The sequence below is a fragment of the Chionomys nivalis genome, chromosome 5 (genome assembly GCF_950005125.1).
Source record: "Chionomys nivalis chromosome 5, mChiNiv1.1, whole genome shotgun sequence".
NCBI lineage: Eukaryota > Metazoa > Chordata > Mammalia > Rodentia > Cricetidae > Chionomys > Chionomys nivalis.
In genome coordinates this window covers 78,383,525-78,455,613 of record NC_080090.1, presented here as the reverse complement: position 1 = coordinate 78,455,613, position 72,089 = coordinate 78,383,525, and positions in this window count along the sequence as shown.

The following is a 72,089-nucleotide window of genomic DNA, read 5'->3' as shown; positions in this document are numbered from 1 at the left end:
AATAGGAAGCCACTTATATTTTTATGTTATTGTCACTTCATAAGCACATTATAGGTAGTGGCAGATGGGGAGAGGAAATTTGGAAGGTTCATGTATTTTGTGTGTGTGTGCGTATGTGTGTGTGTGATTGAGAGAGAGAGCTAATAAGACTATCAAAAATAGAAATTAGGAAATTCAGAAATTTTATGTCTCTTTGCTCATTTTTTCTATAAATTTAATTCTGTTTCTAGAAGTGAACAAATTTTACTTTGTCATATAAAATTGTTGTTGTGTCCCCTGTATTATTAATAAATATTTTAGAGATAGAGACAGGACTCAGTAGTAAAGGGCACTGACTGTTCTTCCAGTGACTCCAGTTAAATTCTCAGCACCCACATGGTAACTCACAAGCAATCTTCACTCTAGTTCTACCGGAACCTACACATTTTCTGTCCTCCATAGGTACTGCAGGCTTATGCTTCACAGAAATACGTGCAGGAAAATCAATGAAGCAATAAAACAAAACATAAATAAATTTTTATAAAACAAAAATTCAATCAATTAAAAGCAATAGTATAGTAATTTTTTAAATTTTTTTTAGTAATTTTGAATGTAATAGTTTTTACAGGCTTCCTTTTTTTTCCAGGTAAGACAAAGCTTATTTTATGTCAACATCAAGATTTCTAATTCTATTTGAAGAGGCAACAAAAAAAAAAGTTTTTTCATATCTCAATGGAGTATGAAAAAAAAACCTCAAAATATACAAAAGAAATGTCTTTGTAAGAATTGTGACTGCTTAAACAAGGCAATTTGTTGAAATTCTTTTAACCCCATACTTTCCAAATCTACTTAACCAGGTAAGTGTTGCACAACGCATGTGGCAACCATACAGATCTTTATGGCTGAGTTTCCAGTGGCATGCATGACTGCATCCTTTCCTACCTACAGGTCTTTGTTTCCCATGGTAGTTATAAACCTCTAAATAATGTTAGTTCTGAGTTCTATCATACTGGCATCTATTCTTGAAATAATGAGTTTCAATTGAAAGATACTTGAAGAGATTTCCTTTGCTACAGCATTACTGCTTTGGGACATGGCTATGACCTCTTATGTATATACCTTATTGAATCAAGGAGAGACTCCCTTATGCACTAGTAGTAGAAGTGAGTCAGTTATTATCATCTTTGATGTTATCACTGAGCTGCATAAGCAGCAACCTTATGCTTTGCATAAGACGATGTTAACTTTTGGTTTTAATTACTTTTGGTTCAATACTATGTTTAGACATAGGCAAATGAATATAAAATAATCAGGATGTGAATATGTTCTAAGGTTAAGAGACTATAACCAATTTTATTGATTTGAAGTAAGCAGAAATAAACCACAAAAGCTCCTAGATGTACTAATATATCTCTTTCATGACTTTCACTTTAACCTTGAAAGTGCCAGTATACGACAATATTTTCTATTTTTTGTATCCAAAGTATTTTATTTAAGCAACTAACATCATTTTATCAGTCACTGAAAAGTTCTTATAAGTGACTTTTAGAAAATGGTGTTCAGCCGGGCGATGGTGGCGCACGCCTTTAATCCCAGCACTCGGGAGGCAGAGGCAGGCGGATCTCTGTGAGTTCGAGACCAGCCTGGTCTACAGAGCTAGTTCCAGGACAGGCTCCAAAGCCACAGAGAAACCCTGTCTCGAAAAACCAAAAAAAAAAAAAAAAAAAAAAGAAAGAAAAAAAAAGAAAATGGTGTTCAAACTAGGTTCTAATTCTAATTTGATTGAATATAATTAAAATTCATATGTTAATATTGTAAGATTAAGCATATAAAAACACTTCATGCTTAAGAAAGAACAAAAAATGCAAGAAAGAAAACGCCCATTCTAATTTTAAGAATATTTTAAAGCTCTTATAAAATTTATTTATTTACATGGTAACAAACTAAAACATTAAATAAATATCTTTCTTTTGTCTGATATACTTAAGATACTTTTTATGAGAGTAAATTGTTATTAGTCAATGACAAAAGACTTCTGCTCTTGTATTTTGAACCTCTGAGAGAAATGAAAAAAGAAAAGGTTTTCCAAATTAATTTCACTGAATATTCAAAATGGCTTGGATACAGCATTTTAAATCAAAATCCGTAGCTTCCAGAGACAATTTAGTTTTTTTCTGCTAATTTCTTAATTCGTGACAGTCTTATTTAATTTTGCTGATAATTTTAGACAGAAACTATGAATTTAAATTAGCAGATTTTAAAAATCTAAAAATAAGTTATACTGTACATTTTTAGAATTATTTAGAAAACACACCCTATTATGTATCATCAATAAGTTTCTTAGTAAAACTTTGGTAAAATTTTCATCCAATAGTAATTATTTGTCAAAAAATTGTCTCAGTCTATCCATTTATCTTTATAATCCTTTTTTTGTATGTAAGAATTTTCATTTCAGCTTGGATTACAGTGAAATATAATTTGGACATTCCTGTGACATTGTCTCCAGGAGACAATAATTCCAAATGATGTCTGTTTATAAATTAGAGAGCTCTGTGTAACTGAATGAGAAAAATAAAAACATTCCATATTTTCCTTTGTATAGATTGTCATTCAGATTTCAGGTTACTTGTATGTTACTATTTACAATATTAAATATATAATTTCTACTGTAGAAAAAGAAACTCATCACAGTAGGGTCTGAAGCTCTAAAACATGGCTTAACAGGAGCAGAATACACCCTAAGGAATGTATGAGGATTTAAACTTTATGCTGTGATTTCAGATTTCAAATGAGGTCCTGAAATAATATGCCATGCCTTTTTAGGATATTCTATTAATTTATTTTTGCTTTCTGTCACGTAAAACCATTTCTAATTTTTGGTTACTTTGCTATTTATTTGTATTTTTGAGTGCTTTCTTTTTTAAAAAATATTTATTTATTTATTTATTAAAGATTTCTGCCTCCCCCCCCACCGCCTCCCACTTCCCTCCCCCTCCCCCAGTCAAGTCCCCCTCCCTCATCAGCCCTAAGAGCAATCAGGATTCCCTGTCCTGTGGGAAGTCCAAGGACCACCCACCTCCATACAGGTTTAGTAAGGTGAGCATCCAAACTGCCTAGGCTCCCACAAAGACAGTACGTGCAGTAGGATCAAAAACCCATTGCCATTGTTCTTGAGTTCTCAGTAGTCCTCATTGTCCGCTATGTTCAGTGAGTCCGGTTTTATCCCATGCTTTTTCAGATCCAGGCCAGCTGGCCTTGGTGAGTTCCCGATAGATCATCCCCATTGTCTCAGTGGGTGGGTGCACCCCTCGCGGTCCTGAGTTCCTTGCTCGTGCTCTCTCTCCTTCTGCTCCTGATTTGGACCTTGAGATTTCAGTCTGGTGCTCCAATGTGGGTCTCTGTCTCTGTCTCCTTTCATTGCCTGATGAAGGTTAATATTCAGGAGGATGCCTATATGTTTTTCTTTGGGTTCACCTTCTTATTTAGCTTCTCTAGGATCATGAATTATAGGCTCAATGTCCTTCATTTATGGCTAGAAACCAAATATGAGTGAGTACATCCCATGTTCCTCTTTTTGGGTCTGGCTCACCTCACTCAGGATAGTGTTTTCTATTTCCCTCCATTTGCATGCAAAATTCAAGAAGTCATTGTTTTTTACTGCTGAGTAGTACTCTAATATGTATATATTCCATACTTCATCCATTCTTTCATTGAAGGGCATCTAGGTTGTTTCCAGGTTCTGGCTATTACAAACAATGCTGCTACGAACATAGTTGAGCATATACTTTTGTTGTATGATAGGGCATCTCTTGGGTATATTCCCAAGAGTGGTATTGCTGGGTCCAGGGGTAGGTTGATCCCGAATTTCCTGAGAAAGCACCACACTGCTTTCCAAAGTGGTTGCACAAGTTTGCATTCCCACCAGCAATGAATGAGTGTACCCCTTTCTCCACAACCTCTTCAGCAAAGGCTATCATTGGTGTTTTTTATTTTAGCCATTCTGACAGGTGTACGATGGTATCTTATAATACCCTGGAAACACAAACTGTATTTTTTTTTTTTGAGACAGGGAGTGTATATGCATCCAAATGGTCCTCAAACTCACAATACTATTCTTTCAAGTTCCCTTGTTCTGGTTTTGCAGAAGTGTACTACCATGACTTTTACTTTGTAATATGCTGTTACTTTGCTTCAAATTTTCTTCTCTTTAACTGTCCTTCACCCATTGCTTCTAACCTTTTTAGATGTCCCCAAATTGCTGCAAATCACTTATATGTTATTTTCTGTTCTTAGCATGGCAACTACCAAATATGGGAGCACTGCTCTTTCTGCTTGCTGCAGAGATACTGTTTTTTGTGTCTCCATGTCCTTGTAATTATTTTCTCTCTACAAAGGAGCAGAGGAGCCACAAATAATATTAGAAATAAATGATAGATGTTATTAAAATCATAATGAGAATCCAATCTACAAATATGAATTTCCAAATATTGATCTGTCATACTGTATTTAATTATATATATATATGTATATATATATATCATTCATAAATATTTGGCTTAGGTTGGTCTCTCTTTAAACACATAAACTCATATACATACATATGTATATATATTATTTTTTTAGAAATATTTCAACACTTGAATGGAAAGTTTTAACTAGGAAAAACAACACATTTATTGAATTTACACAAGCCACTTTAAGCATAGTTAAATATAATTTACTAAACCATATATTTATGAGTATCATTCATTTTCCATATTGTGAAAATCTCACAAAATATTAGCATATGCATGAAAATAACCAAGTAAGTTGCATTCTGTTTTAAAACTAGATACAGTACCTGGCATAAATAATCAAGACATCTTAGTTGGGTATATGGTTCAGAAACAATAATAAAGAATATCCACAAAGTATGTCTCCAGGTTAGTGTATGTCCATTTGTCCACAAAGATATTGTGAATGTGTTTCTCAGAGGTAAATATTTATGCCATTACTTTTACTATTTAAACTCAAAAAGTATCCTTTTCTGATTGTTGATGCTGATTGTTAAATTGGTTTCATTGAGAAACAACTATAGTGTTAAAGGGACTCATTTTGGGGGTGTGCTTGTGAAGGAATTTCTAGTGAGGACTAAACAACAGAGTAGGATCTGCCTTCACAGCAGGCAACATCATTTCGTAGAATGTTCCTCACACACACACACACACACACACACACACACACACACACACACACACTATCAGCTGAATACTGAAATTCACCATTCTCTGAATCTCTGTCCTTTCAGACCTGAGAGACTTGCCTCACATTCTTGCCATTGTAGTCAAGAGTTACTGCATTAACTTTCTTGCAGATTTTACCATAGTTGCTTGAGCTGTATGGTCTCAGGTCATGTTTCATCTTATAGAGAGGCCTTATATCAAATGAGCTATTGAGTGATAACTCCCACAAGCTATTTATGACATCATTGCATTTGCATATCTCACAGACAAGACATCGTGGCGGATCAAAGGGTTTGTGGTTAAAGTGGTATCTACATTTCTCCTTTGTTATCAAGCAATACAGAGTTCCCATGTCAGCATATAGGTGTAAATGTCCTGTGTAGGGACAACTTGAGTTCTCCATGTTCAATGTCTTGCGGAGGTGCTGTCTTCAGAACAGACCCTTGCTATCAGTTTGTGGAGAACAACCTATAGTCTTGGTTTTTTGGGAATTCCCTAGGAACTCTTTGGCCAACAAGTCAATTCAATGTAACCTGTTTGCAGTACTGAAAGCTTCATTTGATGAAAAGAGATTCACACCTAGTTTGGACTCTGTCTCTCCAATTGTTTGGCAATTTCATTTAGATTGCCTTCGTATATTTTAAGAAGTTTCTACTATATTAGATTTTCATACCACCCCTCAAATGGCCCTACTTTTTTCTGTTTCTTTCTACCGCCCTCCTGTCTACTTGATCTTCCTATTCTTGTATCTTCCCACCACTGTCCACTTATAACTATCTGTTCTATTTCCTTTTCCTAAGAAAATAGTTTCCCCTTTTCTTACCTGACACCCTATTTTTGTGGTTCTACAGGTCATAGCTCAATTATCATTGACTTAAAGGCTAATATATAAATAAAAGTGAATATTTCTCTTTCTGAGTCTAGCCTATCTTACTCAGGATGTTTTTTCCTAGCTTTATCATTCACCAGTGAATTTAATTTTACTAATGGTTGAATAATATCTTATTGTGTAAATTACCCAAATTTGTTTATTCATTTGTCTGTTGAGAGACATCTAGATTATTTTCATTTTTCTGGATCTTATGACTAGAACATCAATTAATATGGTTGAGCAAATGTCTATGTGGTGGGATGAACAGTTATCTTTATATACCAAAGAATGATACAGCTGGATCTTCAATTAGACTAATTTCCAAGTGGTTTCTTTAGTAACTGTAAAAGATTTATTCTCTCAGTCAATGGATGAGTGTTTCCCTTACTCCACAACCTCCCAAGAATGAGCTGTCACGTGTTTTATTGATTTAGTCACTTTTACAGGTATGCATTGCAATCTCAAAGTAGTTTTGATTTGCATTTCACTGATGGTTAAGAATAGTAAATGCTTTCTTAAACGCTTCTGAGGCATTTGAGTTTCTTGTATTGAAAATTTTCTGTTTCGATCCATACCAAATTTTTAATTGGGCTGTTCATTTTATTGATATCTAGTTTTTAAAAAAAGTTTTTTACATTTCTTGAATATTATCCCTCTATCAGAAATGTAGTTGGTAAAAATCTTTTCCCATTCTGAAGGCTGATGCTTTTTCCACATGATAGTGTCCTTTGCCATGCAACTTTTCAAGTTCATGAGGTCCCATTTATTTATTATTGAACTTAGTGCCTGTGGTAATGGTTGTGGGTCATACTACTTTTAGTATTTATGGAAGTAGCATATTTACACTGAATTATGATAAAGCATGCACTCATTCCTTATCTTTTATCTTCTAGGTCATATAGTTCACTCTGTATATAATGGTACATTTGTGAATTAAGTCAATTTATGTATAGAATATTAATTAACTCTTGTGTAGTTTTTAATGTCCTCAGTGATGTGATGCAACACAAGAAAGAGAAAATCAAGATAAATATTCTGTCTTTTAGGTTTGGACTGTCAGAATTTATGAATCATCATCAGCTAGCTCATTTCAAAGGACATAAATAATAAAAATTGTTATTTAGCATAATGTTCAGCGTTTTGTAGAAGAATTTCAAGATAACAAAACCAATGGCTCATATTTAAATCATTCTGAAATAATAAGTGCCTAATGTTGCTTTTAAGTGGCTGTCTTTACTGAAATAGAATTCACTAAAATGATTTTTTTTAGTATTATATATCATTTGATGAGCATTGACTAATGTCTAAATTTGAACTCTTCATAGCAAACATTAGAAAAAAATATGGTGAAACTAAAATATCATTGTAATCTTTATGCTATGAACTTTATGCTATATTTCCACCACAGCTTAATAAAATAAAAGAAATTATCTAAATTGAGAAGCAAATAGATTCGGAGTTTATGTGCTTTTCTTACAAAGATTTCTGTCCTTAAAATTAGACTTTACTCCCGTCTGTTTCAAGTCAAAAGTCTTTTTTTGCTTTGTAAAGTAGTGACATTTCAAAATAATTACTAGAAGTTTGAATCTTTCCTCAGAATGACTTACATAGTCACATAAATCACTTCATGAAGTACTCTCCACCACAGAACACTCAGACTTGATTTAATATGAAAAAGTTATGTTTGTCTTGTTTGTATGTATTAATAAAAATGAGAATTTTAAACAGTGACTATCTAGCAATCAATTGATAGAAGGACTGTTATTTGTTTTGCTGAAGCTCCATACCAATGAGTATTTAGAAAGAAGTTTTGTTTATTTTCTTATTTATCTCAGCTTAACTGTTACAAAATGTTATTCTAGTGCCAACAAATATTGATCAATTACCTAGTACTAGGGTTCTAAATAAGATCTACACCAACAAAGAGATGTTAGTAGTGTTTGAACAACTGGTTTTGCCCGCAGGAATTCATTTAAAGATAAATAGAAAGTGAAGTGAAGTCTGTCCCTTTGGTAGCAGAGTCTACCTTTTAATAGCTGTATAGGGAGGTTTATTATGGACAACAGCAATAATTCGTAAATTAGATACCAATCACGGTTGTTTCTAACTACTCTGTGTAAATTAATGTCAGGCAGGAAATGTAATGACCTTCTTTATATTTACTTTTCAGGTAGGTAAGAAAAGTAGCCACAAACAATCTAATAATTTTTACATAGCCATACCTCTCAGCAAAACTTCTAGTTAAATTTTGTAGACTTATATTGTGGTCTATTTGTGAACTCTTTATGACTCCCCACTATTTCTAAAGCAGCATTATATTCCAGCTGTGTGGGCACTGAAATTTGTATTTCAACTGGTTGATGTCTAGGGAGAAAGTCATTATTGAAGTCAGATGCACAAGATTATACCTAATACTGAGTGCTTTTCTCTGCAGCATCCTAGCTAGCATCTTAATGATTACAAAAGTAAATTCAACTCACAAGTTTGCTACGACTTGCATGAAGGTCATGAAGGTCTTTTTTCTTAGTATAATCAAGGTATATTTTGTCAAATTAGAAAAAAAAATAAATTTTGGTCTTCTATAAACAGTGTGTTTTTTAAGATGCACTCTTAAATAGTGACAAAGAACCCCTAAAGATGTCTAGGCCAATAAATACATACCAGGTGATTATGTGTACAGGCAGTTATTCATCTACAGTAAAGACAATTATAATTTGCTTGTAAAAGAACAAGAAATATAAAAGAAATTCTTGTTTATATTCTCAAATATAAAATTTTTTAGCACATTTATTTATTTATATGTATGTATATATTCTTGTCTGGAGTCTTAATTCTCACTTTCTACCATGTGGATTTTAAAATTCAACTCAGGTTATGAAGTTTGATAGAAAATGCTTTTACCCAGTGGGTCACTTTATCAACCAGCCTCAATGATTTTCAAAGATAAATTGATGAAAACATGCCAATAATAAGTTAGAAAATACAGTTACATCTTTTGAATATTCTGTTCATGAGCAATAATTGAATTATTCCCTAAAAATTGTAGGATGTCAAATCTATTTTAATATACTTTTGAATTTCTAAAGTTTTAAAAATAAAAATGGAGAAATAATATTTTAATATATGTGCTTTTATAGTTTGTAATTTCATACTTAGACTGAGCTACAAAATAGCTTGTAAATCAGACAATAACAAGTAACATAAGAGCATGTATAAATATCTTATAACCATACAGAAGAAAAACAAAAGCTTCTTTAGCTAAGATTAGTATACCATTCCCCATATAGGCATAGATAAGTTATTTTTGAAGAGGATTTCAATCTATCATGAAATAAGGAAAATAGAATCTTATGACATTACAGACTTCTGCAGAACAACATAAACTATTAAGTGAAGAGGGGGGAACTAAGAACAGAAGAAAATGTTCACCAGCTCTATCTGTTGACTTGAAATGAGTTTGGAGCATGTAAGTTAGAAATGGGACTTTGAATGGTTGGGCAGAGATTTTCTTTTTTTTTTTTTTTCTTATTTATTTATTTTTATTCTTTTTTAATTAAAATTTCCACCTGCTCCCCATTTCCCATTTCCCTCCCCTCCTCCCAAATATTGCCCTCCCCCCACTTCCCTCCCCCTATCCCCACTCCTCTTCTCCTCCCCCCACTCCATTCCCCCTCCCTCTCGTTACTGAAGAGCAGTCCAAATTCCCTGCCCTGCGGGAAGACCAAGGTCCTTCTATCTACGTCCAGAAAGGTGAGCGTCCAAACAGGCTAAGCTCCCACAAAGCCAGTTCATGTATTAGGATCGAAACCTAGTGCCATTGTCCTTGGCTTCTCATCAGTCTTCATTGATCGCCATGCTCAGAGAGTCCGGAATCAACCCATGCTTATTCAGTCCCAGACCAGCTGGCCTTGGTGGGCTCCCAATAAATCAGTTCCACTGTCACAGTGGGTGGGTGCATCCCTCGTGGTCCTGATTTTTTGCTCATGTTCTCCCTCCTTCTGCTCCTCATTTGGACCTTAAGAGCTCAGACCGTTGCTCCAAATTGAGACTCTGTCTCTACCTCGATCCATCGCCAGATGAAGGTTCTAAGGTGATATGTAAGATATTCATCAGTATAGGATAGGGTCATTTCAGGTTCCCTCTCCTTAGTTGCCCAAGGTACCAGCTGGGGACATATTCCTGGACACCTGCGAACCCCTCAAGAGTCAAGTCTCTTGCCAACCCTAAGATGGCTCCCTTAGATAGGATATATACTTCGCTGCTTTGGGCAGAGATTTTCATGGAGGACTCAAAGTAGGACATGTGTGATAGGAAAGAGAGGGTTAGATATTTGAAATACAGATGTTTAAGTAGGGATAGGGTGTGAGGATGGGAGATAAAATGGACTTGGGAGTGTTAACCAAAATAAGGGATGTATGAAAAAGCCAAAACTTACTCTTTTCTAAGATAGTTAAAATATAGTTAAAGGTATTTTGAAGAAATGCATCATCTTCCAGAAGTCATAGGCTATTAAATGAAAACTTTACCATCAGATGTGAGATATATTCAGTTATGGGTTCTTGGTAAAGGATGGACCAAAGGCCATCAAAGAGCATCACAGACAATTACTTTCTTGTTTGTTGCTGCTATTGTTGAGAACATCAAACACTTCACTTGCAGGAAACACAAAAAATTAAGCTAGAAATGACTCAGAAATTTCTTTTTTACTAGCTATTTTCACTGTTCTGGAAGTTGCTATCTATATGATATGCCAGTGATAAAAATAATAAAAAATTACATAGATGTAAGTCCCATCAAATATAATATCAATCCGGTAGACAAGATATACCCACTTAGTGGCATGGTTGTTATCTGGGTAACTGATGGATTCCTGATTAACTTTTGGATCCACTTCACAAAACGCCTTTATGCCTGGTCAACTTGACCAGAAGTTCAGGGCTTTGAAATTCCTTAGGGGAAAACAAGGTATTATTGTTTTGATATATGGACATGATGTCAAACTGCCCTCAATATAATTGTTTGATCTTATAGATTATTGCTCCTATGAACTGTAGTCAGAGAAGTTTTTGGGTGAAGTGAACAATGGAATGATGAGAGTAAGTGATTTTTCAGTGGTTATCCCTAAATGGAAGATCTATGTTATTCCATCAGTGGTCTGGAAACAGCACAGAAAAGGAAGAAAAAATAGTATAAGGTAGGAAAGTTGAAATAACATGCTGTGAAAAGCTATTTTTTCACATGGCGTGATAGCACCAGAGGCTGTGTTTTTAAGAGCTTCATAAGACTGTGGCAACATTTCATCACAAAGAGATAGGGGCCATCAAGACTCATTCATCCCCAAGGCAATTACATACAGTTAATGGTTTCTGAAAGAGGAAAGTTTCCTTCCCCTGTGATAACCAAAATTAAGTTGCTTATGATCAGATAAATAACTCTACACAACGTTTATGAAGGAATCTCATTTCGTCAATTGTTGATCTCGATGCTTATGCTATTGGAGGTTCTGTTCAGAAAATCTCTTCCTGTTCCTATAAATGCAAGAGAGTATGCTCTGATTCATCTTTTCTAAGATTCATTCTTTGAGACCTTCTTATGAAGTCTTGGATCCACTTTGTGCTGAGTTTTATGTAGCATGAGAGCTATTGATCTGGTTTCATTTTTCTACATGTAGCCATCCAGCATGACCAGCATCATTTGTTAAAGATACTGTAATTTTTTTATCTCTTTGTTTAAAATCTGGTGTCTGCAGGTGTGTAGACTTATTTCCAGTTTCTTAATTTTATGGTATTGATCACCATGCCTATTTTATATCAGATCATAGCTTTTGAATTGTATATCATATAAAGCTGAGCAATACAGTTCTGTGGAGGATCTCAATTTAACTATATGTTTATCTCCATCTATGTATTTATAATTTACAATGAATTGACATTAGAAATTATGTGTATTTTTCATTTGAAGAACTCTTATATGTATTTGATGAAGAATAGATCTGATAATGATGAACTACTCAGTTGTTTTCTAATCTCCAAAATATTGTAATTATTTCATTTATATTTCAGGAAATCCTTTTCTGATTGTAACATTTTTGACTGAAAGGGTGCTTTTTTCATTTCAACATTTAAAATAATCGGATCACAGTATGATGGGTCAGCAAATTTGGGATCAAAACATTTTGCTTAGTAGCATCATGACCACTTCACTAATCCTCTGACATTTTCTGTTGTGTATCATTTTTGATAGATTAGAATCTGTCTTCATGAAGACTTGCTATGTTGATTCATGTAGGACTTTTAAATGTAGTAGACCAGGGTATCTATATATCTTAAAAGACTTGGTTAAATTTCAGAAATGATTTCACTAATTATGCACCATGCTTTCTGGGTCTTCCAGTTTCAAAATATGGCACTGAAGCACATCTTTACTCGGGAGGCAGAAGTAGGCAGATCTCTGTGAGTGAAATTCTTGTCTGGTCTACAAAGTGAGTTCCAGGTCAGTCAGAGCTGTTACAGAGAGCAAGCCTGTCTCAAAAAATCAAAACCTAAAAAAAAAAAAAAAACATGCAAACAAACAAACAAACAAAAACAAAATTAAAAGTCTGAAAAGTAAAAACTTATTCACCTAATAATACCTCACTTTTCCTTAAAGTTTAGTCTTTAAAAACTCCATACATGTGTGCAATGCTTTTTGGTAATATCCATGCCACTACCTCCCAAGTAAATATTCTCCTCAAAACACTGCTGACTTTCAACTTCATATCTTCTTTTAAACATATAACTAAATGAGTCTCAATAGTACTATCTGTATGTGTGAGAACTTTCGCTGGATATTCCCACCAAAGAAAAATGAATCTCCGTCCCTTCTTAATCCAACAACTCTTCAAATAGGGTAAGCCATTGAGACCCACTCCTACCTCCGTATTTTATTGTCTTCTTACCCCTCCTTTGAGTAATTTTAAATGTTCTACTTCCAACGTCATGTTTTCCTGTTTTTGACAGTCATGATTATTGTTTGAGCTCAGAAAAGAACAAAGATTCAAGCCCAGGATCCCGAATTAAGGTGAAGCCTCAAATGTGGCACTAACAGGTGTGACTCTTTCTGTTTGCTAGAGGATACTGTACTAGGAATCAGGATGTTGTCTTGTAGCACTGAAAATAGAAGGGTTTGGGGAGAGGGTGCAGTGTGACAGAGGCCTGAGCTCCTCTGTGATTTGTACATTATTGCAGTTTTTCCTACCAGGGATGCAATTTCTCTGATAATTTGAGACTCTGAGTTGCTGAATAAAGGACACCATTTTTTCTTCAAATGAAGGCGAGGTTATAATTCTAAACATCCACAGAGCTTTAGCAGGTAAGTCCATTGGGAAACAAATATCAATTCTTTGGGAAATAACTTGGTTTCGGATCCCCAGCAAGCTCAATTTTCCTCTAAAAAGGTAAGGAGTGAGGCTTGGTGCTGCAATATCAAGGTCATTATGCAGTGTTTGCTGCCATTTTTAAGTAAAACCAGAACAGACATGTTGCCACAGTTATTTATGTAAACTGATCTTTGTGAGTTTATGAGGCATTCAAAGCCAATATAAGACTACCGTGCTGTGAGTGTTCATATTTTCCTAAAGCAGAAGTTTCTCTGTTTCTGAAATGATTGTAGATATCAGTTGATTTGTCCCAGAAAACATCGTTTCTACTGTTTCAAGTCATTGCTCTTAGAAAGTCATTTGATATCCTTGTTTGTCTTTCATTACAATTTTCTTGAATAATTAATAAGACTTTTCAATTTAACTATAATTATATATGAAATTGAGCACACAAATTTTAATTCAACATTTCAAAATGAGAAAACTACATGTTTATTTTTCCTACTGAACTTTGATTCATTTCTGCATTCCTGCTTTAAGTTCATAAAAGCATAGTATTAGTTTTTAATTTGTATTTTATAAGATCAAATTGTTATTGTATGCATAATAATAAAATGTGTGTGTTTAAGCATATTAAGTTATAATAGATATAACAATTTTATAAGATATAATAACCAACATTCTATTATCATTGCCAAAATTAAAAATATGATTTTTGGTTTTAATTTAATATAATCATAATAGTTTTTATTTTTGTATGTAGTGGTATTTTAATGATGAAACTATAACAAATGGCTAAAATATAGTGATTTGCTACAATAACTTTTATTTTTCTGTTATACAAAATTGTTGTGGTTCTCGTGTTGTTCTCATGTCAGGAATCCATTTTGTGTTTCATCTCTGCTCCTCCAACTCTTCTACTTTTCATGAAAAGCAATGGAGGCTGTGAGAAATGTATATTTACTGTTCAGTTCTAGAAAGAGATCACATTATGTCTTTGTATGATTTATGGAACTGACTAGCCACTTGACTTTGGGTGTTTGCAAAGAAAGTTAGGAAGAATTGACCATTATCAAGTAGCTACCACTAAGAAATTAACTCCACAGATTTTTTTATAGTTAAATGAAATATAATAAACACAATTTTAAATATTGGAATCAAATTCAAATATAGACATATATGTAAATATTCTTCATAATTGTTCAATGCATAATTGTTGCATATAATTTATTATATATATGGTTGAAAACAGTTCAATTTTGTGAGATTAGTCACTTCATTATCTTAACAATTTATTATTTAGGTTTTTTAATTATTACATTTTTTTCATATATTTTACATAGCAACCACATTTTCCCCTCCCCCATTTTCCCCTTCCTTTCCCCATCTACTCATTTTGTAGGCAGGCCTCCCATTGGAATCAACAAAATATGGCACAACAAGTTTAGACAAGACAAAACTCCTTTTCTTGCATCAATGCTGGGTAAGGCAACCAGCATTGGGAATAGGTCCCCAAAAGGCAGATCAAGGGCCAGTGTACTGCCTCATGACAGAGCTGCTGAGAGAAGCAGAATTCTATTTAGAAGTTATCAGAGGAGCCTGGGCTGTATGCTCATTCATGACCAGGAGGGACATAGTTGATAAAAACATTACAGAATAAACCTGGAAAAGAATGGAATGGCCTGGACCTGTAGGTCTCTGATCTGTGACAGACGGCTACGTTGAAATCAGTCTTCCTAGTCATAGCCAGGCCAGTTGAAGAACAGGCAGTAGCTGAAAACCAGACTTGGTCTGAGTTCATGGGATATCCATGAAGAAGATGACCGATTGAAGCTACACTGGATACACCTGAGGACAGCACTCGAGATGGCAACTGGCACAATGTGAGATGGAATCCCTGGTGGCATCCAAACTGTTGCTTCCACAGCAAAAGGACATGAGACAGTTCTGGGAACTGAAGAGTTGGTTCCAGTTGGAAATTCCTGGAAAGATGCCAACCTGTGAAGTCTTAGCAATTTCTTTTAAGGACTCTTATTATTAACCTTAATTTTACTGATGCTAAAAGAGTAACATTTCTTTTATGTCTAATGCTTTTTCCTTTGAAATATTTTCCTAAAGTGTCATAAATATTTATTTTTAAGTGTCCTTGAGAGTTTATTAATTTTATGATTTAAAGTATTATATTTATCAAATTATTTTTATATTCTGATGTTGTGAATCAAAGTTCTTGAATTTGTCTTTGTCCTCTTATGAATGTCCTAGGCATTTATCACTATTTTTATGAAACACATCTTTTTTCTCATCTACCAGTCTCCTCCCTTGTTCAAAGTCAAATTCTGAGATATATAGCTTTCTAGGCTTTGTTTCATTCCATAAACTTGTTAGTATTTATTTTTAGATTAATCCTGGGTAATAATCAGTAAAAGTTCTTCAACTTTGTTTATGTTCCTGGAAGTTATGCTGTGCTTTAATTTTTTGTATTCTGTATTTTACAATATTTTTTTTTTACTTTTAGGTATTTGTAGATATTTACTTACACTATGTTTAGAACTGCATCATAAAATAGCTATGAATAAGATGTTATGAAGTTGGATCCTTCTCTTTTTACCAATTGAATATTCTTGTCATTTATTTAGAATTTTAGAAGTTTTAAAGTAATGTGATTAATATTATCATTTTGTTCTAATCTGTACTTAGATTATTCTTTTATTTTCTCTTAGTTAATTGCTTTGTCTTCTCTTCCTCTTCCTTCTTCAATCTGATGAATTAGTTGAGTAAATGTACTAATAGTCAAAGCAAAATTTTGTTATTACATTAACAAAAAATGAAGAAATAATTAATGAAATGAAACAAAATGTTTGTAAGTCATAGATTTGTCCAGAGATTACTCTCTGTAATAAATAATAGATATTTGTGTTAATGAGACTTGTTTTAAAAGTACTCAAGCTGTTTTTTTTTTAAATGCACAAAGATGGGAGTGATGCAGGGATTATGTATGAACTTTTCAGACACACACACCTTTTACAACAGAGAGAAATAGGATTGAAATGTATTTTTCTTTCATCAACATATTTTTATTGATTCTTTAGAAATTTCATATTATGCACTCTGGTAAGTCACTTCCCACTCCTTCCAAGTCTGCTCCCTAATCCTTTGTGACCCCTCCCAAATTTAAAAATTGAAAACAAGTCTAATTTGTGCTATCTATAGAGCATGGTCAAACTTTCATTGACCTGCCTGTTAAATAGGCAACCCCCCACTCCTACCAGAAACAATCAATTATGGAGAACTGTGCTTTAGCATCCTTATCACACTTTTTAGGAGTTCTCTTCATTGGTTTCCATGTCCTTTGTTTATGCTGCAGCCTGAAATATATTTATCTAAAGAACTTCTTTTGATTTGCAGCAAATGTGAGAAGATACTCAATATAGTAATCTCTGAGGTGAAGACGTGGGATAAACCCAACACATTACCGCTCTATAAGATCGAAGATGTGTATTTTTCACAAACAAATTTAAAATGGTCAGTGTTAGTGAGAATGAGTGAAATCTAACCTCTTTTATGTTGGTGATGGAAGTAAAAAATGATGCAGCTATTGCTTCTAACATTAGAACATTCTTTTAAAAAGTCATGACGTTGCCAGATGATCCATATAGTGATTTGAATGATAACGCCCCTCCCCCATGCACTCATATATTTGAATACTTAATTTTCAGTTAGTAGAACAGTTTGGGTGGTGTGGCCTTGTTGGAGGAGGTGTGTACTGGCAGCGTGCTTTGTTGTTTTTTATTATCTCTCTCTCTTTTCTTTCTCTCCTCTCTCTCTGCTTCAAGATTGCAGGTCAAGATGTAAACTCTCACCTCTTCATTCACTCCATCACAATGAATCTAAAACCCTAAAAGTCAAATTAGTTTTATGTATCATAGCAACAAAAAGTGCAACTAAACCAATCCAGAAATGCACTTCAGTGCAAGAAAAAAATCTGAAAAGTCGGCCCAAAGCGATATTTTTATTTTCATATCACAGCAAGATGTTCACAACAGCCATAAGGTGAAAACAATTTACACATTTCTCCACAGAATACTAAAAGTAGAAAATACAATACAGATTATGTATAAAACATAGACAATGTATTTTCTCCTTACAGGGAGGGCAATTATGACACATTTTGTAAAATGAAACTTGAAGTTATTGTGCTAAGTGAAGAAATCACATCTAACATTAATAAATACATTGAAATTCTGTTACATGAGCCACTGAAACTAGTCACATTTGAAGATTATGAAGGTAGCATAGCGGCATCCACATTCTAAGAAGAGGGAGAAATTTGAACTTAATAAATGCAGAGTTTAAGCTGGAAAAAGTGACAAAGTTGCGGAGATGAACTGTGATCATTGCTGTACAAAGTGAACATATTTAATTTCACAAGCTGTATTCTTAAAATGATTTAACTAATGTATGTGTGATGTATTTTAAAATATACATATTTACTCCAAGAAAGTAAAAAAATGTGTTATAGTATAAATGACTGTTTTAGTCTGAATGTGACCCATTCCACAGTTATTTAAAAGGGTTGTTATTTAATCATCTACTCAAATATTTTTTTGGAAATAGAAAACTAAACAAAATAAAACCTTGCTGCTAAATAGGTTTTATTTGTTTATTAATTTAGTATGTTCTGTGTGTGGACATAAAACTGGGTTTGGAGAGATAACTCAGCAGTAAGAGTACTTGCTGAATAATCACAAGGATCACAATTCTGATCTTAGCATCTAGATAACATGTTTGCGGAGTTTTGCAAAGTCCAGATTAAAAAGATGTGTGGCACTTGACAGGCTTCTGAATGTATACTGGGACACAAACACCCTCTTTTTCTCTGACTTTGTACCCCATCTCTCTTCTCTCACACACTAATAAACATATGATAGATAGATAGATAGATAGATAGATAGATAGATAGATAGATAGATAGATAGATAGATAGATAAAGATAGACAGACAAATAAATATATCTCTTTTAAACGGTCTACCACAAAATAAACTTGAGCCTGGGGAGATGAATTTACTGTAAAAATTTCTGACATACAAAGATAAGACCTGAGTTTTTAATCTCTAGTACTCATGTAAAAATTCAGACATGGTGTCAAATGACTTTAATACCAGCTTTGGGGGAGGGATGGAGGAAGCATGGGAAGGGAAGAGACACAGGTGAATCCTTGAAATTGATGTTCTTGAGCCAGCCAACCTACTAAATACATTGTTCAATGAGAGATGGTGTCCCAAACTAAAGGAGTGAACAATCAAGGAAAGGCACCCCACTTTGTCCTTGTGCCTTTACACACATGAAAGCAGATGTTCATCCACATGTGAACATAATAAACCCAGAATATCACAGACACAAACATTTACATACACACAAAAATATAAATATTTCTCACAGTATTACAATGTATATTTTGTATCAGATGTAACATTACACATCATGGTTTAGAATAAAATTGAAGAAGTATAAGTTAATAAAATACAATAAATTATAAAGTTTCTGTGGTTATTATTGTTTTTGTAATTCCTGAGCCAATAAATACTATTACCAGATGCTACTGTCACTACTTATTATATAAAGAAATACTAAATGCTTGTGATTATGAAAATGTTGAAATTACACTGGGATGTTAGCTGGGAAATCTCTTTGATACAGAGGAAATGACATTCCCTCTTCTTTCTACTTTACTTTTTCTTATGCTGGAATTTAGCAGCAATGACAGAATTGAGGACAAATTGCTGCAATCCTAGATTGCTGCAGATAAGGGACAGAGCCATTTCCTGCTGGCTGCAACCAGACATTATCTACTGTCTATCATCTCTCATGTGTGAAAAGAGTACATGTGTACTTCCTATTCAACAAAAGATCATTATTAGCTTGTTACTACTTTCCTTAGTTCAGCCAAATCCTAGCTAAAGAACTTGTAGGTCAATTCTGATAAAAATATTTCTGTAGTCTGTTTATGAAGGTCAGAAAGTCCACATACTATATATTTCAAGGTTACTATACGAATGTGCCAGTAAATGGATGTGATTTCTTTTGACATAACTTAGGATTTCTGAAATTTTCCACTAGGAAAGCTTCATGTCTCACGCACTCCTAGCCTATGTTTGCTGAAGGACTGTGCTTGGCAAATTAAATGCAATAATTCAAATCTCATATGCTGACATCTGCTACTACATTACCACACCATGTAATTTTTTATGTCATAATATTTATAATGATTTATTTTCTAATTTTGACAGATAGAGAATCATTAATATTCATGTGTTGCTGCATTTAGTTAGCCCCAGAGGCCCAATCTTCCATTTAGAAACAGTATATTTTCTAGCTGAAAGAAATCATGTTATAAGAGACATCATTGCAGAAAAACAAAAACCTGAAATCAATTTTTTGGTTTTACATTTATGCATTTGTAATTTTTAAAAAAATAACTAAGAATGTCTGGATCCCATAATGGACCATAAAGGCATAGAAAAATGTCTTTTACTCATCTCATACCTATGCAAAGCTGGAACCCTACTTTTGAAAATTATGACACAGAGGCATGAAACTGATGAGTTATGTTGCCAGAATTCAGAAATTTCAGTTAATAATACACAAGTGACATGATAGCATGTAATTTTCTATTTATATTCCATTTGTCATATTTTAATTAAATCATTTCATCCTGTGTGTCATAACAGACACATGAAGGTAAGAAGAAACTCTGCAGGAATCTCCAGTGCACTCCTACTTAGAGCATCCTATTGGCAAGCATCTTTACCCACTGAGCCACAACATCAACTCACATTGTAAACCTGGATTTATAACATATTCATTAATTGTACAAAATCATTACATATAATATTCAATAACAGAAAGAACACCATGAAACCATATGACTACACAAATTGTGGTTGGAAAATTAAGTGAATATTTATTGCATAATTCTAAAAATGAAAATGAATAAACAAAGAACTGAATTTATTAACACTCTGATGACCACAGACTTATCTGCCAATCTTAGTGATATAGTGACATGGGATTGACCTCTTTATGCTGTGAATACCATTGGTTAATAAAAAAAAACTGTCATAGTCCTGCACAGGGCAGAAGATAGGTAGGCAGGGAAAGCTTTAAAAATTGCACTATTATTCTGTGCAGAGAGCCATGGAGAACGTTATATCTCATGCTTTTGTGGAAAAAATTCAATGAAACATCCAGTCCCATTTTTGTGTTTCACCTTCTTTGACCCTGTGTCAAAGAGCAACCTCTGCTGATAAATGAACTAAACATTTTAACTATAATTATGGACTGATAACTGTTTTGTTGTATGTAATTTTACAGTATTAAAGTTAAAACCTTCCTTTTTATTTGGACAGAAAAGGGGAAATGGTATAGGAAGTCCAGCTGTATATGTGTTGCTTTTATCAATTAATGAATAAAACTACTTTGGCCTATAGCAGGGCAGATAGTGTAAGGTGGGATTTCCAAGCAGAGTGAGGAGGAAAGGAGGCAGAGTCAGGGGGATGCCATGTACTTGCCAAAAGAGAAAGGTGCCGGTGGGAGCCTGCTGGAATGTTACTCATAGGCCACGATATCATGGTGATGCACAGATTAATAGAGATGGGTCAAATTAAGATATAAGAGTTGGCTAGCAATATTCCTTAGAGATCCAAATGGTGGTTTTATTAAAACAGTTTCTGTGTGATTATTTCAGGTCTGAGTGGCTGGGAACAAACAAGAGCTTTCAACTACAGATTCTGGCCTCAAGATCTTTTCCACTTGCCTCTTGGAAAGAAAGCTGACAAAATGCCCCTCACACCCTCCAGACAGCCTTAGGATTTCCTGCTGTCTATCTAACCAACAGTGTATTCAATCTCCTATATGGCAGTTCCAGTATCCAAGTCCTGATGCCTAGCCTTGCCAGCTCCTCAGCATCCCCCCTTTCACTTTGTAAAATTAGTCGGGGAAGTCATTAAAACTGGTTCAGATTCCATAGGAAGGGGTATTAGAGCCCACTGCTTCATCATAGGAGCATCAAAATGTCTGTCTCTCTCTATTTCGCCAACCACTGCAATGTTGCTGAATACTTTTTTGGTGGTTCAGAGTGGCAGAGGATTGTCCAAACTTTCCTCCATGACACAGCCTAGTGACACATGTCACCCTTCCCTTTCCAGCTCTAAGACTGCATGGTGCTTCTCTGACTTTTGAAGCATGATTAATAAAAGCTCAGAGAGAGATAATGGGGTTAAACCTGAAGGTCAGAAAAGCAAAATAGTCAAACACTGACTCTTACCTTGATCTCAGTCCAAAAAAATGGCAATTCTGTCTCCAGGAATCTCAGAATGAGACTGTGTCTGGGAGTGGTTTCCTCCTGTTTTATAATCCTCTCTAGGACTTGGATTAAAGGTGTGCACCACGGGGATTAAAGGCATGAACCATCCAGTTTCTATAGCAATTAGTGTGGCTACTGGGATTAAAGGTGTGTGTTACCACTGTTTTATTTTATTTTTATTTTTATTTTTTTGGTTTTTTCAAGACAGGGTTTCTCTGTGGTTTTGGAGCCTGTCCTGGAACTAGCTCTTGTAGACCAGGCTGGTCTTGAACTCACAGAGATCCACCTGTCTCTGCCTCCCAAGTGCTGGGATTAAAGGCGTGCGCCACCACCGCCCGGCCCACTGTTTTATCCTCTGATTATCAGGCAAGCTTTTTTTTACTAAAATACAAATGAAATGCTACTACAGTCTATTAACTTTGCAAAGTTTAGGAAAAACATTTGCCCCAGAAACTAATTCTACTTAATATGATAATGCTGATGAGCCTTGTAATCCAGGTTTGTAATTCTGTTACTCAACTCAGGAGATTGTATCAGGAAGATTGCAGGTTTAAGGCCTTCATGAGTAATTTTGAAAATCCCTTGGTCCTAATAAAATATAATAAGTAAAATGTAAGTAACTGTCACTGGGAATGTCATTGTTTATCACTTATGTTATAGAATTTACTAACTGATATTAAATATTCAAAATAATCAACCATGAAAATGCAATTTAAAATAGAGTTGTTCCTATTTTGTCTTTAAAACACAAAGAAATTGTCATTAGGGATTAATAAACTTTTCAAAGCTGGCACTGTTAAGACAAGTTATGTAAATTTGAGTCATGGGTATGAGCAGAGGCTTTCTGACATGTGACTTGTAAAGAACTTTGAAAGTATAATAAAGAATGGATCCTAGTATTTTATTAAGTATCAAAATAACACAAGCACTGTAACTTGGGAGTCAGAAAAAGAAGGAGGTATATGATTGGGAGGTACTTAATAAGTTCCATTCCATCCAAGAATACACAGTCTCAAAAACAACTAGTCTTCCAAACACCACTAAAGCTTTGATTTTCAGAAAAATTATTATAGTCATTGTATAAGAGAATAGCATGTTGTGATCATTGAGATGAATTTTTAGGTTATATTCAGCTCATTTATTACTCATTAAGAACCTTCTGTGTACCAAATTCAGAATTCCAGGAATCTGAAAATTGTTCATATAAACAACTGGTGGTAAGAAATAAGCCAATGGTAGTCGAGAAGTAAATTAACTCTCATTATCATTCCAAGGGCATTGAGAAGTATGACGTTTACATTAATGTAATTTCCTTTTAGTTGCCATCATTATGGTTATTGCTGGTTGATAAATGACCATTTCCCATTGTCACATCTGTTGCATTATCCCCCAAAGCAAAAAAAAAAAAAAAATGTAATGCTGCTGGATTTCTTGAAAGGTTAATTTACATTTCTGCAATAATGATTGACAGGTAGCTGGGGTTTGGAGGGCAGAATTACTGTGATTATTATTTACTAGAAATTATGAGGACAAATGAATTTAAGCTGAATATACATAGTATTTTAATTATATAACCTAGAATATAAACAAAAACTCCTGAAGAAAATTATTCTAATCTAAATATAAAGATTATAGAAGACAGGTAGAATGCCTGTTTACAGAACAATTTTTCTGTAGATGTGTGACACTGAGCAGAGTACAGTTAAATCCTGTTTTTGAATGTCTTATAATTTACACATAATGCCACTTTCTTATTTTAACCAAAATTTTGAATATTTAACACACTCAGAGGCTTTTATACCTAGTGTATTATTTACCTTCTATTTACTCATAAGAATCTACTGATTCCAATAATTATACATTTCTGGAACCCAACTTGTAGCAATATCATCAATGCATCAGTTCATGAATTTTTAATATATTTTGAGGTAAGTTTTTCTTTTTATAATTTGTTTTAGCTTTTTAAAGAAAAAAATATTATTTTTTATTTTGCATGTCAATTCCAGTTCTCACTTCCTAACCTTCCCCAATTACCTCCACCTACCGCCTCAACCTACCCCTATCCATTCTCAGTAAGGGTAAGGCACATTGCTTTGAGGAAGGTCCAAGGTCATCCTTACTATATTTAAGCTGAGCAAGAAATTCATCGAAAAAGAATAGGTTCCCAAAAAGCTAGTATAAGCAGTAGGGATAAATACAGGTGCCGCTGCTAGTGGCCCAGCAGTCTCCTCCAACCATAAAACTGTCACTGACATTGGAAGGGAATTATGCTGGTTTATTCCCTGTATGGCTGGAGTTTGTGAGATCCCATTAGCTCAGGCAAACTGTTTCCATTACGGTCTTGACCTTGTTGCTCATATTCTCATTCCTCCCACTCTTCAAATGGATTTTGAGAACTCAGCCCAGTGCTCTGCTGTGGGTCTCTGCCTCTGTTTTTATCAGTTGCTAGATGAAGGTTCTATGGTGACATTTAAGATATTCAATGGGCAAGGCCAGATCGGGCACCTTCTCTTCTATCGCTTAGGGTCTTAGCTGGGGTCAACTTTGTGGATTCCTGAAATGAAATTTCCCTAGTGCCAGGCTAAAAGGTAAGTTTTTCTGGAGCTAACTGTACTGAATTGTCAAGAGTACAGTCATACTTCTTACCTGGAATATGTTATTTTCTTATTTAGATGACATAAATAATGATTCAGAGCACTCAGCAGTTAAACTAACAGATTTAGAAATTATGTTCTATATTTACAGTAACTAAATATCTATGTTCATAATAACAGATAAAACTCAAGTAAACTATATTTGGATATATGTGATTATGTTATCATTAGCTCAGTAAATATAAATGAAACTGTACCAAAACCCTGAAGGTACATTTTATAATAAATGATACTACCTTTTAAATCTCATTTACAAAGTTAACTCTAAATAAATTTAGTCATGTAATGTATGTATCAATATTTATTGCTATATTTGTTTCTGTGTAATATTGAAGTCTATACCAGCTGAGGAGATATGTGTTTGCTGTAGTTTGAATATGAATGGCACTTTTTGGGAATGTTTAAATCTTTGACCTTAAGGTATGGTAGCCCAGGCCCCCTTCTTGTCTATTTTTTTTCCTTTCAGACTGCAGTTGAAATGTGACTAGTTGCTTCATACTACCAAAAACTCCAAACAAACCTTTTCTCATTCAAGGTGCAAGTGTGGGTTATTTGCTTATAACAGGGAGAAATCACTAATACCATGCTATAGGTTAAAGTCTGAAAGAAAAATACATCAACTGTGAAGTTTAAAATTGCTTGTCAAATTGAAGATGGTTAGAATTAATCTAGGAGCCAAGTAAGCATGTTACTAAGGAACTATCTAGATTAAATTAGCCTCTGAAGAAGTATCTAGATTATCCTAATCCCTTAATTTTGGACTTCACCTTTCCATGGATTGACTTCTTGACTTAATAAAAAGGTAAAAATGAAATGATAGCTAGAATTCTGATTCCTTTGATTCCTGATTGAATAGAATATGACCAGTTACCTAGAGGTTAAATGCATGACCCTCTGCCTGCACACAAATTCTAGAAATATCCTTGTGAGTCAACACCAGTTTTATGCTAGCTAGGGATTGAACCCATGTTTTGCATATGTTAGACAAGTAACTATGACCTGAACTAAAGCTCTAACTCTGGTGACAAATTTTTAAATAAAATTCTGATGTATATAAAATGATCAGATTGATGAAATTTAAAAAATTATTTCAAATGTATTATAAGAAATATACTGCTCTTGATATAAGATTAGGAGAGCTTCTTAGAAATTATGTCAATGAAAAAAGAGGCCGAGTCTGGTAGTGATCAGAAAAATGAGTGAAAAGAAGAGATATGGCAGATTGCCTTCAATTATTTTTTTTATTATGAACCAGGTCGAACACAAGTTAGTGACTGGAGAGCAGTGATGAAAGTGGAACTGAAAGTACAAAGCCTCTTCTCTTTAATATGGAACAAATATTTCTTCATATGTGAATCATGACATAATAACTCAGGTGACCTTGGTTTGCACTGATATATCTTTCATGATATTTATGACTCCCTGACTTTAAAGTGATATTAATAATTGTTCTCTATGGAAAAAAGTAGAGAGAAAATTTTTTGCCACATCAAAACGACCTCTGAACAACTATTAAAAGAATATTCAGTGTCCATACAAGTACAATAAGGACTCTCTCTGCTAATCTTGCCCTGATTCTTTCTTCTTTTGCATTAGCCCTAAGGTTATTCAGGTTACCTTTGGTTCTTTATATAAGTCAGAGCCTGTGGGCAATTAGTTGCTGACATCTGATGCTGGGTTCAGAGTGGTTTCAGAGTTATGCTATTGGTTTTTACTCCATACATTAAAAAATCCATCTGCAACCTTCATAAAGACCAAGGGACTTTCTCAGCTCACTTTGTCCCAAGATACAATGCTACCAGATATAGCCTGCTCTCACCCTCTTCTCCATACTCTGTTCTGTCATGTCTATCCACGAGTTCACAACCTTTAATCATTTCAGGCCATTTACTTTTACTTATTTTTCATGTATGCTGTGTTATTTGTGAAAACTTTAAGTACTTTCTTACCTTTGTGTGTTGTAAATTTTGATTCCACAGAAATTATTAGAAGTAGAGAGTGGCTCTGGTTTTAGCCATTTTCGCACCTCAGACAGAGAGTACAACTCATTGGCCCAACCTTGCCACATCTCACTTTTGTGGTTTTATTTTCTCTTGCAGCTTGGGATAAAAAAAACAAAAATAAGCTCAATTATGAGTAATCATTTCATTCTTGTGGCTAAGTGATTTGTGATATTGTTGCTGCATCAAAAGTCAAGGACTCTGATAGTCAAGCCAAATGCACATGGTAGAAAAGAGCTCATTCCTACAAGTTGAACTCTGAGCTCTTTTTCTATCAATCACATAAATAAAAATATATATAAGTATTTGTAATATATGTGTTAGGAATATTTCCTAACACAAGCTTCCTGCGATGAAAATTCCCAATCAAGCCAAATCAAAACAAGCCAAATTAAAAAATATCCAGGTTTAATGGAAGTTCTGCTCTCTAGGGTGGCCCCAAGGGGGAACTGGGAAGCCACCAAGCAAAGGAGACCACTGGGAGGAGGGAAAAGGGACCACTTGTTCCTCTTTTGGGAATTTATTTAAATATCCTGGGGAGTGGTCCTGACCCCTCCCTGGCCTGCTGGGATTTGGAGTCCAGAACAGGCCTTGGATAGATGCGAGGGGCTGGGGCCTACTCTCCCAACCTGACAGTATGTATGCCATGTAACATACTTAAAGGTTTTATACTATATTATATACTATAATATATTGCATGTACTATAGGTGTTATAAGCATATATATACACATACATGAATGCATGCATATATAAGTACATATATATGTATGAGCAAGAGAGAGAATATTATAGTTATAGATGACCAGCATCACAGTCACACAGCTGACTTAGTCATCTGACCATCCTTAAACTCTTCATCAACACACCTTTCTGAAAAAGTTGCATTGTTAGAGATCTTACAGAAGGGGTCACCCTGAGCACTGCCCTTGTTGCACCAATGAAAACGCTGACAGTAGTACACCAGAACCTAATGGGGTTTGAATGACCATCAGTAAAACATTTATCTGCTGTGTCTTTTCCAATAACAGTGCTGGATCCAGATCTCCTGAATTCTTCTCAGCTTCAGGAGCAGGGTTAATTACTTCACAAGTGAATGTTACAGAGGTGTGGCTATGGGAACCTCCAAGGGAAGAACCTGACTGGTGAAAAGCAGTATAGGGTGCAGTCCAGAGCAAGACTTGATGAGAGACAACAGAAAAATTCATTGCACTGTCATTCTCAGTGAAGAGAAGCCAAGGAACTAATACCAGAATTCGGGAGATGAAAACCAAACTATCCTCTTTCTTCCTGACACCTATTCCTTCTTTCTATATACCCTTCTATACCCTTCCCCGCTCTTATCTCTGCTCTCTCTCTCTCTCTCTCTCTCTCTCTCTCTCTCTCTCTCTCTCTTTCTCGCTCTCGCTCTCATTCTCCCTTTTCTTTACTGAAGAACATAGAATGACCTGGTTTTTCTAAGTCTCATCCTTTAGGGATTACTGGTGATAGAGTTTGGTATTTTTAACACAGATGAAACAGAAACAAATAATATTTTAGCATTTATAGAGTCTAGTTCCTCTGAAGCAATGTTAATTCTGAAAGATGAACCACAAAAACTCAATGATGTAACCATAAATGTAGTTATCCAAATAACATGGAAAAAATATAAAATGTACCTAAAATATACCAGTTCTAAAATAATAGTCCCAATTAAAATGATATAAATGAGATTCCAGACCAAGAATTCAAAATCAATATGCTCAAAATAATCATCAACATGCTCAAAAAACATATAAGAATAATCTGATGAATTACAAGAAAACTCAGTTAACTATAGAAATTGAGAAAGTCAATTAGGATACAAAAATGGAATTGAATTTGTAAGATATAAGTACTGAAAATAAGCAAACAAACAGATGTAATAGCTGAAAAATAAAGTCAGTCAAACCAAAACTCAAGAGGAAAGTCTTGCTAATAGATTCTGTCTTGGAGAGAACAAAGTATGAGGGACTGAAGAAAAGGTAGTGAAATTGTTCTATTCAATCAAGGGCATTGATAATACTTATTAAATGCACAAGTAGAATATGAGAGATGTTTCAGGAAATGAGAAAAATCTATGAATTACAGACATAGAAGAAATCCATGCCAACAACACAGAAGAAAACACCCAATGTAGGCATAAGACAAAATTCTTAATATAGTGGAAAAGAGGCTTATACATGTACCAAAGATAGACAGAACAAGGTTAGTAAAAAAAACGTTCCACATCATAGCATAGTTAAAACACTAAATATTCGGTGCCAAAAGTGTTTATTAAAGGCTACAAAGGAAACATATATCAAAACCCGATAATATTTACCAAAGGCTGCAAGAGTGAAACAACAAATCAATTTTTAAAAAATCCATCAGAGAAAAATAAGTAATTCTCAAAAGAAAATTTGAAATTAAGTAGGGCTTGGAATGATGAATTTGAAGTTCTGAAAAACCACAGCTGCCAACCCAGACTATCTTGATGTAGAGCAAAAGAAAAAAAATATTCTTTGATGAAATCAAAGTAAGTAATTTATGACTGGTAAGGCAGCACTACAGCAGCTACTTGCAGGAACTCTTTAGAATAAAAAAAAGAATAGGCACATCATAGAGGCTACAAGGGGAGAATAAATTATACTGGATCAGAGGAAAAGCAAATGGAGATTAAGAAAAAGTGAGAGAAGGTTTCTCCTGCGGTTTATGGGAATGAATACAGAAACCAAGAAAGACATTATGTGCAGAATGAGAGGTGTTGGAACACTCAGTCCTAAGTAGGGTTGCTCAATCAAATCCTTTCATTCAGAATTCAGGGAACTCTGCAGAAGAGGAAGCAAAAAATATTTAAAGAGCCAAACAAAAATAAAGGACATCAATGACAAAAGGCCTTCTCAACATACTAAAGAAGAAAAAAGACACAATCAGAATAACTTTCATGAACCAAATTATTTTCAATAAAAGAAAAATGGAAAATATGTTGACAAAATAAATAAAAATAAAAATAGACAATGTGATGGTTTTAGTTAGAATGTCCGCCATGGGCCCAGATAATTTAGTCTCCATTTGGTACAAGTATGAGGGTGTGAGGATTTGTTGGAAGAGGTGTGTAACTGAATCATAAGTTTTGAGTTTTTTTTAAACACGCTAAGCCATATCTTGCTATATATTTTTTTCTCTTTCTGTCTTCAAATTTTGCATTTGATGTGAGCTCTCAGCTCTTGGACCAGTGACTTGACTCTGTGCTGCATTGCTCCCTGCCATGATACTCATGGAAGAACCCTCTGAAACAGCAAGCAAGCATCCAAATTAACATTTTAATTTCAAATTAGCCTTGCCATAGAGTTTCATCACAGAAATTGAAGATTATCTAAGACTGAAGATAACTAAGATAAAGAAGCTGTAGTGTGTAACACTGAGAAATGATAGTCTGAGAATCTGGAGTTGATTAAGATAGTTTATAAGACAGCAAAGGAGAAAAATTTAGAAATAACAGTCCAGTGTTAGAAATGCAGAAAGAAACTAAAGATGAGAACTATGAATTTAAAAGTTACTTGGTTATGTTTTTTTAAACATATTTATATTTTAATTTAAAAATTAATTGAAAATGCTAAAAATTAAGTATACAATTGCACCAGTTACTCGTTCTCTTTGCTATATTTGATTTTTCCCATGAGTTTCTCCTTGTTCTCATTCAAATTTATAACTTTTTTCTCTGATGAATATCTCTTTGTATGTGTGTATGTATTCCTTAATAAAAAATATATATAACCTGTTAAGTCAGTATCCAGGCTGAACATTGGTATTTGATAACCAATTGGTGGCCTCTTTCGCTGGGAAAGGGCATTTCTCCTGCTGTCAAAAATTCCACAATTATATTTATATTTAGGTCTCTTTCTAGGCGTGGGGCCATCTAAGCATTACCTTCTTTCTCTGTTAGCATGTCCATTGAAGTCATTGTTCTTCAGATCTTCTTTAGGCATCCAGGGTGATAAGACTGCATTGATGTTGACTAATAGTTCTAGGAGACACATACTCATAGCAACCATCTTGTTTCCACATCTGTTACGATTGTTTATGCCTCTTCTTCCAAACTGCTTCCTAAACTGTAAGTGAGAGTTATATCATAGATACATTGATTCTGACTGGGAGCCAAAAGATCTCTTGTTCTCTGTATTATCACACATTGTGCCTTTCTATAATGTCCTATTGCAAAAAGAAGTTTCTTTGGTGAATGATGAAAACGATACATATCTTTGGGTATAAGGACACACATTTAGATGTATTTAGAATTATGCTGTTTTAGTGGAATGGTGGTGGTTTAGGTTCTCCTCCAAAATTTAAGGCTTAATAGTAGTGGTTGGGTTTCAGTGACAGGGATAATTTTCTCTTTGTTAAATGGACCCTAAAATCAGTTAGAATCCTCCATGGTATATGTGCCACTATTGTACCTTCCTGGTTATCATTCCTTTCCTTGGAATCTTACATAGTGCCTTCTGGTACCTCGAAATTTAGTTCTCAGGCAAGAGACTACATCAGACCAAAGCTTAGATCCACTGGCTTCTGTGTCCAAAGTTTATGATGTTTTCAGCAATGTGGACTAACTTTCCATACCTTGGAGGCAAGCAAGGGAAATAGTAATAATGAGTTCACAGTATTTTGAGAGTCTCTTAGATAGCCTTGACCAAAAATTCAAAAGGGAGCTTCTCATGCTTGACATTGAGATTTTAGGTAGATGGTCTATAGCTTTTGGAGGAAATACTGTCAGCCCATATGAAAATATTTAATAAAATATTTATGTAATTTTGGGTGGATATATCATAATATAATTCCTCTGACTTTTTAAGACAGTCTTACTGTTCTTTATATACAAATCTACTCACTGAGCCACCTCACCTGCCATAAAATTGAGGGTTTAGTATGACCTTGGATATATGAAGCACATTTTAAAATAAGAAATCACTTTATCAATAACATCTTTAAAGGCAATAACGTGTTTTAAGAAATTTCAGATCCCTATCATCTTAGATGAGAGATTAATGAGGACTTTAATATTAACTCTTTTAAAAACTCAGATTGCACTGGGATTTCAACCCTGCTGTGATGAATTGAGTTTATTTAATGAGAAGTGTTTTAAGTTTAACATTTTTTACATTGGAAATAACATCAATTAGTGTTACAAACTTATTGTCCCATGTCATTTCTCAAGACACAGAGTTGGCATAATGAAAGCAGGTACTGGAAAAATATTCAAATTCTAGTTCCTCAGTATGAATCACACAAAAAAAACCTCTGAAGTCAGTTTGACTACTGCTAATGAGTTAAATAATTATACCTCTTAGGAAATGAAAATGACTTTCTTAAAGTTTTCTTTTCCAAGAAGGGTGGTTTCCTTGGGTATTGAATAACTCATAGGTTAGTAATGATTTTTTTCATCCATGGTAGATTTAAAGCTAAATTTTAATAAAAGTACAGGCTACCAGATTCAGATTAATACATTTTAACCTCAGATTTAGTTTTCAATGAAATTTATGATTATGTATCTACTGAGAACACACACACACACACACACACACACACATATATATACATATACATATATATATATATATATATATATATATATATATATATAGAGAGAGAGAGAGAGAGAGAGAGAGAGAGAGAATAGAAAGAGTAGGCAGAATCAGAGAGAAGTCATGTAGCCCTGCAGGAGAAAGACACTGGATGCCGGATGGAATTTTACCTGGTAAGCCACAGCCATGTGGCAATGCACAGATTAATGCAGATGGGTTAGTTTAGGATATAAGAGCTAGCAAAATACATGCTTAAGCTATTAGCCAAACAGTATTGCAAAAATGATATAATTTCTGTATGATCATTTCAGGAGTCTAGGCAACCATGAAACAAATAAGTAGCCTGCCCAACATCTATGTAGTTATTGGTATTGGTAATGGCCCTTTCAGCATTCTTTTCAGTCAAGATGAACAGTACCTGTTTGCTTTCATGGAAAAATGGGTAGACAAAACCTATGATCTCCTTTAACAAGGCTCTGTGAGTCATTTGCCTATCTTACATTGAAGATAGGCAAAGAACACCTACCTGTTAATATGATAATGGTATCTTTCTAGAAGAACTATACAAATTGACCATGCAGCAAGTACTAGGTGCCCTATTACACCACATGTATGGTGTGATAAAATTTAAAAACTTATGTGTAAATTTCCTGGGTGTAATCTTACAAGGGGTATTCTGAAGGAAGTGATTGTTAAGTTCCACCCTTCATTGCCAAAAAAAAATTTAAAATGACTACTTGACTAATGAAATTTTCATATTCTCCAAGGATCTTGATAGAGACCTAACACAGTGTTACAACAAAACAGTTTCTCCTGTTAAAATAGGGTTATAACTAGTATGACATATTCCAAATCCCCAATTGGCTATTTTGTGGGGACTCTACCTATATGCATTGTTACTGAGTTGCAGATCTCAGTATCTTTCCACTATATAAATGGCAAAGAACACTTCTATTGCTTAGAAGCACCTATTAAATTTTAAGAGTTAGAAACTTCTAGACTCGTGAAAAGTTCATACTTATTAAGAGACTAATGCTGACTGTTGGAGTCAGCAGATGAACAAGCAACATGAAATATCCTGATGGCTAGAAATGCAGGGTGGTTCATGCATAGGGAGGGCAATTCATTAATATTCCATCATGAAGTGTCACCTGACTGAGTTGTCACAACCCCATAAAATGATTTTAGGAAAATAGGACTTGTCTCCAAGTAGCCTTATGTGTATCTTATTTTAATCTTTGTTTCTTATTTAAGAAATGGTACTGAATGTATCAGGTGTGCAATGACCTGTGAACAATCCTCTGTCCCTGTCTTTACATTGAACAATTGGAAATAACACAGTACAACAATATCCTCTGTGGAAGAAAAAAGTAACACATTCAGAGCAGGCACTTTGCCATGTCACACAAATGTAGCATAAGTGAAGACTGAGTAAAGACTTCCTTTGTCTTGGACCCTTTCCAGTATTCTGATGGACTTACTTCCAGGATCCTTGATTTGGTTGTCCTTTGCTGAGGCCCTCTCTACAATAACCAGAACACAGTAAATAGTTGTAGTTGTATGTGTGAGTTTTCATTCTCTGTAGACTCTGACAAGTTTGTGAACAGTGTGCAGTAAAAAGGTCCTACTTCATGAGCAAGGACCCTGTATAACACCTCTGTCAACCACTAACTCCAATCACCACATAGATGCCCAGCTAGAAAAGCTTCTTTGGTCACAGAAGTGTCTGGTTCAACAATGATGCTTTCCTATAAAATACTGCAGAAGTAGAATGGGAAGTAACTTCCATTTAACCTGAAAGAGCCTCATGTCTTCAGCTTGAAGGATATGCATCATGATAGGCAGAGGTTCACCCAGGACACCTGGAAAAGATTCCTCATGTTTTCACTGAATTGCATGACAAAAGGCTTTGGGGTTTGGAGTGGTCACAGTTATCCTTTATAGTGGAAAATAATACAAGTTCTTCTGTGGGGATAAGATATGTAAATCAACAAACTAAGAGTAATGCCTCTACACATTGTCTATTTCTCCTGTTGATTCATAACTTAAAGGTCTTAAACAGCAAAGAAAATTGTAAACAAATAATCACACCAGGGCTTGTGAAATGTAAAAAAAAATTATGAATAACTTAGAAAATTGATGGAGGAAGGTCATTGGTTAAAAAATAAAGAAACTGCTTGGCCCTCATAGGTTAGAACATAGGTAGGTGGAGTAAACAGAACAGAATGCTGGGAGAAAGAGGAAGTGAGCTCAGATGCCATGCTCCCCTCTCTCGGGCATTATCTTAAGATAATGTCTTTTTTTGTATTATGTGCTACTGAATTTTTATCTCTGGATAACACCTTTGTGAATCATTGAATATTGTTAAATATATTATTTATCCCTCTTCCTCGCCCTGTCCCAGTCTTCCTTATTTTATTTCCTATTTTATTTCACAGATATAGATATTTTGCCTACATGTCTACCTGTGAATGATGTGTGTCCCTGTTGATTCTAGATGCTAGAAGACATGGATGCACAGGTACCAGACCACTGTGAATCACAGTATGGGTGTTGGGAATTGACCCCTGGACTCTGGAAGAGAGGAAAGTGGATAAGAGCACTTATTCACCAAGCTATCTCTTCAGTGTCCTTATGTCCTTTTCTGTCTGTCTTGCAGTGTCTGTGCTTACATTTTTATTAAGCACACTTTGTAGCCAATTCAAGTCTTGTTTGTAGATTTCTCACTTTACACTAAATAACATACTAAATTACCGTGCTTACTGGATATTATCTACTTGGCAATAGCATTATAGGAATAGAAATTTTAAGATATTCATTTAGGTAAAAATAAACTCTTCCCTCTAAACTTCAAAGAAAGCATTTTGAAACAATTTAAAACTATTTTACAAAGGAAATTACTTTTTTGGATTAGCCACCCCAATAAGCATACTTTATAAAGTAAATGCCACCTGTAGTATAATGAATCACGTCTATTGAAATGATTCATTGTGGACAAACCAGTTAATGTGCAATGTTTTTCCTATCATCCAACACAATCAAAGCTGGTTTGAGTTTGTCGAAAGTGAAACATTTTCTTTGGAGAAAGTTCTCGTTTGAATTCTTCAATTTGTCATGTTTGCAAACAGTGTTTTCCACACTTTGTGAATAAAGTGTAAAATTAGAGTAAAAGTAAAAGGTAGAATCAGTAACTCTTTTCTTAATAAGTTGGCCTCTCATTCTTGATGATTATAAAATATTTACAAATAAATCAATGGACAAAATGCTATTAATGAACTATGCATTTATTCATCTACCTATGCCTATATTTAAATAACAGACTTCTTCTAAAAGGACTTATTTGCATAGCTCATTATAGCATTTTCCATATGATTAATATAAATGAAATAAGATTGGCAAGGCAAGGAATAGTTTATGAGTCAAGAAAAATGTCAAAGAATAAAAATTGACTCATAATGAAACCAAGAATAATTCTTTGATTTTTCTGATTATTTTCTTTTTAATCAAATCTGTCTTTATCTTATATAATCATGTGCACTCATCAGTGTTTGTTTCTACTGACATAAATATGTATGCACACTTGCATTTCAAACTCCCTCCAACTCCGAAGTACATTAAAGTTAATAAAGGGGAATCACAGAATAAAATGAAGATAATTACTTCAATTGTTAATGTAAGACTGTGGAATTGACTGTGATGTGACTGTCCAGCTCCAAACCTTTGTCTGCTAGTCTACTCTGTATTCAGCCAGTTTAAGGGCAATCTGCTTTTAAGAGAAAAATATAATAACCTTACTACGCCTTAGATTTTACATTTAAGCATTGTTTACAACCTAAGCTAATTCACAGACTTAACCAGAAAACTATGTGTGTATATTTTTGTATTGTGGTAATCCTTTGCTCAATACAGGCCACAGGTTGAATGCAACCTTACACAAAAACAAAAACCCCTTAATTGTTGGAAGCATCATGTGCATGTAGGTTTACAGCATTTCATTGTGTTTTGAGTGCTGTTCTGAGTCAGCTGTGATCAGCAAAGTCTTCTAAAGAAAACTTTTATGAAAAAAAAATCCTCAAAAAGAAATCCCTCTTACTTTCTACTTATCAGTTTTCTGTGCTGTTCAATAAGCAAATCCTTTAGTTAGGAACAGGCAGGACAGATTCCATCAATGCATGAACTGATGAATTTAACTAATGAAGTCCTGAAAAGAGAAAGCAATGAGCAAACAAAACACTCTACAATAAATTTGGAAATAAAATTTTTTGTAAAGTTCATACCAGCTATTAAAATTTCCACCACAGCCCAATGCTCACGGGTCATTTACATTCAGTCCTGTGTCAGTGCGCTCTCTCTCCCTCCCTCCACCCCCTCTCTCTCCTGTTTTGTTTTGGATGTGTATTTCACTTCCTTTTGTATATCTTTTATTCAGCATTGATCAATCATGACAGAATAATTATCTTTTATATTTTCCCTCAAGTTTAATTATCTTTGACACATAGTTATCCTTTAAAACCATTTATACTCATTAACCCCATAACCCAATTTTTAAAATTCTAGAGGCATATTACAGCCTGTTATCAGTCTAGCAGATTTTTTGACTTCAAGGATGCTAGACCAAAACAAAATCTTTAGGCCAGCCTGTTGTAGGAGGCTGCTTGTTCATTTCCTGGCCGCCCAAACTCCTGAAATAACCACACAGAAACTCTATTAATTAAATCACTGCTTGGCCTATTAGCTCTAACTTCTTATTTGGATAGCTTTTACATCTTAATTTAACCCATTTACATTATTTTATATTTAACCATGAAGCTCATGGCCTACCGGCAAGGTTCCTGCATGTCTATCTCGGGTGGCAGCTCCATGGCTTCTCCCTGACTCCGTCTCCTTTCTTCCAGCATTCAGTTTATTTTTCCTTGCCTATCTCTACTCTACCTTATCACAGGCCAAAGACAGTTTCTTTATTAACCAATGGTATTCACAGCATAAAGAGGGGAATCTCACATCACCAGCCTGAGTAGATTGCCACTTCTGAACTTTGTATTGTATTAACTCTTAATGATCAGAGTGTTGAAGAAGAATCCCTAGGTCAAAGCTGCTGCAGGTAGCATTCAAATTCTGACACATTACAATGTTTATATTTTATATTTTTATAGAAATTGTTTTTTTTTTTTTGCCCTTCAGAAAGTAATTGAAGGAAAATCACAAACCAAGGAGTCCAACAATGCCCACAATAACTCAGACATCTAATGACCCTTCACCAGCACAACTTGAAGAAGGGTAACACACAAACTCTACTACCAAAAAGAAAGAAAGAAAGAAAGAAAGAAAGAAAGAAAGAAAGAAAGAAAGAAAGAAAGGAAAAATGACCGGAGTTAACAACCACTGGTCATTAATATCACTTAATATCAATGGACTCAACTCACCTATAAAGAGGCACAGGCTAAGAGATTGGATACGAAAACAGGATCCAACATTCTGCTGCTTACAAGAAACACACCTCAACCACAAAGACAGACACCTACTCAGAGTAAAGGGCTGGGAAAAGGTTTATCAAGCAAACGGACCTAAGAAACAAGCAGGTGTGGCCATACTAATTTCTAAGAAAGTTGACTTCAAACTAAAATCAATCAAAAGAGATGGAGATGGACATTTTTTTACTCATAACAGGAACAATTCACCAGGATGAAGTCTCAATCCTGAATATATATGCCCCTAATATAGAAATTGTTTTTATGCATAATCCTGGCAATCTGTTGTTCCTTGGTCATATGACAACACAGTGGTCCAGACATCTCATTCTTTTACCATTTTTGTATCATTCTTTGTTTATGAATATATTTCTGTGTATGGCAGAGGTTACTTCAGCCAATTTTACTTTGTTGTTGTATATGTGACATAGTTACCCAGGTGTGTAGTTGGAAGAGGTCTGATCTGAGGCTAATTCCTCTAGCCTACCAAATCTCTTTTTACGTTTACTTTGTTATGAATTATCTTTTTCTTGTACAGGGACATATGGTTCGAGAATAACTCATAGCCACATAAAGAGACCTCTGGCTGCTTTACATGTTGCCACAACCTCCAAGGCATAAGGATGGAAGACCTTGAAGTAGATAAGGATATTTCCATCAAAGTGGGTGGGGTAGTATATTCAGGACTTTCCCTGGGAAGATTAGGAGCAGTATTCCCAGGAAAAGGCATAAATGATTCACAACAAATTTTCTATCAATCCAATATCCACAAATTGTATAAATATTAAAAGTTCCCCAAGTATGCAATAGGCAGAGATGAAAACCAAATATGGCACAGCGGTCATTATGTGCCTGCCTCAGTTTTGCTATATCTTTTTCAAGCAGGTGTGCTGGCTTTATGAATTTTTTGACTCCCATCAGATATGAGTGTGCCAGCTGGGCACAGTTTGGGGTTTTTAAGACAGAGTTTCTCTGTGTAGTTTTGGAACGTGTCCTCTAACTCACTCTGTAGACGAGGCTGGCCTCAATCTCAAAGATATCTGCCTGTCTCTGCCTCCCAAGTGCTGGAATGCTGTAGGAATTCCTACCTTCCTCTTATGCTATATATGCCGATGTTAAAGCTTACAACTGGGCTCATTGCTGGCTGTGGGATTCAGTTGCTGGTCCCCATTACAGCAGAGGATTGTGATCTGTGAATCTATCCTAAATAAATAACCCTCTATTATACTCAGTTCTGAGCTAGTGTAGACTTTCTTTTGTTTGTTTGGTTTTGGTTAGATAGGGTTTCTCTGTAGCTTTGGAGCCTGTCCTGGGCTATTGTGGGATTTCTTTTAAGAGTCCTTGTTCATCTGGCACCCAGTGCAGGGCCGGACTTCACACCTACCGGGTGGACTAGTTTAACGGCCTAACCAGTCCAGAGCCCAAGAAAGCCTCCCAACCTGCCCACTAGTTTGTTTTTACCTAAGCGTTTTCTTTGGTAAAAACAAACAAAACAAAACAAAGCAAAAAAACAAAACAAAACAAAACAAGCTAGCGAAGCTAGTTGAGAGCAGTGAACTAGAAATTTCCCAAGCTCAGGAACATTCCCTCCCCTACTGCCACATTCCTTGCTGCCTGGAGATTTGTGCACCTTTAAATGTGGGGTAGATTTTCCTGCACTAATCTTTGAAGCTTCCAGGAAGAAGATGTCCCCACAACAACGACTTCATCTGGTTGATATGATGTCATGATGCTGATAACGCTACTATGAGACCAGTTTTTGGGTACCAGTTGCTGAAATGGTGCACCTTCTTACAATGTTCTGACTAGAACTTCAAATAACAGCTACAAAACAAGCAAACAAACAAACAAAAAGAGCCCATCAACTACTCAGAGACCATTTATAATTATACAAAACAGCAATCATGAAACTTAACCATCATTTGACTTTTACAGGATCCCATAGAAAAAAACATTGCCCTCACGAAAGAAGGAAGCAATTCTAGAAAGCAAGGTCCTCTCTTCCAACAACGTTTGTCCTCAAGTTTAGAGACATTATTTATTGATTATGACTCACATAGAGTTGAAGGTTGGGGTGGAAATTACATAGGCCTGGAGATCTCAAAGAAAGGGAAGATTGAAAGGGATAATAATAGTAATAATAATGAGTAATAGAATGAATACTTGTGAGCTATTATTTATGGAAAATTTACACTGGTATAGTTTTTATATAATGATACAAATTCAAATTATATTTGTTATTTCTGTTTACAATATTTGTACACTTATGCAAAGTTATTTTGTCATGCTTTATGCATGCATGTTTCTACCTCTGTTTAAGACATTTTATATATTGATACATTTTTAGGATATATTTATCATCTTACTTTATATATTTCTACCTCTGATTAAGATGTTTATACATCGTTTATATTTTGATGTCGTTGTCCTCCTTTACTGCACAGTTTTTTAAAGATTGTTTAATATTCTGACATGAAGTCTTAATCTTTGTTATATAGGTATTATGTATTATAGGTCAATAGTCATCTAGGTTTGTCATACTTTTAGTCAGACTAATCAGGTTCTTTAGATACATAGAGATTGTATTTTCCATAGATAGGTAATCTTCAACCACTGCAAAGAGCTGTAGAACATTTAAATAACTTAGGGTTCTGTTGACATGAGACATGATTGCTCCTGGCAGCACCCATCTATTCCCTAGAGAATGCTGAACACTAAAGACACTCCACTTGCAGCTTGTTTTCTGCTTGACAATGCTGGACTTGGGCAAGGAACTGCCCATGCCTTGACCACTGACAGGACAAGCAGAATACAAAGAAAAAGCTGTCAGATCTTGCCAAGACAGTGCAAGACGGTTTTAAAAATTTTTCTGCTTCTGAAAATGGTCTGTCAGTTTCTCTAGGCCTTAGCCAAGGTTGGTTGCTCCCACATTGTGAATGAGACTTTGGGTGACTGCCCACAAAGCCAGTTGTCTCTGTCATTTGTTGAGCATTTTAGAAGTTGCTTGATTGCACTTTCTGCTTACTCAAGTAATATTATTTCCCTTCTCGAATCTTTGATGGGGTTGAAGACTAGTTAGTTGTTACTTTCCTCTCATGTCCTGGCCAAGTTATTTATATATAAGACTTAATTAAACTCATTAGGATATGATAATTATCAAAATATTTATCATATATTTATTGCTTGATATTGTTTATGCTGTTTGTAATTCTAATTTTTATACCTGACATTTGTTCTTATTGTATATAACTTTGTCCAAGGCTTAGAACTTTCTTATTTAAACAAAAGGGGTAGGTACTGTAGTAATTCCTACCACCAGTAGCCTTTATGTTACCTGTCCACTTGGGCGAGGCATCTAATACTATTTGTGCCAATGTAAAGCCGCATCCAGGCTCTTTTCTGGCTGCGGGATTTGGTTGCTCTTCCCTGTTCCAGCAGAGAATTGTGATTTTTGTGTCTATTCCTAAACAAATAACCCTCCAATATACTCAGTTCTGAGCTAGTGTGGGATTTCTTTTAATCAGCCTTCGTCACTGGAATTAAAGGTATGCAGCAGTCATCACTCATCTTTACTTGAATTTTATATGCTATATTATTAGCTTGCTTTCCCCTACCCCCCCTCCTCCAAGATCTTCTACCCTTCTCTATCTTACTCTGATTTGTTTCCTGCTCTCCCCTCACACACCACAGTCTATCTGATCTGTACTTACAATTGAGCTTCTTATTTCCGGGACAAAAGGTACTTTTCTTTTAACCACTTATTCAACTTTTCAGAAACATTTAACCCAATGGCTCATTCTCCCTTTATCTAGTGAGGAATATTTCTAAAGATTCTTGATAAAGGTATTCTCTTCTTTTTAAAATTGTCTAAATTTTTCAAATGATACAGTGTATTAGGTAATATGAACATTTGAACAAAATATGCTTCATAAAATGATTCATTTTTGTTTATCTCCTCGTCCCATTGCTCTTCCTAATAAACCTCTGTAACCGCCACTTAGTCTCTTTTTCTCTTTCATGTCTTATGTTCTCTTGCTTCTCTATTTGCTCTTCTTCAGTATTCATCATTTTAAACCAAGAAGGATATCCTTTGTATTCTCATTCATTCTCTTTTGTTTTATTGACATTTTCCATTTGTTTTTTCAATATAATAATAAATGTACGAGATAACATGACTTTTGTGGTTTATAATCAAAGTTTTGAAAACTCTAAGTCCCATTAACTTTTTGTTCCTTCTATCAAGAAACCCAGTGGCCATATCACATGTGGCAGGGACATATATGAACACCATCCTATATTTGACTCAATTCTATCTCCTTATTTAAGGTGATGAGTTTATCATTTAAAAATTCACCAGGTGATGGTGAAATACACCTTTAATCTCAACTCGTGGGAGTAAGAGGCAAGCATATCTCCTTGAGTTCAAGTACAGCTTGGTTTACATGGAAAAGTTCCAGGAAAGTCACAGCAGTTGCACAGAGAAATCCTGTCTCAAGAAACTGAAAGCAAACCAAGAACAAAACAAAACAAAAAACAAAAAAAACTTTCACCTTGATGGCCTAATTACATTCCAGATACCTCTACATTTTAATATTTATTCAAATTATTCACTATTAATATAAATAATTCTTTATGAATTACATTTCTCTGTGAATTTATAGAGAAAATGATATTCAAATCATAAGCTTGTGAATATCACATAACTTCTGAGATTTTGGAACCATCCTTCTTTCCCAGTGGTTTATAAATAAGTTGAGAAATAAAAAGAAGGTACATTTTTCATGAACATGGGAGTTACAATTGAAGATCATAGCTTATATTTATGGGCATAGTTTCTTCTTGATTGAAAAATAAACTCTCAAGGTAGACAGAGATGCTCAGTTTATAAAGTTAGAAACTTCTGTGACTTGAATGTTGTTCATTCTCTAAATACCATGGGCAGATAGATACATGATACCATCTTGTGCCACTGAGGGGAGATAAAACCTTCCTAAACAGTGCTTTATCTAAGAAAGTTAGAGCACTGGATGTGTATTCTTGAAAGTGATGTTGGAAATGTTTCCTCTCTCTTTTAACTTCATAGGCATCCTTAATTGAGAGGCTTTCTTTGACACGTGTTCACTCATGGTAGAGTACCCTGCCACAGGACCAACAGGGAGAAACGTAGCTCATTTGGTCAGATTCAGAGAGTTCATAAAGCTTTTGAGTTGTTTTCTTTCCAAGTCTTAAAGGGTTTTCCTGCAGGATGGACTGTTTATTCAAAAACACAGAGCATTCATGAGCTTCCCTTCGGTATACTGTTTTTTCTCGGAGGAAATTGGTATGCAGCAGGTGTGCACAGATGTGCATGCACACGTCGACAGAGAAATGTATGAAGAGATACTAATTTATGGCTTTTTGCTGCATACTTAACAATCTAAGTCATATATCAAAGCTATATTTTTCATTTATTTTACTCTACTCCTTCAAATTACAAATGACTTCTGAGTTTTCACAGAATTGATACTATGGCAAAGAGCAATTAATGCCTGAATAGTTTATTAAGTCCATCTTTTAAACTTCAAACTCTTTACGTATGTAATTCATGTTAGTTTTAATTTCTTCTGGAAGAGAATTTTATATATTGAAATAGAATGAGCACTATGCGATTTTATTTTCCATAAATAAGTGAATAGCAGTAAAATGTAATGTTGCTTAAAAATAAGATAAAATATATCCTATAATTTACTCTGGAATGCTAATTTTAGAGAGAATAATGAGTTCCCTTGTGAAAAATATTATCTATTAAAAAATAGGGAACAATTGGGAATATCTTAGAGAAGACTCCTTCTGCTTCCTTCCGAGGCATTCAATAATTTCCTGATTTTCTCCAAATTTCTCAGAAAGTTGCTTGTGTAAAGCAAGTAGTAAGACTCAAAAGAAGTCAGGCATGATTGAGATACATTCTCAGATATAAGGCTCATTTCTGATGTTTAGTTTTACATTCTGCTCATAATGATTGAGACAGGTGAATAGAGCCTATTGGAGTGAATGAACTGTAATTGTTTCATACTTGCCTGTGCATGTTCAAGTTTTTAGCTAAAATATCAGACCTTTTCTTTTGTGCAACAGACCTTACTAAATGATAAGTAAGTTCAATTTTATAGCTTTTCTATATGACAGATGTCCTAGTCAAATTATAGAATTGAGTGTACTTTATGTTTCAGCTGAGTATCCTGTTAAAAGATCCATATCAATCATGACATCTGAAAATTTAGTCTGCAGCAGACAAGTTGCAAGGACTAACTTAGAGGCCACCAGACTAACCATACTTTTTCACTGTCTACTAAAAAGCCTTGGGTAAAAATGAGTGGATATTGAACACATATATAATCCTAGCCTTTGAAATATATTCCTGAATTAGCGTCCACTGGTTCTAAGGCTTATATTATTGTTCAGGAAATATAGTTCCTAAAATATTTATCTTAATACATGTGCGCTTTTGTTCTTTGGTATGGAACTTTTCTGTTTTTCTTTTTTTTTTTTATTATTCTTTTTTACTTAAAATTTCCAACTGCTCCCCGTTTCCCATTTCCCTCCCCCTCCTCCCACATATTGCCCCCTCCCCCCGCTCCCCTCCCCCTATCCCCACTCCTCTTCTCCTCCCCCCACTCCATTCCCCCTCCCTCTCAATACTGAAGAGCAGTCCAAATTCCCTGCCCTACAGGAAGAGCAAGGTCCTCCCACTTCTATCTAGGTCCAGGAAGGTGAGCATCCAAACAGGCTACGCTCCCACAAAGCCAGTTCATGTAATAGGATCGAAACCTAGTGCCATTGTCCTTGGCTTCTCATCAGCCTTCATTGTGGGCCTTGTTCAGAGAGTCCAGTTTCAACCCATGCTTATTCAGTCCCAGTCCAGCTGGCCTTGGAGAGCTCCCAATAAATCAGTTCCACTGTCACAGTGGGTGGGTGCACGCCTCGTGGTTCTGATTTCCTTGGTCATGTTCTCCCTCCTTCTGCTCCTCATTTGGACCTTAAGAGCTCAGACGGTTGATCCAAATTGGGTCTCTGTCTATCTCTCGATCCATCGCCAGATGAAAGTTCCTGTGCCATTCTCCTTGGCCTCTCGTCAGCTCTCATTGTCCACCACATTCAGAGAGTCCGGTTTTATCCCATGTTTTTCCAGTAGCAGTCCAGCTGGCCTTGGTGAGCTCCCAATAGATCGGCCCCCCGTCTCAGTGGTTGGGTGCACCCCTCATGGTCCTGACTTCCTTGTTCATGTTCTCTCTCCTTCTGCTCCTCATTATAACCTTGGGAGCTCAGTCCGGTGTTCCAGTGTGGGTCTCTGTCTCTATCTCCATCCATCGCTAGATGAAGGTTCTATGGCGATATGCAAGATATTCATCAGTATGATTATAGGATAGGTTCATTTCAGGTTCCCTATCCTCAGGTGCCCCAATGAACTAACTGGGGACATTGCCCTGGGCTTCTGGTAGCCATTCCAGGTTCAAGTCTCTTGCCAACCCTTAGGTGGCTCCCTTAACTAAGGTATGAGTTTCCCTGCTCCCCCATCCAACCTTCCTTTACCCCCAATCACCCGGATTCCCCCAGTTCCCCTCATCCTCTCCTTCACACTTTTCTCTCCCCATCTCCCCTCATCCCCATCCCACCCCACCCCCCAAGATTCCCATTTTTTGTCCATCAATCTTGTCTATTTCCCATAGCTGGGAGGATATCTATATGTTTTTCCTTGGGTTTACCCTCTTGTTTAGCTTCTTTAGGATCACAAATTATAGACTCAGTGGCCCCTATCCATGGCTAGAAACCAATTATGAGTGAGTACAACCCATGATCTTCTTTTTGGGTCTGGGTTACCTCACTCAGGATCGTATTTTCTATTTCCATCCATTTGCATGCAAAATTCGAGAAGTCATTGTTTTTTACCGCAGAGTAGTACTCTAATGTATATATATTCCACACTTTCTTCATCCATTCTTCTATTGAAGGGCATCTAGGTTGCTTCCAGGTTCTGGCTATTACAAATAATGCTGCTATGAACATAGTTGGACAAATGCTTTTGTCATATGATAGGGCATCTCTTGGGTATATTCCCAAGAGTGCTATTGCTGGGTCCAGGGGTAGGTTGATCCCAATTTTTCTGAGAAACCGCCACACTGATTTCCAAAGTGGTTGTACAAGTTTGCAGTCCCACCAGCAATGGATGAGGGTACCCCTTTCTCCACAACCTCTCCAGCAAAGGCTATCCTTCGTGTTTTTGATTTTAGCCATTCTGACAGGTGTAAGATGATATCTCAAAGTTGTTTTGATTTGCATTTCTCTGATCGCTAAGGAGGTTGAACAAGTAGGGCATCTCTTTATAATGTCCTTAGCTTGTTGTCATGTAATAGAAAACTCTTTTTTTTAAACCTTTGCTATTGACATGAGTTTTTTTTATGAAATTCTGAGGCCTGCAACATGCTTCCAATTAATAATTGATCAATTTTTTCATTACTTTGTGCTAGAGGACCTGGCAGACCCGTATGGAATAGGATGTGTGTTATGTACATAAGACAAAGCCTATTCCTGATTATGCCTTGCACCTGGATAAACAATGAAGTCAATTCTGTATCATCTGGTATAAATTCAGCAGTTTCAATATGCAAGATAACTCTTTCTTCATATTGTAAATCAGTAACTATATTAAGAGGTTCTTTAAAATTTCTTAGCACCATAAGAGTGGCATATAATTCTGCCTTCTGGACAGGCGGTGGTGGCATTTAAGGAATATTTTTAATGGGGGATTTATTTTATCTCCTTCTGAGCCAATGGAGAATCAGGGATAGTAAATACAAGGAAATAATAAGGTAAAATAGTTTAGTATGGAAACAAATTCTCATTATGTGAATATTCAGGAGACTGAATCAGAAACACTATGCTTTGAGATTAGACTGGACTACATAGAGTTTCAGACTAGTTAGGGCTATGTAATGAGATCCTTCACCAAAACAATAAATGACTCAGCAAACAAATATTTTTGTTACAAAAAACAAAAGAAAAAAATTAAGGAAAATAAGCTTACTGGGTGCATTTTATAGGAAAGCTATCTCTTTATATAATTTAGAAAACAGAGTTCACACGTATAAGCAATACCTTTGTGGTTACTTTGTATTATTAGCCCAGGTGATAAGTATACATATATAGACTTTTAGTATCACCTTGATTTGTTTATGTTTGCCGCAACCACATCCTTAAAATCACAGTATTCTTAAAAGATAGTATGCTTTACAGGCATGGAGATCACTGAACTTTGTCTTTGTTCTTCATTTGTATCTATAGACTTTCTTCCCCTGACTCATTAGTATGTTTTAATGCCTGGGTTTAATTTATTGAAGTTCATTTTTATTGAAGGAAATGCTAAATGCTCTCACTTTCCACAAAACTGGATGGAAATCCAAAAACCCATTGCTAAAATATACTTACTACATATATTTATTAACAATATTAAAATCAAAGGGACATGGAAGACCTTCATCTGATAGATATTTGGGCAAACTTATTAAATCCCTATTTTCAACGTACTTTTTATTCTTAAACTGTATATTGCCACTTTAATAACAGTCATAGTCCCTGTTATTCTATGCTTTCTTCTCCTGTGTATTGTGTCGATCCTATCATTACAAACTAAAGTTTTTCTTTCACTACATTTTTATGTTAAAATCCAAAAGAAGAGAAACGCAAAGGTTTCTCAATGGACAGAAAATTGGGCTAGAAATACATTTTAATATTACAAGGAAAAAAAAGTGAGTAAAAAAGGTGTCATGGTGTAAGAGAAAGTGACAAAACTCTTGCAAATTATAAATCTAAACTAAAAGTTAATGAATGAGAAGATAGAGTATTACAAGGACCATGTCTAATGGCCACTTAGAAAGAGAATACAAAGCTAAGAAGTATACAAAAAGGTGGCTGGTGATGATTTTTGTTGTGTTAGAAGAAAATATAGAAAAACATATATAATTGAAAATATTTTCATATATATTTTATGTATATATATTACATATACATAATAGAAGTTGACAATTAAATCAACATAAAACTTCAAAAGGACATTATATTTATGTTTAATTATTGATCTTGTGGGTCAACTCATATAGAAACACTTTTGTTCGTTAATGGCTCTACTGTTGTAAGGGTCTGTATGCGTTAACCAAGAATTATGCTTTTGGAGGCATTCGGTGTCTGTAGGACATTATGCTTCTAAAGAAACTCTGTATCTTTGTATCTAACTCTACTTTGAATATTATACCAATAAAACAAATAGGATTTATACTTTCTTGATCTTCCTCCATGCCTGTTACTGTAACCATAAATTATGGACAGCCTGTCATTCTTACATTATGCCAGGAACAAAGTCATACACATTTATGCCTTTCGACAAGGTGAAAGTTACTAAATGACAATACACTTACAAGGTTTAACAGTTTGTTTCAAGACAGCAATTTGAATAAATTCCACCTATCTTGGTCAACTGGTCAAAGCAAATGCAAGATTTTTTTTTATTCTAATAGTAACATTAATATTAATCTCACATCATACAGCAATTTATCTCCACATTTATAAGCATATATGTGTGTTATGTAACTAATGGAATGTAAGAGACTGCAAAACAGATCTGAAACAAAATGTTTCAGAAGTGGGCTGAGAGTCTGTATTAATACAATTTTAAAAATAGATTAGTGCCAGCTACTGCTGGAGCTGCTGGACACAGATTTTGGAGTGAAGTCATGGTGGACAGCTGCTGCGTGAAAGATGTAACTTTGTCCATAGGAGGACATGGGTCAGAAGCAGTAAATGGCAGGTCAGTTGAGGTTCAGATGGGTTAGCAGGTTGTGTAGACAGAGTTGTAGGTGCAGTCAAGTAAGGCTGCTTTAACAGTATGTGTCTTAGCTGATCCAAAGTTCCTAAACAGTCAGGAAGTCTTTGTCCTTGATGCACCAAATATGTATGTACTTAAATGATTGGTCCCTTCCTGTTGCTAGGAATAAATCATTTATACGTCTGTGCTGTAATGGTTGTATGCCTGACAAATGGTACAGTATTTAGATTTACCCAGAGACTGCAAGACTTTTTCTTTCTAAAAAAAGTCGAGTCTTCTAGAGCTATATAAATCCTGGGGGGAAAAAAACCCTCTTTTACAGCATATGGAATTACCAGAATTACGATACAACTGGATATCGATATGAAATGAATGAATTTTTTGTCCCGGCAATGCTGAAGCCTGCATGGGCAGTCTGTATATGGTGGTTGAACAAGTCTGTTGAACTTGTTCATATTGGTTTATGGTCTTAGTTGATAAGGACCAGATTTCTTCCTCAAGTGGTCACCAGATCTCATTACAGATGCTTGTGAGCAATCACGTGGTTGCTAGGAATTAAACTTACGACCTTTGGAAAACCAGGCAGTCCTCTTAACCACTGAGCCATTAATATACCTTTTAACAAACCTGGTTTTAATTACCAATGAAAAATGTCTCTAATGTGCTCTTTGGGGATACAGATTATATCTTAAAAAACTATACATATATTTATATTATGTGCTATTTATTTATATATAATATATTTATATCTAAATTTTCATGTATCTGAAAAATTTTATAATTGTTAATTTTTCTTAAATTTTCAGTGTATTATCATTATAAGTTTTTCTTTTTTCATTTGAAACAATTTTTTTCTCATTTTACATATCAATCCCAGTGACCACGCTCTCCCTTCTGCCTGCTCCCCCCAACTTCCCCGCACCCCACTCCCATCCACTCCTCAGAAAGGGTAAGGCTTCCTGTGGGGAGTCAACAAAATATGGCATATTACTTTGAGGCAAGTATCTAGGCTTGGCAAGGTATCCCTCCAAAGAGAATGGGCTTCAAAAAGCCAGTTCAAGAACTAGGGATAAGTCTTGGCCCCACTGCCTGTGACCCCATGGACTGCCCCAGCCACAAAACTGTCACCCATATTCAGAGGACCTAATTTGGCTCCCCCGCTGTCAGTCCAAAGTTCTCATCATAGAACACCTGATAGAAAAATCATCCAGCACCTGATAGAAAAATATGCAGAGATCTACAGCTAAGCACTGGGCTGACCTTCCAGAGTCCATTCAAAAAGAGGGGGAGCAATAATTTGAGCAAAAGGTTCAGGACCATGATGGGGATTACCCACATTATAAGTTTCTTTTAGTAGGATGTACATAGTTATTCAATGGCATAATAAATAAGGAAAACAAATAAGGTCTACTTGAGAGAGAAAATGAAGAGCTATTAATAGACTGTAGCCCTTAGCATGGCACCATTCAAGGTTGCTCCTTTCTTCTCTCATGCTCTGATAAGTAGGACAGAGCCCTTCCTTGTGAACCCATCAGTGTTTTATCTCTCTTTAGGGACTCCAGAGTGTTATAGGCAATGACACAGCCCACCAATATAAGCGAAAAAACTATTTATTGTGAAATCCAATATAAGGAAAAAACCTACTTTTTGTGGATATCTTCCAGAATCCTGTGCCAAGTTTATAGTGATAATGAAAGTGAAGAAATATTCTTATTTAAAATAAAAAAAACGCTTTGAAAATGGGTTTTCTATATCTTCATGGCAGATTCAAATTGGGCTTCTAAGAAAGCCCACACATAACAGGGTGAAAAAAGCAATTCAAACATATTCACAGACACATTTTGCTGAATGATTTTCTGTTGACCTGCTTTACAACTAACAGACTGAAAAGACTTTTTGTCAGCCTTTTTATCTTACCCTTAGTATTCTTTACACAATAATTCCTATTTCCCTGATGCAGCTATGTAATTACTTTTTAGAAGCAAGAATATCGGGGCTGTTTCCTTTCTTTATTTCTTTCTTTTTCTTTGCTATTGAGTTAGTGTTCGTTTTGGCAGTTACTATAATTGCATATTACTGAATTCGGGAACACAGGCCAAAAAAATAAAATGGGAGCTGGTAGAGTACTATTTCATTTCAAATAATAGTTTCTCTATAAATGAGTTCACAAACATGCCTGACTCCCCTTGTCAAAGGCTTCCACAACATGACGAAAGAGACAAGATCCAAAGCTTCTTTGTTTCACTCAAAGCATAACAAATGAAGAAAACAGAATTATGGAAGGAACAAAGCATTTCTATAATTAGACTTTCAAAATATTCTGTTTTCCATAAAGATTACGTATGTTTATATGCTATTTCAGAATATTAAATGTTATTTATGGCTAGTAGAGTATACTGTCTTAAGAATAGAATCCTATTAACGTAAAAGTCCTTTTGAATTAAAATCACATGAAGAAGTGACAAAATCAAACTCTGATAATGTATTTTAGAATATAATTACATGTTGTGTTTGGACAGCATTTCAAAAGTGATAAGAGAGAAGTCTTTAAAATAAATATAGAAGCATGAACAGCTGTTTTTAGTTTAGACAAAGGAGAAAAATAAATGGTACAGTTTAAAATCAATAATAAACACAACATCAGGATTTCAACAGAATCCCTGACTATTTGATCCTTCTCAATAAGATAGAAAGAATTAATGTGATATAAAAATACTTGTGTTACAGCATCTATTCCATTAACATGAGAAATGAAAATTTATAATGCCCACTAATAGGGAATGAAGCTGTAGGTATTTTCTTGAAGTTTAATGCATGAGTGCATCACAGATAAAAGCAGTTTGCCTTTGATGAAAAAATACGGGGGTGTTTCTGTATTCTGTAAGAAGTATGCTTCTGTGTCTTATTACAAGCATGAATTTTTACATAAATCATGTAAATTGCTTAGCACACACACATGACTAATTCTGATTTATTGTCCATTTATTTGTACTTAAACTTTGTCCCATGTGGTATATCATCAGGGACGCGAGGGCAGTTTCCCTGGTAGTATGTGAATTGCACTTTACAGAAAACTTGTAAGGGAAAAGCGAAAGAGTTCATAAAATCCAGTACCATAGGTCCCAAAGGCAAAAGTGACCTGGGCAGAAGAAAAAAAAAAGTCCAAAATCATTGACTTCCCTTTGCCACCCCTTTGCCATCCAGTCCTTCAGACCTCCCCCACTCCATATTATCTACTAACTAAAAAAGAAAGGGTCAGTGTATTCTTTTGGAGATGTTAATCTTCTACCTTAAGATTAACTACACTTCAGATTAATTACACTACTGAAGAAAATGTTCATTAAAGATTCAATATCTGTCTCTGTTCTAGTGTTTTGTGGAAATAGATATGACGTGCCCCATTATTCCAGTTGCATGTATCTGTGACTATGTCAGGATGACTTTGGGACTCTCTATAAAGGTTGTTATAAAAACTCCTAAAGATGGGGCAAGTAAACTCTCAAATAGCTGTTAGGTGGTTTTCCCACAAGGCAATCCATTTCCTGGTTCTCCTGAAATCTCCATCACTTTCACTTAACAAATTGAATCACTGCACTTTCTTGTTTTGTTTCTTAAATTAAGGATTGTTTAACCTATGATTTTAAAGTATTCTCTGTTCTGCATTGTTTTGTGTTTTCCCTCCTAGGTTAAAGTCTATGTAGCCTCGAGCTTTAAGGTCTCTTTCTGTTCTGTCTGGTTTATTTCAGAGGTCTGACTGTTTGAATGGGTAAATCAGCCTCCATTCTTGGCAACAGGTCCTTTGGGCACAGTCTAGTAAATTGGCCTGATTGTACTTCTAGTCTATGAAAAAAGAAAAGCATAGTATATTATTGTAATACAATTTAACAAGTCCATAAATTGGGCTCTGGAAAAAATAAAGTAATTAAGTGTGTAAGTTATTATATGGTATTACAGGTAAAGCTTTTTTTTTTTTCTTTCTTTTTTTTTTTTTTAGGGATCAGGAAAATATTCTGAATTGACCTGGCAAACTTTACCTTCTCAGCATTGGCTTTCATTTAAGGGAGATATGGTTAAGGGATTAAATTTTCTACCTCATTTTTATGTAAGATTATACTCTAAATAATGTAATTGGTTTATTCTGCAAATTTATATAGATAATAATGCAGGGAATCAAAAGGTCCACTCATAAATTCTCAAATACAATTGCCTATGATACTTAATTTTTAATTAATTATTTTCTTAGGTGTGTGTGAGTGTGTGTCAGTGTATGTGTGTCTGTATGAACATATGGCAAACAACACATAGAAACCATTAACAATTGAATGGATTTAGTTCTCTCCTTCTACCTTAATGAAGGCTTCTGATTGAAACTCACAAAACACAGGCTGTGAGTCAGCATTTTTATCTACTGAGCAATCTTGGTACCCTCTATGCTATATTTATTTTTAATGAATATTCTAATGATCCCAATCAAGCCTTACACTTTTGTGCCCAACAATGTATTTCTTGTCCAGTCTTTTATGCAGGACATGTGTCTTTTTTCTTTCTTCCATTTACTACAGGGAAAGTAGCTACTTTACATTTCTTCTAGTTTTAGAAGGAAAATGGTCTTTTTTTAATCCAAAGTTATATTTACAGAGATAACACATAAAATTTCTTGAATTCCTGTGCATTTTCTCTCCTTCTGATTTCTTGCTTATAAAATAGTTTATTGTCCAATGCCCTTGGATGTATTGTTACCATAACTAACTCTTGCTGAAGGTCATGGTTGTATTTCCTGTTGTTAAAATAAAATTTCTTGATAAGGCAATTTAAGGCTGAAAGGGCTTATTTTCTCTTAAAGTTTAAATCTGCAGTTCATTATGATGGGCTAATCTTGGTATAAGGAGCTTGGAAAAGACTTCTCAATTGAACTTGAAGTCAGGAAATAGGATGGTAAATGCTTGTGCTCAGCTTGCATTCTTATTAAACAATCCAGAATCTCAGCATAAAAAGTGATTTTACCCAAAGAGTTTGAGTCTTCTTGTCTCAATCCGAGATCAGATAAGCAAATTAAACAGACCTAAATATCCTAGTGAAATAAAAATAAAAGTTTCCCACTTGCCCTGCTATTCCACCAAAAAACCCCTCAAGGTTTTAGCTATCAGTCTCTCAGACTTCCAAATACAAGTTAACGCCAATACTCTTCAAATTATTACACATAAAATAAACAGAAGGAACATTACTCAATTCATTTCATGAGACTATAATTACTCTGATATCAAAGCTACATAAATATTCAATAAGGAAAAAGGATTATATATCAATTTTTCTTATGACAATAGATGTATAGTCAATAAAATACTTGTTACCTGAATCTAAGAACATGTCAAAAAAATCATTCACCATTGTCAAGTAGACCTCATCCCATTATGTAGAAATTGTTCAACCAAGATAAATTGAAATAGTAATCCTCCACATGAAAAAATAAATATTATTTAAACAAAAATCCTGGAAAAAATAATCATGATCATCTCATTAGATGAAGAAAGTTCTTAGAAAAAAATCCAATTTTTTTTCTTGATAATGTATGTTTAAGAAAATATACATGATCAGACTCAGACACTGGGGTTTATATTCCAATATCAATTGACTATAGCATTGAATACCCACTAATATCTAGAGCCAGTGTGTGTTAGGTGAAATATATATGAATTCCATAATTCTTTGAAGAAAAAGTTAGTGTTGAGTAGTGTTCTTATGGGATTGCTTAGTGGGTAAAACAGTGGCTCTCTGTTTCTTATTCCTTTTCTTGGGCGCTTTTTCTACTGATCCAGTTCTCATATATAAGTTTTGTTTTCACTGATCTTAATTTATTTTAATAGTATATCTTAGAAGGCTGTTCATTTCCCAATGGGCAACAGAAAGGGATCAGATCTAGAGGGAAAGGGAGGTGGGGAAGAACTTAGAGAAGGAGAGGGAGGGGAAATTGTAATCAGGATATACTAAGCATGGGGAAAAATCTATTTTAAATTAAAAGGAACACAAAAACAAACTCTCCAATAGGTATTAACAGGGACCTATCTCTCAGGTAATGCTAACAATTGAGATCAACTATTACAATTCCACGTTTTTTTTTTTTTAGCTTGACAAACAAAATCATCAATTTAAAACATAATCTACCAATTCTTGTCTCCCCAACCCTCCTTTTCTCCATTCTCTCCCCCATCTCCCCTTCCTCCACCCCATCCCTACCCCCAGGCTCCCACCTTTGCCTGGCCATCTTGTCTGCTTCCAATTTCCAGGAGGATCTATATATGTTTTCTTTGGGTTCCCCTTATTACTTAGCTTCTCTAGGATTGTAAACTATAGGGTGAATGTCCTTTGTTTATGGCTAGAATCCACTAATGCATGAGTACATATCATATTGATATTTTGGAGTTTGGGTTATCTCACTCAGTGAAGTGTTTTCTACTTCCATCCATTTGCATGCAAAAGTCAAGATGTCATTGTTTTTTACCGGTGAGTATAACTCTAATGTGTAGATGTGACACACTTTCTTTATCCATTCTTCCATTGAGGGGCATCTAAGTTGTTTCCAGGTTCTGGCTATTACAAATAATGCTGCTATGAACATAGTTGAATAAATGCTTTTGTAGTATGATTGGGCATCTCTTGGGTATATTCCCAAGAGTGGTATTACTGGATCCTGAGGTAGGTTGATTCCCAATTTTCTGAGAAACTGACTTTGACCAATGGAATAGAATTGAAGACCCAGATATTAATCCACAAACCTATGAACACCTGATTTTTGACAAAGAAGCTAAAATTATACAATGGAATAAAGAAAACATCTTTAACAAATGTGCTGACATAACTGGATGTCAACCTGTAGAAGAATGAAAATAGATCCATATCTATCACCATGCACAAAACTCAAGTCCAAATGGATTAAAGACCTCAATATAAATCCAACCACACTGATCCTGATAGAACAGAAAGTGGGATGTAGCCTGAAATTCATGGGCACAGGAGACCACTTCCTATGTATAACCCCAGTGGCACAGACAATAAGAGCAACAATGCATAATTGGGACTTCCTGAAACTGAGAAGCTTCTGTAAAGCAAAGGACACAGTCATTAAGACAAAAAGGCAACCTACTGAATGGGAGCAGATCTTCACCAACCCCACATCAGACAAAGGTCTGATCTCCAAAATATATAAAGAACTCAAGAAACTAGACATTAAAGTTCTAAATAACCCAATTAAAAAGTGGGTGCTGAACTGAACAGAGAATTCTTGACAGAAGAATTTCAAATGGTCAAAAGATACATAAGGACATGTTCAACTTCCTTAGCTATCAGTGAAATCCAAATCAAAACAACTTTGAGACACCATCTTACACCTGTCAAAATGACTAAAATCAAAAACAGCAATGATAACCTATGCTGGAGAGGATGCAGAGAAAGGGGAACACTCATCCATTGCTGGTGGGAATGCAAACTTGTACAACCTCTTTGGAAATCAGTGTGGCATTTTCTCAGAAAATTGGGAATCAACTACATCAGGTTCCAGAAATATCACTTTTGGGAATATACCCAAGAGTGGATTTCTTACACTAATTCGAAAATGTGGCTTTTTGGGGGGTTCACCTTCTTAATTAGCTTCTCTAGGACCACGTATAATAGGCTCAACGTCCCCTATTCATGGCTAGAAACCAAATATGATAGAGAAGCTAATTAAGAAGGTGAACCCAAAGAAAAACATTTAGGCGATGAAAGGAGACAGAGACAAAGACCCACATTGGAGCACCGGACTGAAATCTCAAGGTCCAAATCATGAGCAGGAGACAGAGCATGAGCAAGGAACTCAGGACCGCGAGGGGTGCACCCACACACTGAGACAATGGGGATGTTCTATCGGGAACTCACCAAGGCCAGCTGGCCTGGGTCTGAAAAAGCATGGGATAAAACCGGACTTGCTGAACATAATGGACAATGAGGACTACTGAGAACTCAAGAACAATGGCAATGGGTTTTTGATCCTACTGCACATACTGGCTTTGTGGGAGCCTAGGCAGTTTGGATGCTCACCTTACTAGACCTGGATAGAGGTGGGTGGTCCTTGGACTTCCCACAGGGCTGGGAACCCGGATTACTCTTAGGGATGATGAGGGAGGGGGACTTGATGGGGGAGGGGGAGGGAAATGGGAGGTGGTGGCAGGGAGAAGGCAGAAATCTTTAATAAATAAATAAAAAAATGTGCCTTTAATATAATATCCCCAATCATATATGTAGACAGAGTCAGTACATAGTACCAAAGATATTTCAACATTTTCAATATACAGACCCTTTGAAGAATTATTGCTAAATTAAAGCAATCTGGAAGTTTCAAGAGTTTATATCATAATTTATATTCCTTCTTTTTCACTGAAAGCCAAATAAAAACCAAACAATTATGGGGAATATCCAAGGTTTCTGTTTCCTCAGCTGCATTCATAGATCTTTTCCTCCTAATTTTTGAACACTGTAATGAACCCTAATAAAGGTCATATACAAACTGCTTATCTCTCCTACCTAGTCACTGGCCATTCACCTTTCAATTACACCAATCACATCAATACTTCTTCATAGTGTGCAAATATCCTACAATATATGATTTTATCATAAATACCTGCCTTTTACCTATTTTATTATAGTCTCTATTAGGGACAAAAAAAGACTGGGCATCTTTTGTTCATCTGTTACTAAACTTGAGAATCTAAATATGGTATAGACTGAAAGTAACAATACATTACATGCAAGACCCTTATGTTCTTCATGTTCTGAATTCTTCAGTCCTTGCCTCTCTGCCTACATCCCTAACCTACTGTCATGTTAAAGGTGACTATTTTACCTGCTATTCCCAAAGTCTATTCTACTCCTCAAAGTGGGTTTGATTTCTCCTTCCTTCTGTATCATACACAGAATTCATTTCTAAACCAATTGTCATTTACATTCATAACTTTCTCCTATTCTACTAGGTAATTTCACCAATATAAATAAAGGAGAAATAAGTTTTTTATGAATCACAACAAGCAATGGGGGTAAGTCTAGAATTAACCTTCACTGGTAAATATCAATTGATCTACTTATCTTCTTTGAGGGTGAATATTAGAGAAAATATAAGTGATACACATATAGGATATTGCTCTTGGCAGTCTATGTGAACTCATACTTGATTCTCCTGTCACTACCTTACCTATGTCAAGATGGAGGCTATGGTGTGTCTTCTGATTTTAGGATTTAGCACAATTTGCTTCTTGAAGCAAAAACTCAAAATGCTTTTGTTTTTCATTGATATCTTTTGATCACCTCCCTCTTTCTCTCCAATTTAATGTAGAATGAATTTAGAGAACTTTACTCTGGGATCCTTTACTATGTGTTTAATATTAGCATATGTTATCTCCTGCATTTTGAAAACTCTAACCATTATCTTTTTATGACTGGATTCCATAGTCTCTGTTTTTAGCTTCCTGTTCAACTATATATCTGTTCTTCTCTATTTTCTTGATCATTATATGCCCTTGACATCCCTACAATTTAAAATATAATCAAGTCAGGCAGTGATGGTGCACAACTTTATTCTCAGCACTTGGGAGGCAGAGACAGGTGGGTCTCCACGAATTCAAGGCTAGTCTAGTCTACACGAATTAGCTTCAGAACAGCTAGGACTGTTACACAGATAAATTCTGTCTGAAAAAAAATCACAAGCAAAATTTGCCTTATTTACTAATAACATTAGCAATAAGGGTTAACTAGACTTATTTACATTTCAAGTAAGCCTAAGAATGAAACAGAATAGTTTCATAGTGCATGGTCTGACTGTTATATGAAACAAAGGTGTTTCAGGTAGGTAAGGTGGTTTTAAAAACATTTAGTTTTAGTTAACTACCATAAAAATTTACCAGATAATATTCATCACTAGGTGAGCACAGATAATTGGCTCACTCATTTATTTATTCTGGGTCTCCTTCTTTCTGTTTCATTAGATCAGACTTGTACATATTTCTCAATTTGATATACTGTAGCAGCTGGCACACATAAGTGCTCGGTAGACATATTTTACTGAGTAATAATTATAGCAATGCTAATATTATCTTCCCAGTTTTCTAGTTGCCCCTCTAGGTTAAGTACGAAATGATAAAATATTTAATGTTGTACACCATTATAATTACTTGCACATCCTTTACCATTCTGTAGCATATTTATATACTTATTCTCTGAATTTATCATGCTGATTAATGTACTTGTAGTAAAATACATCTCTATGGGTAAATAAATTTCATACCAACTATAATAATTAGGAACTAGAATTGGGTCATAAAATCATCACATATGCAAACAGATTCATTTGGACAACATAAACCAAAAACTTAAAAATGAACGTGTTATGCATAATGTCACTTGAATGTGGATTCTCATAAGTGACCATTAATATAGCATAGATAATTTGTGTCCAGGAAGATGTCCCCAGCTAGTTCCTTGGGCAACTGAGGAGAGGGAACCTGAAATGACGATATCCTATAGCCATACTGATGAATATCTTGCATATCACCATAGAACCTTCATCTGGCGATGGATGGAGATAGAGACAGAGACCCACATTGGAGCACTGGACTGAGCTCCCAAGGTCCAAATGAGGAGCAGAAGGAGGGAGAACATGAGCAAGGAAGTCAGGACCACAAGGGGTGTGTCCACCCACTGAGACTGATCTAATGAGACTGATCTAATGGGAGCTCACCAAGGCCACTTGGACTGGGACTGATGGAGTATGTGATCAAACCGGACACTCTGAATGTGGCTGACAGTGGAGGCTGACTGAGAAGCCAAGGACAATGGCACTGGGTTTTGATCCTACTGCATGTACTGGCTTTGTGGGAGCCTAGCCTGTTTGGATGCATACCTTCCTAGACCTGGATGGAGGGGGGAGGACCTTGAACTGCCCACAGGACAGGGAACCCTGACTGCTGGACTGGAGAGGGAGGGGGAGGGAAGTGGGGAGTGGGGGGAGGGGAGGGAAAAGGGAGGCCGGAAGGAGGCAGAAATTTTTAATTAAAAAAATAAAATAAAATAAAGAAAATTTGATTAATGAGGTAGTCACCTCTATGTAAGTGGATTATCTAAGACTTAAGGTGATATCTTTCAGTTTAGATTTAATTATTTGCTAAGAGTATTATAGTTTTACCCTGATCATATTTTGTAATTTTGCTGTATCAATATGGTATTTATTTTTTTGAGATCTTTAAAAATTGTTTTGCAAATAGTTTGCTGAGATGGAACATATTTTGCCAGGAGGCAGAGAACTATTTCAAATTCTCATATGAGGTTATCATCACATTCTGATTAGTTGCTCACCTGTGGTTTTTGCTTTCTAGCAAAATGTAATTGTGCACAAATAATAACTCACAGCTTAATGTGACATTTGAAACTGAATTTTGGAACAGATTAATGGTTACAGATAGGTATTTACTGGGTAAGCATTTCTGCTATTTGAGCTTTTCTATATAATCTTCAAAATATAAAATATGATTTTATACATATAGGGTTATCTGCTCAATGACATTTCATAAATAAAATTATAGTCTTTTTCTGATTCAATTATATGGAATTATTTTTTCCAAACGAAGTAGTCAGAAAATGCAATGCTGTGACAATATTCTTTTTTTACTCAAATATAAGTTTTTATTAATTTTTATTGAGCTCCACATTTTCTCTGTTCCCCTCCTTGCATCTACCCTCCCCTTCAACCCTCCCCCATGCTCTCAAGTTACTCAGATCTTATCTTTTCTATTTCCCATATAGATTAGATCTATGTATGTCTCTCTTAGTGTCCTCATTGTTGTCTAAGTTCTCTGAGATCATGATTTGTGGACTGGTTTTCTTTACATGTTTTAAACCCACTTATAAGTGAGTGTATATGATACTTGTCTTCCTGTATCTGGGTTACCTCACTCAAAATGATGTTTTCTAGTCCCATCCATTGGTCCAGGGGCATTTAGGTTGTTTCCAGGTTCTGGCTATGACAAACAATGCTGCTATGAACATGGTTGAGCAATATTGTTCTTTTGTGACATAAAACAACTTAAGAATCTAAAGAAACACATTTTTATTTTAAGAAATTTATTTTATATGTCTTTCTCATCAAGTATCTTGATCCCATTCATTCCCCATCCCTTCGAATCTGCTCTCTGTCCCTGCATCCTGCCCAATAATACAAAATTCAATAGAAAAAAAGTAAGAAAACAAAAAGAAAATCTTTAAAGGGAAAAATTAGAAATCTCATCATAGAAACTACAGTGCTACCTAAAATTCCATGTTGTATACCCCCTTGTCCATCCATCTATACTTGCATGTGTTCATTGTAAGGGGATCTTGTTCCATCGGACCACATTAGTCTGGAAGTAATTCACAGGTTCTCGTCCTCTTTGGAAACAAAAGCAGAACATCTTTTCCAAAGTAACATATCCTTAGACCCTACATTTTAAATCAACATACCTTTATTATATATATATGTATATATGTATTGTGTGTGTATTGGTTTAGCTCAGAAGCCTATACAATGAAATCTCTCTGTAATTAGCTCATTCACAGCCAAAACTTCAAATAAAACACAATCATATTCATAACCCAAAGTGTCTGTGTATATTCCATCTTAATATGGCTTAATTATCTTTACTCCTTCAGTCTATGACTGTCTGTACTATGTATCCTTAAAGACTTTGCTTTATTTCTTAAAACTATTTTTAATGATCTAAATTTCTTTTCTTTTCTCTCACAAGCTTACATGCATTTTTTAAACACATGTTGTCTCATTTAGAAGTCCTTTATGTCTGAATCTGTCCTATCTGAAATTATTTTCTTTCCAGGACTGCTTTGTAAAATGCTAAACAATGTGGCCAGAACTAAGGTTTCTTTGCCTTTTGGCTCTGCCCAGTCCAAGACAGCAGAGGCCCATTTACTGCCTCTGAGACTGCCAGGATGGAGCCTTTTTCACCACCTCAACACACCCTATTCAAGTGCTTGGCTTTCTGAAAAAAAACAAAGTCCATGCTACCCAAACCAGGAAGCTGCCTTTTTTTTTTCTTTTTTTTCCTTTGTGTCAGTATCCTTTTCTTAAAGAAACCTCAGTACCCCTGCTAGCTGCCAGCGAACAGCCCATCCAGGAAAAAAAATGCAGCTTCCAAAACGCTGCACTAAATTCTGTTCTTTTGACAGTGAGCACACCAGTAGTGAACAACATGATCATAGACATCAGCACAATTTCTTATCTGTTGCACAGCTCCAGCACAACATTCTTTTTTTTTAATTTTTTTTATTAATTAATTTATTTAATTATTAAAGATTTCTGCCTCTTCCCCGCCACCACCTCCCATTCCCTCCCCCTCCCCCAATCAAGTCTTCCTTCCTCCTCAGCCCAAAGAGCAAGCAGATTTCTCTGCCCTGTGGGAGGTCCAAGGACCACCCACCTCCATCCAGGTCTATTAAGGTGAGCATCCAAACTACCTGGGCTCCCACAAAGCCATTACGTGCAATAGGATCAAGAACCCATTGCCATTGTTCTTCAGTTCTCAGTAGTCCTCATTGTCCATTATGTTCAGCGAGACCGGTTTTGTCCCATGCTTTTTCAGACCCCGGCCAGCTGGCCTTGGTGAGTTCCCCATAGAACATCCCACCCCTCGAGGTCCTGAGTTCCTTGCTCGTGCTCACTCTCCTTCTGCTCCTGATTTGGATCGTGAGACTTCAGTCCAGTGCTCCAATGTTGGTCTCTGTCTCTGTCTTCTTTCATCGCCTGATGAAGGTTAATATTCAGGGGGATGCTTATATGTTTTTCTTTGGGTTCACCTTCTTATTTAGCTTCTCTAGAATCACGAATTATAGTCTCAATGTCCTTTATTTATGGCTAGAAACCAAATATGAGTGAGTACATCCCATGTTCCTCTTTTTGGGTCTGGCTTACCTCACTCAGGATAGTGTTTTCTATTTCCGTCCATTTGTATGCAAAATTCAAGAAGTCATTGTTTTTTACTGCTGAGTAGTACTCTAATATGTATATATTCCATACTTTCTTCATCCATTCTTCCATTGAAGGACATCTAGGTTGTTTCCAGGATCTGGCTATTACAAACAATGCTGCTATGAACATAGTTGAGCATATACTTTTGTTGTATGTTTGGGCATCTCTTGGGTATATTCCCAAAAGTGGTATTGCTGGGTCGAGAGGTAGGTTGAACCCGACTTTCCTGAGAAACCGCCACACTGCTTTCCAAAGTGGTTGCACAAGTTTGCATTCCCACCAGCAATGGATGAGAGTGCCCCTTTCTCCACAACCTCTCCAGCAGAGGCTATCATTGGTGTTTTTGATTTTAGCCATTCTGACCGGTGTAGGATGGTATCTTAATGTTGTCTTGATTTGCATTTCCCTGATTGCTAAGGAAGTTGAGCACGATCTTAAGTGTCTTTTGGCCATTTGAACTTCTGTTGAAAAGTCTCTGTTCAGCTCAGTGCCCCATTTTATAATTGGATTGATTAACCTTTTACGGTCTAATTTCTTGAGTTCTTTGTATATTTTGGATATCAGACCTTTGTCAGTTGCGGGGTTGGTGAAGATCTTCTCCCAGTCAGTGGGTTGCCTTTCTGTCTTAGTGACAGTGTCCTTTGCTTTACAGAAGCTTCTCAGTCTCAGGAGGTCCCATTTATTCAATGATGTCCTTAGTGTTTGTGCTGCTGGGGTTATATGTAGGAAGTGTTCTCCTGTGCCCATGTGTTGTAGAGTACTTCCCACTTTCTCTTCTATCAGGTTCAGTGTGTTTGGACTGATATTGAGGTCTTTAATCCATTTGGACTTGAGTTTTGTGCATGGTGATAGATATGGATCTATTTTCATTCTTCTACAGATTGACTTCCAGTTTTGCCAGCACAATTTGTTGAAGATGCTCTCTTTTTTCCATTGTATACTTTTAGCTCCTTTATCGAAAATCAGGTGTTCATAGGTTTGTGGGCTAAAGTCAGGGTCTTCTATTCTATTCCATTGGTCGACTTCTCTGTTTTTATGCCAGTACCAAGCCGTTTTCAGTACTGTAGCTCTGTAATAGAATTTGAAGTCAGGGATGGTAATGCCTCCAGACGATCCTTTATTGTATAAGACTGTTTTGGCTATCCTGGGTTTTTTGTTTTTCCATATAAAGTTGATTATTGTCTTCTCCAGATCTGTGAAGAATTTTGATGGGATTTTGATGGGGATTGCGTTGAATCTATAGATTGCTTTTGGTAGAATTGCCATTTTTACTATGTTGATCCTCCCAATCCAAGAGCAAGGGAGGTCCTTCCATTTTCTGGTGTCCTCTTCAATTTCTTTCTTCAAAGACTTAAAGTTCTTGCCAAATAGATCTTTCACTTCCTTGGTCAGAGTTACCCCAAGGTATTTTATGCTATTTGTGGCTATCGTGAAAGGTGATGCTTCTCTGATTTCCCTCTCTGCTTCCTTATCCTTAGTGTATAGGAAGGCAACTGATTTTTTGGAGTTGATTTTGTAACCTGCCACATTCCCAAAGGTGTTTATCAGCTGTAGGATTTCTTTGGTAGAGTTTTTGGGGTCGCTTATGTATACTATCATATCATCTGCAAATAATGAAAGCTTAATTTCTTCCTTTCCAATATGGATCCCCTTGATCCCCTTATGTGAATTGCACTACCTGTGGCTTACTTGACCACAGGGACAAATATGGAAGCATCCCCTTTACCCATTTCTCCTTTACATCATATTATTCACCTTTAGTAAACGACCTGAATTTATCTGTCATGGAAAATGTAATGGTTTACACCAAAAACAAGTCCAGCTCACCTCCTGAAGTTTCAGTCAGTTCTTTACATATAATACCCTGGAAAGTAGACTCAAAGCATTTTTTTTAATCTCGGAGAAAATAAACATCTTACTATAAAGATTATTTCCAATCTAGTACTCTCTTCTTTACTATAGAATTGTTGATTTATGTCAACAATTGTTGACTGTTCGGTGGTCTCACACTTTTGACTTTTAAATACTTCCACAAAAATGAAGGAATTAAACATCCAAAGATTTAATGGCATGAAACCATTATACAAATTGGTTTTCTCATAAACTTGGGGAAGGGATGCATATTGATTGCTTTTATTTTCATGATGAATTTTTTATTTTGTTCTGCTTTTTTTCCCCAAAACAGAAAATGGTATTTAAAGTAATCCTCCATAAATCGACCTCGTGATATGGTGAAATTAATCTGTTTGCCTTATTTAGGAGGCACAGAAGTTAGGTAAATCTTCTACTCTTAGGCAAATAACTCGGGAAAATATTTCCCATTTTTGAATATGTTCTGTCACTGATGCCTGCACTGTCTGTTCTAATTGTGCCTGGATTATACAATTATCTCACGGCTGCAGTCAGCTTAATTGAAAAGAATGACGGTGCTTCAACTTAGCTTTAAATTGAGATCAATATTACTGAAATAGTGCAATTTGACCTTGGTGAAAATTTCCCTGTGGCAAAAGATCAAGAAATAGTGTATTGCTCAATAAGATATATGTGCATGTTAAAGATTAAAAATTAATGAGTAAAGATGCTTTCTGTAAAAAAAAAAAATAAAATAAATAAATTCTGTTCTTTTATGTTTAGAATTCTTTTCAATCTCTCAGGTTTTATGTGGATGTAGTTGGCCCACATTGGTATGCCAATATGTTAAGGCAACACTCTCCTAATCACATGACCACAGAACCAGCTTTCACACATGCTTTAGATGTTGGTGGGAAAGGTAAGGGCATCATCATTCCTTCACTTATTCCCTCAGTGCTAAATGAGAAGCCAGAACACCTCTTCCACTCTCACAATTTTAGGACTGGCTCACTCTCACCACACTAACAGAGTTGGCTCTATTGTGCTGCCTTGGTGAGTGTAGAGCCTGTTCTCTTGAGTGTAACGGGCGGTGGGGGTTAAGGACAGTCCTGTCCCATTACTCATCTGTTATGAAGCAGCATGGTGGAGTAGGGTTGCCCTCTTCCCCAATCAATGCCTGGGGCAAGTAGGAGAATCCCCAATATCTGCAACATTTCAGAAAGCACTCCCTGCACCCTACCAGGTCAATACCATAGAACCAAATCTGCTAGTGCAGACGTGGGTGGGCCACTTCTGAACTGTGAGCATGGGAGAACTGTCCCATTATGAAGCACAATGAGCAAAACTCAGAGAGAGAAACTGGGGTTCAATCTGAATATCCCAAAAGCAAAACAGCCAGCCACTGGGTCTTACCTCTACCTCAGTATAAAATGGTGTTCCTGCCTCCAAGAATCTCAGAATGAGACTGATTGAGAGTTTTTTTTTCTACTGTGGAGTATTTCATTGCATAAATGTACCACACCTTCTTTATCCATTCTTTGGACGAGGGACATTTATGTTCTTTCTAGGTTCTGGCTATTATAAATAGTGCTGCTATGAACATAGTTGAGAGAATTGCCATGTGGCATGGTGGAACATTTTTTGGGTATATACCCAAAAGTGTTATTGTTGGGTCATGAGGTAGGTTGTTTCCTAATTTTCTGAGAAATCACCATACTGATTTCTAAAGCAACTGAAACAGTTTGTACTCCCACCCTCAATGGAGACTTACTCCCTTTACCCCACATCCTCTACAGCATAAGCTGTCTTATCAGACCTCTGTCTGATGTAGGGTTGGTGAAGAATTTTTCTCATTCTGTAGACTGCTCTTTTGTCTTGTTGACTGTATCTTTTGCTTTACAAAAGCTTTTCTGTTTCAGGAGGTTCCATTTATTGATTCTTGCTCTCAGTGTCTGTGTTATTGGGGTTATATTTAAGAAGTAGTCTCCTGTGCCTAAGCGTTCAAGTGTACTTAACACCTCTTTTATGAGGTTCAGTGTGGTTGGTTTTGACTTGAGTTCTTTTGCATGGTGGTAGATAGGAATCTATTATCATTTTTCTACATGTTGATATCCATTTACGTCAGCACCATTTATTGAATATGTTTTCTTTTTTCCATTTTTTTGTCATAAATCAGGTGCTCATATGTGTGTGGATTGATATCCAAGTCTTTGATTCGATTCTTTTGGTCTTCTTGTCTGTTTTTATGCCATTACCAGGCTGTTTTCAGTACTGTAGCTCTGTAGTAGAGTTTAAATTCAGGGATGATGATGCCTCCAGAAGTTCCTTCATTGTACAGGATAGTTTTGGCTATCCTGTTTTTTTTTTTTTCTTTCTTTTCCACATGAAGATGAGTGTTGTTCTTCTAGGTCTGAGAATAATTTTGCTGGGATTTTGATGGGCTTTAGATGATGAATCTTTAGATTGCTTTTGATAAGATTGCCATTTTTATTATGTTAATTCTACCTATTAAAATGCTTGGGAAATCATTTCATTTTCTGATGTCTTCTTCAACTTCTTTCTTTAAAGATTTAAAGTTCTCATCATACAAGTCTTCCAATTGTTTGGTGAGAGTTACTCCAAGATATTTTATGTTATTTGTGGCTATTGTAAAGAGTGATGTCTCTCTGATTTCTTTCTCAGCCCCTTTATCATCTGTATAAAGTAGGGCTACTGTTTTTTTGTTTTTGTTTTTTTTTCTTTTTTTGAGTTAATCTTGTTTCCACTATACTACTGAACTAACTACATTTTGATTTGTAGGAGTTCCTTGGTAGAATTTCTGGGCTCACTTATGTAAACTTGTAGTATTTTGTTAATGCAATCCTAATTTATGTATACTAATGTTTTACATTTGAGCAAATTCATATCCAAAGAGTCAGGAGGCAACAGGGAACTGATAAGATGTATGAAGCAGTGGAGTTTAGAAAGAAGATGGATTGAAAATGTTGCAAATATAGTATTCACACACAAAACTTTTAAAAATAATTTAATGTTAGAAGAAAGAAAACTAGCCATAGTATTATTATAGTTTCAAATGATGTTTATGCAATTTCATTTTGGATCACCTAAAGCAAGGGAGCTTTTCAGGAAAGTAGTTTGTGAACTTGCTTATAAAGATTAAGCCAATATAGCAAAAATATTAATTGAAAAAAAATATCCATGAAATATTTTACAGTAAGGTTTTGCTGAAGAGAAATTCTTTCTTGTCATCATCTCTTGCTAACTTATTGATTATGCTTCCTGCCTATGGAGTAGTTCAGTGACAAGTGAAGGATGAAGCATATTAGCATCTTCAGTGCTGCTGGAATGAATTGTAAGACTGATCGCTCTGATATGCTTATATGTGATATCAGGTAAGTTCCAAATTGTATCTTAAGGAGCGTATTGTGTTGTGAGTATGCTTTTGTGGGTCTATGCAACTTTATATGTATTTTTGTGTGTGTATGTGCATGTCGGATGTCCGTGTGTTTGTGTATTCATATTTGTTTCACAGGAATCTTTTTTCATTAGCTGTTTGACTTTTTACAATCTTCAGAATGCTAGTGAGCATATTTATTAATTTTGGGCATTATTTTTATTATCATTGATATAAGTACTGAGATTTTTCACAAGATGTTTTCTTCTTCTTTAGTTAGGTTAGCTCCATAAATTTCTAGTCTGCCTTGCTAAATAATTAAATATGTAAAAGCATAGGTCGCATTTTTCAAAACTAATATACTAAGCCAACAAACTCAGAGACACCTCAGGAAATTAAGCTAATAATACGGTACCAATAAAAATTTCAGGATAAAAATCAATGGCAACTATCATGCACTTTTTTCTCAAATATACAGAATCCTTAAATGTTTTCAAGCTAGTATAACCATTTTAAACATTAGATTCACATAATAATAGTTAATGGTTTGTCATTAATCATTCTATAAGGCTAATAGAACAAATTTAAGGAAAAAGATGAATAATCTCTACAAAATGCTATATAATAGAGCTCTGAAGTTGGAACTCATGCTTAGTACTAGTTCCATAAAACTTTTCAAAAGATTTTATTGTGCTTGTTATTATGCTAATTACATCTACATTTTATGATATTATAAAAACATAAGCATGTAGATTCATGAGATATCATATTCCCCTGTGGATTCTGATTCTAAACTAATGGCCTTTTCTTTCTCTCTCCTTCCTTGTAACCCACTCCAAAATATTTAGCACAATGAGTAAAGTTGAAGACAAACAGCTGATAACCTTGAAAGTAACAATAAATGTGTTCAGTTGGAATTGAGACTGGGTTCTTAGCCATATAAAGAGCTATTCCTCCTTACCCATTGCACTCCTCTCTCACTATTGCCTGAAGCAAGCAAGAGAGCCGGCCCCTGGGTCATGAAAGTGAAACAGCTAACTGTGCCCCTCACTGGCTGCAGCACTTTGTGAGAACAGACACTGCACCATCTCTGGACATCTTGGTAGAGTTGAAGGGAACACAGTGAACCATACCTGAGAATATACTCTTGAGAGATCAGGTCCCGCCCCTCATATGCCATATGGTAACACAGGCAGGAGAGAGAAGTACTGCTCCTATATTCCATATGCACCTCACGGTCTCTCATCATCTGCAACGCTTGGAAGAGTAGTCACTACACCTGCCAGGGCAACGTAGTTAAACTGGCCCTAGTGGCACAGGTGCCGACGAGAGGGCCCCAAGTGCTTGTAGTCCACCTCTTGCTGCTTATTACTTAGACTTAGCAGGCCAGGGCAGTGCTGGGGAACTCATGCTGGTGGTGAGAGTGAAGGAGAGATTGTGGACTGAGAAGCACAGCTGGCATCCATGCCCAGTACCAGGACTATGAATGGGCCTATCTCAATAACACTGCATCTATGATCTTCTGGAGCATGTGAAAGTACTCAGTTTTGTGGATCCAAAGCTGCAGAATCTCCATGACACAGGACAATAACAGGATATGTAAGAGGAGTCCCAGTGAGGAACTTGTATAAATAGTGTAGCAGAAACCAGAGACCTCAAACCATACAAATGATTCACTGCAATTAACCTTTGCAAGTAAAGCTATATGAACTAAGAGGTACCCTGTGTCACACTATAGCTTAAATGATGAGATTTTTCTTTTTTCTTTACATTTAAATTTTATTTTATTTTATCTTGTTTTGGAATGTGGGGCAAAGGGTGGATGCAAAGGCATGGTGAGGTGAGGGGGATCGATATGCATGATATGAAATCCACAAAGAATCACTAAAAGATTAAATTTTAAGTTTTTAAAGGTTTTGCTAATGTACTACTCAAAAAATAAATCAAGAATACTGCATGTAAAACAACTCACATCCAACAGATGAGGTTATAGTGAAATAAAAACCTGGAAACATTGCCTATTGAAAGCTGTTCAAAGGTTGGCGTTGTTCAATAATATGGAGATAGCTTCTCTTTAAAAACAAAAACATTCAAATGATAATGTACTCACCATAGAGCAAGATGGAGGTTAGTAAACAGACAATGAACAAATGTTTTGGGTGATGTTAGAGCTAGTTTTTTTAAGCAGTAAATATTTAAATTGCAGCAAGTTCTTAATATTTGGTTATAACCTAATGAGAAGACCAGATTTTAATGGAAACAACTCACACTATAAAGAAGCAAATGATAGTTTCAATAATGAGTTTAAAAATATTTGCAGTTATTGTTTTGTAATTTTAATTAGAATTTTATGGGTTTAAATTTCTAATTATAAAACAAAATGAATGTGAGTTGACTTTGTGGTGTAAACCACTTGGGGGCCTTTAGATCAGCTTTATCTAAAATAAGAAAGTCTTCAACAACTGTAATTTAAACAAGTCCTCAGTTGATGTGGGAGAGTTTTCTGTTTTGTGTTGATTTCATTGGTTAAATAAAGAAACTGCCTTGGCCCTTTAATAGGACAGAAAATAAGGTAGGCGGGGTAAACAGAACAGGATGCTGGGTAGAAGGGAGTGAAGCAGATGCCATGATTCTTTGACTGGAGACGGATGTAGGCTAGAATCTTTCCCAGTAAGCAACCACTTCGTGATGCTACACAGATTATTAGAAATGGGTTAATTAAGATGTGAGAATCAGTCAATAAGAGACTAGTACTAATGGGCCAGGCAGTGTTTAAAAGAATACAGTTTCTGTGTTATTATTTACGGGGCTAAGCTAGGTGGCTGGGAGCCAAGCGGCAGGAACGCAGCCCACCACTCCCACTACACTCAGTGTTATCAGTGGCACAGAAGTCATTGAGTTGCTCAAAAACATTTACCTATCTTTTCAGAAGTATGGATTTGAGATACATCTAAATTGAAGTATTACCTTCTGGTAATATGCAGCACTTCGATTTCCTTCAGCAATGACATTCTTTGCTTCTAAATTATGGTGATACAGCACATTTAGAGCTCCAGTCATAAAATTCAATGACCCTTTTAAGGTTGTTGTTCTTCTGTCCTCATCACCTGTTCTAGTTCCACACATGGATCTTTACTATATCTTCTCAATATGTTGGAAAGTGACTTACCACACTTCTCCACTTTATTTGACCCATATTCCTGTCAATTCAGAGCTTGGTTTTATGTCCAGTCTTAATCTTTTCTTGATCATCCATTAGTAAGGTCATTATTGAAACATACTAAGGAAAGATTTGGTGACCTGTTTTACGTCAACCAATCTTTTGCCACATCTGACAGTGAATTAAAATGTAAAAATGTAGATTAGTTAAAAATTTAGAAACTATCTGTTGGCTCAAAGAGATATATGAAATGCTGTCTAAGGAAAAACATGATTATATGTATGACTTTTGGAAGAAAGTCACTTAAAAGAAACCCGACACTAGATCGGAATTGAGAATAAAAGAGGGATATTTACACAGGGGTAGACTCACAAGTCACAATTCTTGGCTGGAATGGAGAACAGCAACCAAATCCTGCAGCCAGTAAAGAAACTGGACACCTGCTTTACATTGGCATAAATAGTGTAAAAGTGGGAAGGTAACTTTAAGTGTACTGGTAGTAGGAATTCTTACAGCACCTCCTTCTTTTGTTTAATTTTTTATTAGGCTTAGAACTTTCTTATTTAAACAAAAGAGGGAGGTGCTGTAAGAATTCCTACTACCAGTAGACTTAAAGTTACCTTCCCACTTGTTTAAATAAGAAAGTTCTAAGCCTAATAAAAAATTATTTACAATAAGAAAAAATATATCAAGCAAGAAACCGATGATAAATGTTTCAATAATTATCCTATCCTAATGAGTTTAAGTCTTGTATAATAAATAACTTGGCCAAGTCGTGAGAGGAAAGTAACTACAACTATCTAGTTTTCAACCCCATTGAAGATCCTAGTAAGGAGATAATATTACTTGAGTAAGCAGGAAGTGCAATCAAGCAATTTCCAAGATGAACAATATAAGACGGAGACAATTAGCTACCTGAGCAATCACCCAAAGTCTCATTTGCAATGTTGAAGCAACCAACTTTGGCTAAGGCCTAGAATAACTGACAGACCATTTTCAGAGGCAGGAAATTTTTCAAAACCGTCTTACCCTGTCTTGGCAAGATTTGACAGACAGTCTTTTTCCTTGTGTCTTGCTATACACAGTATACACTACCTACTTATATTTTCTATTTATAGATTGTTAACAGTAATTAGTGGAATTGTGAAGAATGAATCATATAATTTTTATGAGAAATTTTCAAATAATTCTACTCCCATGTACCTTAGTAATTATTTGACAAACTTGAATGTAACTGAAGTTTTGTAAAGAAATTCTGAAATGTCCTTAATTAACTGTTTTGAGTAGGATGATTCCTTCTGT